At 40.5% G+C, this 72,089-nt stretch overlaps 2 protein-coding genes and 1 long non-coding RNA gene across 3 annotated transcripts; 1 reads left to right on the top strand and 2 right to left on the bottom strand.

Annotated features, from left to right (window-relative positions):
- Positions 1 to 29,764: 29,764 nt before the first annotated feature.
- On the top strand, positions 29,765 to 30,985 carry LOC145548133 (E3 ubiquitin-protein ligase TRIM21-like). The gene has a single exon (XM_081598818.1). It carries the CDS (start codon positions 29,827 to 29,829, stop codon positions 30,583 to 30,585), a length of 759 nt encoding a protein of 252 aa, XP_081454944.1. The 5' UTR covers positions 29,765 to 29,826; the 3' UTR covers positions 30,586 to 30,985.
- Positions 30,986 to 41,970: 10,985 nt separating this feature from the next.
- Positions 41,971 to 46,149, bottom strand: LOC145548129 (uncharacterized). The gene is made up of 3 exons (XR_014084424.1): positions 46,107 to 46,149; positions 44,924 to 45,081; positions 41,971 to 43,387 (listed from the first exon to the last, which is right to left on the bottom strand). It is a non-coding gene; the product is annotated as an uncharacterized LOC145548129 (long non-coding RNA).
- Positions 46,150 to 66,626: 20,477 nt separating this feature from the next.
- LOC108167080 (uncharacterized) lies at positions 66,627 to 71,716 on the bottom strand. Its single transcript, XM_081598089.1, has 3 exons — positions 71,433 to 71,716; positions 69,634 to 69,715; positions 66,627 to 68,674 (listed from the first exon to the last, which is right to left on the bottom strand). Exons 1-3 carry the CDS (start codon positions 71,595 to 71,597, stop codon positions 67,404 to 67,406), a joined length of 1,518 nt encoding a protein of 505 aa, XP_081454215.1. The 5' UTR covers positions 71,598 to 71,716; the 3' UTR covers positions 66,627 to 67,403.
- Positions 71,717 to 72,089: the final 373 nt, after the last annotated feature.

Here is a 72,089-nt window from a genome sequence, read left to right as displayed (position 1 = left end):
CTTGGCAAGACTCTCCTTAGCGCTAACATAGCAGACCTCTCTTAATCTAAGCCACCTGCCTCTGACCTCCCTGAGGATCCAGCACTCTGTGTTTCTGAGGTCTGAGACCAGGGTCCAGATATTATCTTTACACCCGTCTTCCTCCAGAATGTGCCTTGCCCCCCGCCACTGCAAAACAGGACATTACAGAAATACAACAAACAGCGGTCTTAATCCAAACCTCAGACTGATCCCCTGTCTAAAGGAACCTCAAACTGAAGAAATTTCAGCCTCCAAGTCACTTAAATTGGCTCTTTTAAATACCAGATCTCTCTGTGCTTAAGCTCTATTAATTCATGATTTCATCACTGAGCATAATATTGATGTTTTATTTCTGACAGAAACATGGCTGAATTACAATAATGAACCAGTTGTACTGATTGAATCAGCGCCTCCTATGTACAGTCATGGCCAAGTTTTGTGAATGACACAAATATATTTTCACATGATCTGCTGCCCTCTGGTTTTCATGTGTGTATGTCAGACGTTTTCATCACATACAGAAATACAATCATATTATGAGTAACAAAAGCTTTTATTGACAGAATGAGTTAATGCAGCAAGTCAATATTTGCAGTATTGACCCCTCTTCTTCAGGACCTCTGCAATTCTCCCTGGCCTGCTCTCAATCAACTTCTGGACCAAATCCTGACTGGCAGCAGTCCATTCTTGCACAATCAATGCTTGCATTTTGTCAGAATTCCTAGGTTTTTGTTTGTCCACCCGTCTCTTGATGATTGACCACAAGTTTTCAATGGGATTAAGATCTGGGGAGTTTCCAGGCCATGGACCCAAAATCTCTGTTTTGTTCCCTGAGCCAGTTAGTTATCACCTTTGCTTTATGGCCAGGTGCTCCATCATGTTGGAAAAGACATTGTTCATCACCAAACTGCTCTTGGACGGTTGGGAGAAGTTGCTCTTGGAGGACATTCTGGTACCATTCTTTATTCATGGCTGTGTTTTTAAGCCAGACTGTGAGAGAGCCGACTCCCTGGGCTGAGAAGCAACCCCACACATGAATGGTTTCAAGATGCTTTACAGTTGACATGAGACCAGACTGGTGGTAGCGCTCACCTCGTCTTCTCCCAACAAGCCATTTTCCAGATGTCCCAAACAATCGGAAAGGGGATCCATCAGAGAAAATGACTTTACCCCAGTCCTCAGCAGTCCACTCCCTGTACCTTTTGCAGAATATCGGTCTGTCCCTGATGTTTTTTCTGTAGAGAAGTGGTTTCTTTGCTGCCCTCCTTGAGACCAGGCCTTGCTCCAAGAGTCTCCGCCTCACAGTGCGTGCAGATGCACTCACACCTGCCTGCTGCCATTCCTGAGCAAGCTCTGCACTGCTGGTAGCCCGATCCCGCAGCTGAAACACTTTTAAGAGACGGTCCTGGCGCTTGCTGGTCTGTCTTGGGCGCCCTGGAGCCTTTTTGGCAACAATGGAACGTTTTTGACAACAATAGAACCTCTCTCCTTGAGGTTCTTGATGATGCGATAGATTGTTGACTGAGGTGAATCTTTCTAGCTGCTCTTCCCTGTTGGGCCATTTTTGTTCAGTGCAATGATGACTGCACATGTTTCTTTAGAGATAACCATGGTTCACAGAAGAGAAACAATGAAGCCAAGCACCAGCCTCTTTTTAAAGTGTCCAGTGGTGTCATTCTTACTTAACCATGACAGATTGATCTCCAGCCCTGTCCTCATCAACACCCACACCTGTGTAAATGGAGCAATCACTGAAACAATGTTAGCCGGTCCTTTTAAGGCTGCAATAAAGTTGAAATGTGTTTTGGGGGATAAAGTTCATTTTCTAGGCAAATATTGACTTTGCAATTAATTGCTGTTAAGCTGATCATTCTTTATAACATTCTGGAGTTTATATGCACATTGCCATTATAAAAACTGAAGCAGACTTTGTAAAAATTTACATTTGAACATTCTCAAAACTTTTGGCCATTACTGTACAATTTTTTAAGTGAGAATAGAAAACACAAAAAAGGAGGAGGCGTGACATCAATATTTAAAAATACCATAAATTGTAGTAAAATCTCTTTGGGTAATTTTATGTCTTTTGAGCATCTTGGAATTGAGGTAAAAGGCCACAAACGAACTTTGACACTAACTTCGTACAAAACCCCAACATATGTGGAAAATTTCTTTACGGACTTGAATGAGCTTCTATCTCTCATATGTATTGATTACGATTGTTTGATAATTGTCGGTGATTTCAACATTCATGTTGACAACCTGAAGACCGAGGGGCTAAAAAGCTGTTTAATATATTAGAGAGTTTTGGTTTAACACAACATGTCAAACAAGCAACACACACTCAGGGACACACACTGGACCTGGTTATCAGTCAGGGTGTGAATATTTCCAATGTCTCTGTAACTGATGTCGCCTGTCGGATCATTTTGCTGTTTTCTTTGACAGTTCTTTATCCGTTAACCCACTTGGACAAAAAGCTACTATCACAAAACGTACTTTCACAGAAAACACAGCAGAAACATTTAATCAAATCTGCTCTTCTTCCTCACTCTTAACTTATAGTGACGTAGTTGGTGGATGATTATCAGTGCAAACTTTCAGATATCATTGATTACATTGCCCCCATTAAAGTGAAGGTTGTGACTGGTAGGAAGAAATCTCCATGGAGAAATGCACAAATAGTTCAATCTGCAAGACAACTCTGCCGTAGGGCCGAACGGAAATGGCGTAAAGCTCAGCTGCACGTTTATTATGACATCTACAAAGAAAGACTACGTAACTATCACACAATACTAAAACATGCAAGAGAGGCTTTCTTTGCAGATGTCATAAACAAAAACATTAACAACACTCGAGCTTTATTTGCTACTGTTGACAGGCTCACAAACCCTCCTATGACGTTACCACCTGAACTTCAATCTAATGCAACAAGTTTTCAAGTTTCTTTTCAGAGAAAATTCAAAAGATCAGAGGATTAATCTGCACATCCACTCCAAAGACAGTACCAATGCTGGGCCCAAACAAAACAAATGCAGGAAAAATGACCCAATTTCTACTACTAAATTATAAAACCCTAGAAGAAATTATAAGTCAGTGAAGCTCCAGTTCCTGCTGTCTGGATGTCCGACCCACACATTTCTTTAAGAAAGTCCTGCCTGTCATTAATGATCTGATCCAGATAGTAACTCATTGGTCTCTTCAGGTGTTTTTTCCCCCAGGCTCTGAAAACAGCAGTTATCAAACCACTGATAAAAAAGAACAATCTGGACAAATCACTACTGCAGAATTACAGGCCGACTTCTGACCTCTGACCTCCCATTCATCAGCAAAATTATTGAAAAAACTCTTTTTAAACAATTAAATAATTTCCTAACAATAACAAACTGCTTTGACTCCTTCCAGTCTGGTTTTTGTGCACACCACAGCACGGAGACGGCCTAGTCAAAGTGTTCAGTGATATACACATAAATACAGACTGTGGGAGAACCACAGTGCTGGTTCTGGTTCTGTTGGACCTCAGTGTTGATCAGGATATTTTACTGAATCGACTGGAGAGTTGGGTCGGACTCTCCGGTCCAGTGCTCAGCTGGTTTGAATCTTACATAAAGAACAGAGATTTCTTTGTTTCAATCGGAAACTTCTCATCACAGAGGTCAAAGGTCACATGTGGGGAACCCCAAGGTTCAATCCTAGGACCCCTTCTTTTCAATATTTATATTCTCCCACTGGCTCAGGTTATAACAGGAAATAGGATTAGCTACCATATCTATGAAACACAGCTCTACATCACGATGTCACCAGGTGAACTTTGACCCCATCCAATCACTGAATAGATGATTAGAACAGATCAATGTGTGGATGAGCCAAAACTTTCTCCAGCTGAACAGAAACAAAACTGAAGTTATTATTTTTGGACCTAAAGAGGAGCGAACCAGAATCAATGCACAGCTTCAGTTATTACAACTAAAAACCAGCAATCAGCCTGAAACCTGGGAGTAGTGATGACCTCTGACCTCTGACCTGAACCTTCAGAGCCACATTAAGACAATCACAAAGTCGGCCTTCTATCACCTGAAGAACATCTCCAGGATTAGAGGACTGATGTCTCAGATCTAGAGAAACTCATCCTGCGTTTATCTTTAGCTGCATTAATTCCTGCAACAGCGTCTTCACAGGTCTGACTAACAAATCAATCAAACAGCTGCAGCCGATCCAGAAGCTGCTGCAGCCGATCCAGGAGCTGCTGCAGCCGATCCAGGAGCTGCTGCAGCCGATCCAGGAGCTGCTGCAGCCGATCCAGGAGCTGCTGCAGCCGATCCAGAAGCTGCTGCAGCCGATCCAGAAGCTGCTGCAGCCGATCCAGAAGCTGCTGCAGCCGATCCAGAAGCTGCTGCAGCCGATCCAGGAGCTGCTGCAGCCGATCCAGGAGCTGCTGCAGCCGATCCAGAAGCTGCTGCAGCCGATCCAGAAGCTGCTGCAGCCGATCCAGAAGCTGCTGCAGCCGATCCAGAAGCTGCTGCAACCGATCCAGAAGCTGCTGCAACCGATCCAGAAGCTGCTGCAACCGATCCAGAAGCTGCTGCTGCTGTTCTGACTAAAACCAGGATGATACAGACATAACACCAGGTTTAAAGTCCCTCGTCTTGCTCCCTGTGGCTCAGAGAATAGACTGTAAAATACTGATGTTAGTTTATAAATCACTGAACGGTTTAACACTACAATACATTAAAGATCTGTTATTGCTGTACCAACCGTTTGGACCCCTCAGATCTTCTGGTTCTGCTCTGCATCCCCAGAACCAGAACCAGACGAGGAGAAGCAGCATTCAGCTTCTATGCACCACAGATCTGGAACAAACTTCCAGGAAACTGTATAACAGCTGAAACACTGAGAGCCTTTAAATCTCAACTTAAAACCCACCTGGTTAGAGTTGCTTATGGCTAAATTAGGTTTAGAGTGGGTTTTGATGTCTGCAATGTTTTTAGCTTTTTTTATCTTTACTTTTTATCTATTTATTAATTTATTTTTATTTCTCTCACATTTACGGTTTAATTATGTAAAGCCCCCCAGAAAGGCGCGGGTACTGTCCCCCACTCGTAGAAAACGTGGGTTGGAGTCTCAGTTAAACGACGTTTAGCTGAAGTCCTAAAAGGGGTGTGGGTTTTAGTGTTTTTATCTTTTTTAATCTTTTTTTTCAAAATCTTTCTCTTTCTTACAGTTTATTCAATGTCACATCCTGTTTTTTATTATGTAAAGCACTTGCTGCCTTGCTGCTGAAATGTGCTATACAAATAAAATTGTATTGATTTATCAACAAGGACAACGTGATCATGGCTTCAGAAAAATAGGCTCAAGGATGTCTGACTAGGATGGATCTCTCCGCTTATCAGAAGCAAAGTGTCCAAAACAAACTGATATAACATCGACTGGGGACAGAATGACTGGTCCGCCCCCTCCCTCTGCTCCTACACTCACTCACAAGATACCTATGAATAAATGTGTTCCTCCCGTCCACAGTCAGGCAGAAGTGAGTCACCCTTCTTCTGGATCTTCAATTGTTCAATCAAATGTCTGTGGTCACCATTTTTTTGGGAGAATTGAAAGGTGGCTATACTCTTAAATTTATAAGTAAGGAAATAATGCACGGAGACACAGTTCTTGCTCCCATGCCATAGACGAGCAGGAGATTTATTACACTACCACAGATTCCTCATTATGGTTTCATCAGTTCAATACTCAAAAATCTTCCAAAGTCTCAACAAAAAATCTCCCCGTATTCTTAACATCACACTTTTTATACACTCTCATCCTCACTGATGTGAGTTTGAATCTCATCAGTGATGCTACCCTCGATTTGCATAAATATTCTGGCGAGCCTTATACTAAGTGTGTGTTGGACAACCTCAAACATTTGAGACCTCATGAACTCCAACATCTGCACCATTTCAAAATTGCTGAATACAATTTATCTCAAATTGTTGTTCTTATCTGTCCAAACAGCCATGCTTTCCAAGTCATTTTTTCTTTCCATTTGCGCTTTGCACGCAAATGGAAGGAAGGGAGTCAGGTCATCTTGACCTAGAGGTGCCAAAATCCTTTCGCAAAAAACTCCTTAAATAGTATTTCCGCTCTTACAAGAACAGACTTAAATCCAGCGCAACACAGACTTTGTGGACTTCTGCAGCCCCTGGACAGCGGAGCGAGGTGCAGTTTTGGAACTGTTGGTTTGTGAAGTTTATGTTTTGTGCGATTTATTCATGTTTTGTGTCGAACAAGCAGGGGTGAAAGTAGGCGGTACAGTCAGGGGGTAGGCAGTACCAGCAAGAGAGGAGCGGCTGTCTGCTGTAAAGAATCATTGGGTTCACTTATCAGCCGTGACTGATAAGTTTTTCAAGAACAATCTGAAACATGACTTAATCAGTTAATAAATAATTTTTTTCCTACTTCATATTGTTTCTGAACTGTTCGTGATTTGCTAGAGCAGCGGTGCAACATGTCAAAGGTTTTGAGTCGATCTCGGCATTAAGTCACAAACTGAACGCCACCAGGACGCTGAGACCAGCACGTCCTCCTCTGACTCCTTATCCAAACATTTGTAACTTTATTAAAGAACAAAAACATCAACAAAACGTGCTCAAATTAATGACCCAACAACAATAATAATCTCAGTGATTATTGGTTCAACAAGGTGTTGAGCAATTCTGTGCGTTTCGGTTCCATTATTAAAATAACCAGCAGATCAGGAGTTTAAAATGAACCAATCAACCTCCGCTTAGTTCATGAGGATTATTAATGATGGCAAAATAAATATCAAGCCTGAAAACCTGATATCGTAACGGACTGAATGTTTTTAACATAATCTCTGGTCGGCTTGTAGAGCACAGGAGGTTGCCATGGCAATGGGTGCGCTTAAACGACAAAGAGACAGAGAGTAAAAAGGTGCGAGTGGTTTAGAGTTGATCACCTGTTCAGGTTGTTTTAACTTTGCTGTGGCTCATCACAGCCGCTGTAGTTTCTGAACGTTCAATAAACGACTAACTTGGACTAATTACCTCGTTCTTTGTGAGTATAGTCATTCACAACAAACATCAAACACGGTAAATATGTTTCACTAAGTAATAAACAAATGGCTTCTACTGCGATAATTATGTGACATTAAATCAATTGTCCAATATAAAAAAATAGTTTGGTGCTGTCGGGCTGAGTCTGAGAGGTTTTTCCTTTATCAAACTATTTTTTTGCCTCTTATTTAGTGGAAATATCGATGGTGATGAGAATTAATGATAACCTTTTTCAACCTTTATATCTCCACTGTTAAAAATGAGAAGCTAACATTCACAAATTACATTGAAATAAAATCCAGTCCAGCATCTGGTTTGAGGTGATTCCTCTGGATCCTGTTGGAGGAAAAATATCCCACCTTCAGAAGATGAGCTTTCACCTAACAGAGCTCTGTGGAAACTCCAATATATATATATATATATATATATATATATATATATATATATATATATATATATATATATATACACAGTGGTGTGAAAAAGCGTTTGCCCCCTTCCTCATTTCCTGTTTTTTTGCATGTTTGTCACAATTAAGTGTTTCGGAACATCAAACCAATTTAAACAATAGTCAAGGACAACACAAGTAAGCACAAAATGCAATTTGTAAATGAAGGTGTTTTTTATTAAAGGAGAAAGAAATCCAAACCATCATGGCCCTGTGTGAAAAAGTGATTGCCCCCTTCGTGAAAATATATTGTAACTGTGGTTTTAACACCCGAGTTCAATTTCTCTAGCCACACCCAGGCCTGATTATTGCCACACCTGTTTTCAATCAAGGCATCACTTAAATAGGAGCTGCCTGACCCAATAAAGTCCACCAAAAGATCCTTAAAAACTACACATCATGCCGAGATCCAAAGAAATTCAGGAACAATTGAGATCTATCAGTCTGGAAAGGGTTATAAAGCCCTTTCCAAAGCTTTGGGAATCCAGCGAACCACAGTGAGAACCATTATCCACAAATGGCGAAGACATGGAACAGTGGTGAACCTTCCCAGCAGTGGCCCAAAATTACCCCAAGAGCGCAGCGACGACTCATCCAAGAGGTCACAAAAGACCCCACAACAACGTCCAAAGAACTGCAGGCCTCACTTGCCTCAGTTAAGGTCAGCATTCATGCCTCCACCATCAGAAAAAGACTGGGCAAAAATGGCCTGCATGGCAGAGTTCCAAGAAAAAAACCACTGCTGAGCAAAAACAACATTAAAGCTCGTCTCAATTTCTCCAAAACACATCTTGATGATCCCCAAGACTTTGGGAAAACATTCTGTGGACCGGTGAGACAAAAGTGGAACTCTTTGGAAGGTGTGTGTCCCATTACATCTGGCGTTAAAGGAACACTGCATTTCAGAAAAAGAACATTATACCAACAGTAAAATATGGTGGTGGTAGTGTGATGGTCTGGGGCTGTTTTGCTGCGTCAGGACCTGGAAGACTTGCTGTGATAAATAGAACTATGAATTCTGCTGTCTACCAAAAGATCCTGAAGGAGAATGTCCGACCATCTGTTCGTGAACTCAAGCTGAAACGAACTTGGGTTCTGCAGCAGGACAATGATCCTAAACACACCAGCAAGTCCACCACTGAATGGCTGAAGAAAAACAAAATGAAGACTTTGGAGTGGCCTAGCCAATGTCCTGACCTGAATCCTATTGAGATGTTGTGGTATGACCTTAAAAAGGCCGTTCATGCTCGAAAACCCTCTAATGTAACTGAATTAGAATAATTCTGCAAAGATGAGTGGGCCAAAATTCCTCCAGAACGCTGTAAAGGACATATTGCAAGTCATCGCAAACGCTTGGTTGCAGTTGTTGCTGCTAAGGGTGGCCCAACCAGTTATTAGGTTTAGGGGTCATCACTTTTTCACACAGGGCCATGATGGTTTGGATTTTTTTCTCCTTTAATAAAAAACACCTTCATTTACAAATTGCATTTTGTGTTTACTTGTGTTGTCCTTGACTATTGTTTAAATTGGTTTGATGTTCCGAAACACTTAAGTGTGACAAAACATGCAAAAAAACAGGAAATGAGGAAGGGGGAAAACACTTTTTCACACCACTGTGTGTGTGTATATATATATATATATATATATATATATACACACACACACAATTTTATCATAGTACCCTCAAGAATTTAAAACTACTTCCATCCCTGCGAACAAGAGAACTAAAGCAAATGTATTTTATTCTTTCAGTTTTCACGGTGTATTCAGTGCATCTCAACGAACTGGGTTTGAAATAAGTAAATACGAATCTACTGCTCCCGTCAAAGCTCTCCGTTTTTCTGTTTGAGTCTGAGGGACTGCTACAGTGAAAACTCGTCACTTAGTGAAAGATGGTCCCATATCAGATGAGTGCAACCCGCGTCAGTCGAGCAAGGCTTGCACCAGCCGAGAGACTCAACTCTTGTCCAGAATCATTGCCACTTTCTCATGACTCTTCATATTGGACTGTGTATCGGTTATTCATAAAGGTTAAGGTATTTTACTCAATAAGGACTTTGCTGATGAAAAGACCAAATTACCTGCACAGTAATTAAGAGTTCAAAGCCTTAAATGCAGTTGTGGATTTATTGTCTTATAGCTACAGTTTGTGTGCATTAAGTAAATGCTATTTCTTAAATTGTATGGGTTACTTATCCTCTAAATAATTTGTGGTATATCAGCAGTATTTACAGTAACATTTGTTATGTGTCGATGCTAAATTGTACACCTATATTGTTTAAATGTCTGATCTGAGTATTATTTCCCATATAGTCTTAAAGTTAAAGTAACACTTATTCAAATTTAAGTCCAGACATCACTACAAAGAGCAAACACACATTAAAGGAACCCTACCTGTCTCCACACAGAGGGAGTAAAAGAACCCAAAGAAATGAGAACTGAGGACCTCTGTTGACACAGTTGTGGCAAGTAGACTTGCTAGTAACTTACAGACGAGTAGCTTTGACTCTGATGCTCATATCAAAATAAAACAAGCCTATTCTCATGACTTTCTCAGTTGACAAGTCTCATATTCCCACTCGTGAAACTGCACTTCAGTGGCCACACCTTAAATGCCTAGCCAACCAGTTACAGCCACTTGAAGATTGTAAAGTGGGCTTGTTAATCAGTTATGACTGTCCTAAAGGACAATTAAATGAGCCTTTTGCACAAAGAACCATACTTGGTAGGAGTATCATTGGGTCTGGTAATCCCCACTTAGAGGGAAATCAGAATTATGTGCATTGTGTCAATGTCAAACAAATGCCCACACCCTCAGCTGCTAAAGTGCTTAAAGTCTTAGAGTCAGACTTCAATGAGAGAAACTATGAGGATAAGTACGTATCCCAGGATGATGTTCGTTTCTTACAACTACTCAGTGACACAATAAAGCAGAGAGAAGATGGACATTATCAGATGCCCCTTCCCTTCAAAGACAGTAAGTCACCAGCCCTTCCAACAATAAGAGGCTAGCCACGGTTCGACTGCAACACCTAAAAAAAGACTAAAAGCTGACAAACAGTATCATGAGCATTACAACGCCTTTATGAAAGATGTTATCAGCAGTGGTGATGCAGAACTAGCCCCTCCTTTGACTGATGATGAGATCGCTTGGTACATCCCACACCACAAGGTGTACCATCCCAAAAAGCCAACAAAGTTAAGAGACGTCTTTGATTGTTCTGCTAAGTTTCTTGGCGTCTCACTGAACGATACTCTTCTCACAGGTCCTGATATGATTAATTCACTGGTGGGAGTGCTCTGTCGTTTCAGAAGGGAGAATGTAGCCATCATCTGCGACATCGAACGAATGTTCCATCAGTTCTTTGTCTGCCCAGAGATGTGTAACTACTTACGATTTCTATGGTGGCCGAATGGACAACTAGATGTAGAGCCCAAAGAGTACAGAATATCTGTGCTGGATCCTCCCCTGGATGTGCTAATTTTGGCCTTAAGTACCTAGCACAACAGCACAAATCTGACTATCCGAAGGCCTCCGACTTTGTCGAAAGATGTTTTTATGTAGACGATGAGTTGACAAGTGTCCCATCAGTCAAAGAGGCTCAAGAGCTCATAAACAAAACACAGGCCCTGTGCAAACTTGCAGGTTTACGTCTGCACAAGTTTAATTCCAACCAAAGTGATGCTCTCTCTCATCTACCACCCTCAGAAAGTGCCAATGCAACAGAGTCACTCGACCTCAAACCTGATACTACATCTGAAGGCCATGTGCTTGGAATCCAGTGGTCAATCAAAAATCTTCAACTTCAGTGTGAACACAAAGGACCAGCCTCCTACTCGCCAGAGCCTACTGTCAGTTATCTCATCTTTGTACGACCCCCTCTGGTTTGTAGCTCCGTCCACTTTGAGTGGCAAAAGTATCCTACAGGAGCTCTGCCGTAGAGGTACCGAATGGGATGATCCCATTCCTGACAATCTGCGCTCATGGTGGGAGGACTGGAAAAATGGTTTGAAAAAACTGAAATCAGTCATAGTACCCAGACGTTACCATCCACCTGAACTAAAAGACATTGCTAAAGTGGAACTGCATCACTTCTCCGATACCAGTAACATAGGCTATGGAGCATGTTCCTACATTAGGTTCATAAGTGATGACGGAAAAGTGCACTGTAGTCTGGTTATAGCTAAAGCTAGAGTCGCGCCTACCAAAGTTATAAGGATACCACGACTCAAACTGTCAGCCACAATCACTTCAGCTAAGATGAGCGTTATGCTAAGATCAGAGCTTGAGATTAATGTTGATGAGGAGTTCTTTTGGACTGACTCCCAAGTAGTCTTGGCATATATCAACAACGAGGCACAAAGATTTCACGTCTTTGTCGCAAATCGTGTCCAGTTGATTAGCAAAACTACAGATCCCAAACAGTGGCACTACATTGACACAGCTCAGAATCCAGCAGACCATGCCTCTAGGGGCCTTGGTGCATCAGAGATTATGACAACCTGCTGGTTGTCTGGCCCAAAGTTTCTGTGGGAACAAGAGATTTCCTACTCAGCTGCCCCCTCAGCTGAACTGTTGGTAGGTGATCCAGAAGTTATAGCAGTCAAAACCTTTATGACTCAAACAAGCGAACAAGACACTATCCTCAGACGCTTCGACAGGCTCTCTAGCTGGTCAATGCTTTTTAAAGTAGTGGCAAGAATAAAAAGACTGAGACCAAACAAAACCCAATATGGCAGTGTCATAACAGCGGATGAACGCAAGAGGGCAGCTGATGTAATAATAAAACTCCTCCAGCAGCAATCCTTCTTTCAAGAGCTGAGAGCGTTGAAAGTAAATGATAGTCTTCCAAGTTTAAGCCCTCTCTTTCAACTAGATCCCGTTGTAGATCAGGGACTTATCCGGGTTGGAGGAAGACTAAAAAAGTCAACACTCTGCCAAGGTTTGAAACACCCTATTATTCTCCCAAAAGACCATCACGTTACAAGTCTGATCATGTCTCACTTTCATTCAAAGATTTGTCATCAAGGTCGAAGCCAGACACTGATGGAGATCAGAGCAAATGGGTTTTGGGTGATTGGTGGGAGCAAAGAAGTTGCAAAACTAATAAGCAGATGTGTTCAATGTTGAAAGCTGAAGAACAACACATGTCTGATCTACCCAAGGAATGAGTTGAAGTCTCAGATCCTTTCATTTACAGTGGAATGGATTGTTGTCACCACCAACCAAGGTCGCAAAGAGCAAAAGAGGTACGGAATCCTCTTTACCAGGCGCAGTCCACATTGAAATGCTAGAGAACCTGTCTACAGACTCTTTCATTAATGACCTATGATGCTTTATCATCTTAGGAGGAGCTCTCTGTAAGCTGTACTGCGATCAAGGTACAAATTTCATTGGGGCCAAAAAGGAATGCGACAGCCCTACAGGCTTTCCTTGCAGATAAACAGTGCGAGTTCATATCTGCCAGCCATGCCGGAGGTGTGTGGGAACGACAGATTCGAACCATCCGCAGTGTTCTCAATGCCACCATTGCTCAATCACAAGGCAAGCTGGATGACGCTTCTCTAAGAACACTGTTTTATGAGGCAATGTCTATTATCAACAGCCGACCACTAAGCGTTGATGGAATCAATGACCCTAAATCACCTGAACCTCTAACTCCAAACCATCTTATATTAACAATGGTCGCACTGCCTCCTCCTGGAAAGTTTGTGAAGGAAGACTTGTATGCAAGACAAAGATGGCACAGAGTGCAATATCTAACATAGTGGTTCTTAACCTGGGTTCGATCGAACCCCAGGGCTTCGGTGAGTCGGTCTCAGGGGTTCAGCGGAGCCTCTGCCACGGAGGTAAAGACACACTTGTGTAAAGTTGTGATGACGCCCCGCTTTGCCATCACTTGCTGCAGAGGATCACGTTACATTGCTTAGCCAATCAGAGGATCACGTTACATTGCTGAGCCAATCAGAGCTGTGGAGGAGCCCTGATTGAAGGAACTTCACACTCAGCATGGATTTGAACTTGTGTTTTTAATTACTTCAGCAAAGCTCAGTTTTTACCACATACTGTAGCTTTCAGTGTACTTCTAAATCTGCTCTTAGTCACATCTTTTCGGGGTTGCTGCTGCCTCTAGTGGTGTGGAGGTGGTAACACAACTAATATAATTACATTACTAAATCAGAATACCGCAAAGTCTTTATTATTTATTATTAAATTTTCATTCTCTTAAGAATGTAGAGCTAATTAAATGATCTAAAGACCTTAAAGTGGTTCCAGTTTCTCTCAATGGCCAAACTGTAGAAACTGTGGCAAATTTTAAATACCTTGGGTCGTTCCTGGACAGTCAGCTCAACTGTGCTGAAAACACTGACTATATTTTGAAGAACTGTTCTCAGAGACTCTTCCTTTTCAGAAGACTTAGTTGGGTCACTAGACTCTAGTTGGGTCTAGTGACAACTAGATGTAGAGTTGGTGACTCAACTCTAGTCTAGTCTAGTTGGGTCACCCAACTAGAGTGTAGTTGGGGGGAAAAACATCATATTTTATTTATCACTACAGAAGGGTTCAGTGAATGCGCATATGAAACTGGTGGGTTCGGTACTTCAAAAAAGGTTAAGAACCACTGATCTAATGGAACAGTTTTGGAGTAGGTGGAAAGTGGAGTGCCTTCTGAACATATCCACAAGACACTGTCTGATCAGGAGAAAGAATCCGACTCCTCCCTTAGCATCTCACATACGACCTGTCTTTGAGTCTCATTCAAGTGACTGAGATCAATTGGTGGATCCCAGGGTTCTGTGGAAGCGTCATCTTTGGTATGGTGGGTCAGAATTTGATTTATGGCAGAGGACAAATGTGAATCGTCACTTAGACTGAATGGATACACAGATGTGACTGACTGTGCTGTGCCTATAACTACTCTTTTTGTTAGTGTAATGTCATGATCAGTGGGGTTTTGTACACTAAGGATAGCATTGGGCCGTGCACCTCTGTGTACCCGAAATAGTGTGTCACAAAACTGAAGTCCCTCTGGCCACAGTGGGGTTCATCTGGCTGAAACACTATAGTGGTGTCCGCTTTGAATGGTTGAACATTTATTCTGCATTTTACTTCTACGTTACTACGGCTTGGTACACTCATTCTCTGACATGCTGTTTTAACTAGATCAGTGGTTCTTAACCTGGGTTCGGTCGAACCCCAGGGGTTCGGTGAGTCGGTCTCAGGGGTTCGGCGGAGCCTCTGCTGCGGAGGTAAAGACACACTTGTGTAAAGTCGTGATGACGCCCCGCTTTGCCATCACTTGCTGCAGAGGATCACGTTACATTGCTTAGCCAATCAGAGGATCACGTTACATTGCTTAGCCAATCAGAGCTGCGGAGGAGCCCTGATTGAAGGAGCTTCACTCTCAGCATGGATTTGAACTTGTGTCTTTATTTACTTCAGCAAAGCTCACAGTTTTTTCCAAATTCTGTAGCTTTCGGTGAACTTCTAAATCTGCTCCTTAGTCGTATCTTTTCGGGGTTGCTACTGCCTCTAGTGGCGTGGGGGTGGTAACACAACTAATATAATTACATTACTATCAGAATACCGCAAAGTCTTTATTATTTATTATTAATTTTTTATTCTCTTAAGAATGTAGAGCTAATTAAATTATATAAACAAGACCTTAAAGTGGTTCCAGTTTCTCTCGATGACCAAGCGAGTGAGCGTCGCTCCTTCACCCTGACGTTCCTTCCCTCGGGGGGTAGGGGGAAGGCGCCGATTGATGTTTTCGCATCCACCTGAATAATGTGTAGTTGCGCCACTGCTCTTCAAGATCAGCTGCTAGTTTAAACAGTACTTCTACCCATCCTATGTATGGCATTTCTGTGCCATTAGCAGCCTCAAGTTGCAGGGGATCACCTGGGCTAATTTCAGCTGTGTCTCAAAGTTTCACATCTGGGACGTTCTCCGCTTTCCATGCTTCATCAACTGCAGAGACCATGCTAATCCACTGTGGAGTAGCATAAGCCCTGTCTTAGGCAAAACCATATTCTGCTTTTTGACACACAGCAGGTTGCAATTTAGTTTTATCTTCTTTGTTGTAAATGGATTCTCTGATTTGTGCTACTTCAGTTTTGAGATCTTTGAGCAAAACCTTATCTGCTTTGATTTCTTTCAGGTCAGACAGCACATCTGAGGGGAGTGCAGCAACATTTTGGTGTCCTCCATGTCTCCTTTCATTATTTGAATCATGCACACCAGTAGACCTTTGTGTTGTGTTCCTCTTCTTATCCTGTCTCTCTTTGTCATTAGCACAGGCAATATTAAGAACCTCAAGGAGCAGCTCATCTGAAGTACTTGATTTTGACAAGTGAGGCTAGAGATCAGCCTTTATGTTATCACTCTGAAGGCCTGTGAGAACCGTGTGGATGAACATGCTTTACACTAATGCAGGATCGTACTTAAGGCCAGACTCAGACTCTTGTGAAGCGAACAATATTTTTTGGCGTAAGTCCATTGCTCTGATCACAAAATTCTGTGCCGTCTTCCCTGCTGCTCTGCACTTCTGTGGTAAGTTGTTTATATAACTCAGTTGCGCTTCTCTCTTGATAATGTGAACGAAGAATTCTCCTAAGAGTGGGAAGGGACAGGTCACTCTTTCCTTCTAAGTAGCTGCTCAGTTGGAGGCCAGGTATATTGCCCTGATAACAGCATCCACTATCTCCGATTCAGGGTAACCTTTTCTAAGACCGTTGTCTATTTGGCGGGCCAAACTGGAAAATGTTAATCTGCCCTTTTGTCCAGGGTCGTCAATTTGACCTGAAATCTTAAATTCTTTTCTCCATGGGAGGTTGTTTTCATGGGCATGGGAAGCCTGGGCAAACACTGTTTTAATGTCCTTTGTAATTTGTCTGCCAGGGTTTTCATTTCAATTTCTTTCTGTTGAACTATGAGTTTTAGTTGTTCCAGTTCTCTGCTTAATTTCTCCTCTTCCTCATTTTCTTTTCCTGCTGTACTGTTTCTGACAACTGTCTGCACTGATTTTATCATGTTCATTAAACTCAGCAAAGCTGGCATTCCTTCATCCTCCAATTGTCTCAGTTCATCACTTTCAATATACTTGCTGATCAGTGAAACAAGAATATTACGAGTTTTGCCTGCAATATTTTCTTTGCTTGTTCCTGAAATTCCAAGGAAATCACATATTTAGATCAGCTGGTCACTGGTAAATTGGTAGAGGGTTCATTTAATCTCAAACTGTAGAGTGTCCACTTCTGAATCCATTTTTTTTATATGTATTTTTTTTTCTAGGTCAGTGGTAAAGTGTGTTGAAGAATAGTGTTTTGCCAGTTATGGCAGAACTGTCGTTTCCTAGTAGCTTTTTTGCACCTCAGAATACACAGTCCTCTCGGCTGGGCGTCACCTTGCTGTAGCTGCACTCTCCACTGCCTGGGTTTTGATAAAGGGATGGTTGATATGGGACGTTCTCCTCTGTTGTAGGATTTCCGAGCCTCACCATCAATATCCCAGTGGTGCCTCCAAATGTAAAAGCCCTGAAGAAGGGGAGAATTTTAATAAAAGAGCCGGACACGGTGCTTCGGCTCCAGCAATTATTATCTCGTTAACTTAGAAACATACACAACGATATCAACGTTGACACAGTAGTATGTTAGCAACTGTGCCAACAATTGAGCTAACAGAGCTAACAATGAAATTTAACATTCAGAACATCCAAAAAAACTCACAATCTTTCTGAAAGTTAACAAATGTAAAATCTACAGGTGTGTATTTATATTGTAGCACTGGTATGTATCTGCTTATCTCTGCATTATTTCCCATACTGGCTATCCTGATCTGAGTTTAAGTGCGTTACTGTTCATTTACTTGATTAACGGGATTCTGCATGCACTGGTTGTGTGTTCTGGGGGGAATGTTTTTGTTTTAGTTCTGGATGCTCGCTGACTCTGGTGTGGACGTGTAAAGTTCGTCTGCATCGGCGTTAGAGCACATAAACTATCCAGTTGCACTCCTGTTCGGTTATCTTCATTAAAAGATCATCATTATTCCCTCCTGGAGTGGTTCTTATCCCGCACCTTTACAATCCATCCGTGGCCACCGTTAACAACATATATACTCATACCTGAAGAAGGGGAAGATTTGTATAAGAGCTGGACACGGTGCTTCTGCTCCAGAAATTATTAATATCCAAGTAGGAAGTTCCGGTGCTCTTCACTATAGCTAGCACTAGACTCCCCCTTCTGGTTGAATCTGACCACTGCTTCAGCCAAATCAGACTAGTCAGCCTCTGAAATAACCAAATTTCAATCCATCACAATGAGAGTGGCAGCATGGGCATTGTAAACACCCTCACTGATTCTGTTAATCCACGCTCTGGGTATGTTGACTGTTGTAAAAGCTTCCCCAAAGAGAAAACAATAATTTTGATTGGGTCACAAAGAGTTCAGGAAGCTAGTGAGTTGTTTTATTCTCCTGTGTCGATTGGTGGCCAGACGTCACTGAGAGGGATGCTGGACTCGGGCAACATGTCATGTACACTTAATAAAATGGGAGAGTGTTATGACACGGCTTATTGAACCATAACAAAAACCAGGGAGACACAGACGTAAGCAATAAAATAAGCTCTTTATTGAGCATCAAATCTGATGTAAAACAAAAACAGTAAACAAGCAGGTGGCCCGGATAAGGTGGGTACTGTGACATTGTAGCAAGCTGTGTTGTTGCGCAACACCTCCCCCCCCTTCTCTCTCACTCTACTTCCCCTTCTCAGAGGAGGGAGATGTGCAGCCAGCTCTCCATCTAACGGGTAATTTGAGTTTTCTAAATCTGATGGGATTTTACCCTGTTCAGAACTGAGTAAACTCTGTTTAAGCTGGCATCGAGAAAGACTCGCCTGGTTTCTAACGACCTCCCCCTCCAGATGTCCCACCCTTTTTCACCCTGTGAATTAGCCAGATTGAGTAGCTTGCAACCAACTAGCTTCACAGAGCACACCTGTTAACGGTCGCTCTTTCTCTTTTTTACAACTTGCACTTGTTACTGAACCAGGTTGGTTTTAGTGACTCGGGCGAGTCCCAAGGGTGTTTTAGTTTTGGGCTAAAAGCAACCTATAAAACATTTCTACTTTTTCCTCCCAGAATCAAACTTCATAGCTATTTCACAACCATCAAAGAACTTTAAGGTGACTCATTAATTGAATGTCCACAACATCTTTTAGATTTTCTTAAATGCTAATTATTTTATTAATAAGGCAATTTTGCAAGGGTCAGTACAGCTTAATTCAGTAGCAGAAATAATCAAATAAGTAAAATCAATAATCTAGCCTATCTTTCCCTAATGCTGACACTGAGAACTAAAAAAGGGAAACTTTGAGAGAGACGGACAGAGTTTGGCATTTTGAACCCCAGAACTGGCCTGATGATGAAGAAGGTGCTGCAGCAGCAGGAGGTTCCCAGTACAGGAAGAGTACTGACTTAGAGCGGCAGGTCTCGGGCCTCAGGGTGACTTCCTCATGCGCGTAGCGGTCCTCAGCTTCTTGTCTTGCAGCTCTGTAGCTCCTTTCTACCCGTCTCACGATCTTTCTGGTCCCACGGAAGGAACACACCAGTTCTTCCTCTTTGCCTTTGTTCTTTGCCTTTGTCTTTATCTTCATCTTTGCCTTGGTCTTTGTCTTTGGGGGTCTAAACCCAGCTGTTGAGAGAAGTGCGATTTGAAGCCACATGTTGCGGGGCTAACGGGTTGGTCCCCATGTGCAGAACAGTCTTCGGTTCTGTGGCCCCGGCTCTTCTTCAGCTGCAGAGTTCTTTGTCCATCTCCGTCTTGGCTCGAAGCTGCCTGAAGGATCCAACCAAAGATTCCTCTGTTGCACCCACCTTATAAAGGGTTTATCCACCTTTTGGTGCATTTACATTGGCTAGCTTTGTTGCTGTGCCTGTCTCATTGGCTGACTGCTTGGACAGATGATCTCATCTCCATCACCCTGGAGACCTTATGACCGGATCTCTGTTCTAATGTCCCCAAGTTGCTCAACAGTTCCTCCTACCTCTGTTTCCTGCCCAACCTTTTCTTAGGCAAGTTGAAGTTTAGCAATAAGGCGTTGTCTTCTCCGTTCTCCTATCAGTTCCTATTTTCCCCTGACCTTCCACCTACCATCTACCTTCAACACAACATCAGTGACCTTTAATTACAGTTACAACATTTTACACCTTTTCAAGTTCAATGTCAAAATCACATTTATAACCTTTTAGTTTCTCTGATTTAACATTCATTTATAATGTTATAATAACCATAACTTATTAGTTACTCTTATTATAATCATAATGTGAGTTATTACAGACATTTCTGACAAGAAACCAAGAATACTCGTTATTCTAATAATCTGATACCATGTTACAGTTTCTTGTTTCACCTTTAAGTACTTCCACAAGTGTAAGAGTAAGTGTAAATATTCTTATAATCAAACCAACATCAACCACTGGTTAAACCAATATTAATTATTGGCATAATTATAAGTCATTATTTTAAGTATTTTACTCTGGGTTTTATCCAATCTCTCAAAATGTTTAGATTTTATTCTTTAAAAACCTTTAATGCTTTAAAATAAGGAATGGTCTGAACTATTTTTAGCCTGATGCAAGACAGAAACTTCCCCTTTTCTTCAGAAAACCAGCTCTTCCTGTTTCATGACTTTCTTTCTGCCTGACTATGATTTTTTATGATTAAATATAAAAAAGTAGAATTAAAGCAAAGTTTGCAGGACACAATAACAACACACACAACCAGATTCATTTTATTACCGTCTGACTGTTGGGTCTTGATGTCACCTGTGTAATTAATTTTAAGGTAATTTTATTTATTATTACTATTAAACTAAAATCTCCAGCATGGGGAAGTGGGATGAGCTCGACTTTTCTCGACACCCCCTCCGCGAGGTCAGACCTTTCACATGCTGGGAACCCAACATCCTCTTGCAGGTCTACGCCCTCCTCTCCTGGAAAGAGAAGATTGCAGTCTGGGATGTGAAGATCCTCCATCGTCACCAAGGCCACAGCAGTCTGGGATGTGAAGATGCAGATCCTCCATCGTCACCAAGGGCACAGCAGTCTTCAAACTCCACTGCTCTTTGACACCCCCTCCTTGGAGTTTTGATGTCTCTCAGGAAGTGACGAATGTTGAAGAGAACCCAGGTCGCTCTGATCCTTTAACAGTGACAAACAATCCTCAGCTGAATGAAGCGTTGGTTCTTCAGGATGTGGAAGATTCCTTAGGGACAGGTTGATGGGCAAAAAGCCTCAAATAAAAAATTAAAAAAAAACTCTGGATGTTCAGTAGAGCAAAACAAAAAGCATAAGCAGCATGACGCTTTATCCATAATCATAATCCTTTTCCATCGCTGGGGTCGTTAAAGGGTTACTGGAGTTGTCGGAGGCAACAGGACTCTGTCAGGCAGGACTCTGTGAAGTCCACAGGTTGCTTCCAGGTGTTGGGTGTAATTTCAACACTTTGTTGCAGGATTGATCTTGTTGGTTGTCTATGACGCCACTCCTTCCTCACGACTTCAGTCCCTTTTCCTGTTTAATCCATCCTTTTGTGACAGGAGTTCTTCTTTAGCATAATCCAATTTCTTCAGGGCCCTCCTAGTCCTAAGCCTTGAAGTTGTTCTTTGAATGGCAATCATCCTGTAATAGTAGCCAGTCTAACACAGGATGGCATGATGCTTGATTCTTGCAATGTTCTGGTTCGCTTTAGCTAAGAACTGGCTTGAACACTGACCTCGTGGACCCCTTTCTTCATAAGTAATACTTTTTTACAGTGCAGTACTTGCTTCACAAAATCCATTCCATTGAATTTTAACTTGATCACCGTGACTACAGGCCGATCTTGATCTTTAATCCAAACTTTCTGTCCTGTTTTCAATGACACTGTAAACTGCAACTTCCCCTTTCCCTCTCTGGGCAAAAAGGAGAAGTGCCTTCGCCTTCCGGCTTTCTGTGACGTGAACGGAGTTCCTCCGCAGGGGAAGACCTGCTCTTTTTCAGCTGTCACTGTTACACCATGTCCATCAGCACCAAGAGGTACTCCTCACCTCTCTTTTCTGTTATCCATGGGGCCTCCCGTCCTCTGGGAGTACTGTCCCACTTCTCGGCTCCGACAAGGACAATTTTCCTCTGCTGGACATAGCAGTCCACTTCATCATTTCCACGCCAATGAGCTCCCTCATGCGTGCTCTCAGATGCTCGACCTTGAGCTCCAGATGCATTTCACCACTTCCTTGTGAAATTGCTTACATCTTCTGGACGTACGACCTCGCGTCGTCCTCCTTGTCTCCGAGTTGCCTATCCCCCAAAGCCTCTCTTAAGCCATCGAGCAGGAATGGGTCTAGGCTATCTTGGCTACTAGCGTCACTGATGGACATGGTCAACTGTCCTCAGTGAAACTCCCCTCACCCACACGCCGTGTAGTTACTGCGAGATCCAGAACTATCCTCCTGTTTTACACGCTTAGACTTCTATGACGTTGGGCGCCACTTGTTGTTGCGCAACACCTCCCCCCCCTTCTCTCTCACTCTACTTCCCCTTCTCAGAGGAGGGAGATGTGCAGCCAGCTCTCCATCTAACGGGTAATTTGAGTTTTCTAAATCTGATGGGATTTTACCCTGTTCAGAACTGAGTAAACTCTGTTTAAGCTGGCATCGAGAAAGACTCGCCTGGTTTCTAACGACCTCCCCCTCCAGATGTCCCACCCTTTTTCACCCTGTGAATTAGCCAGATTGAGTAGCTTGCAACCAACTAGCTTCACAGAGCACACCTGTTAACGGTCGCTCTTTCTCTTTTTTACAACTTGCACTTGTTACTGAACCAGGTTGGTTTTAGTGACTCGGGCGAGTCCCAAGGGTGTTTTAGTTTTGGCTAAAAGCAACCTATAAAACATTTCTACTTTTTCCTCCCAGAATCAAACTTCATAGCTATTTCACAACCATCAAAGAACTTTAAGGTGACTCATTAATTGAATGTCCACAACATCTTTTAGATTTTCTTAAATGCTAATTATTTTATTAATAAGGCAATTTTGCAAGGGTCAGTACAGCTTAATTCAGTAGCAGAAATAATCAAATAAGTAAAATCAATAATCTAGCCTATCTTTCCCTAATGCTGACACTGAGAACTAAAAAAGGGAAACTTTGAGAGAGACGGACAGAGTTTGGCATTTTGAACCCCAGAACTGGCCTGATGATGAAGAAGGTGTTGCAGCAGCAGGAGGTTCCCAGTACAGGAAGAGTACTGACTTAGAGCGGCAGGTCTCGGGCCTCAGGGTGACTTCCTCATGCGTGTAGCGGTCCTCAGCTTCTTGTCTTGCAGCTCTGTAGCTCCTTTCTACCCGTCTCACGATCTTTCTGGTCCCACGGAAGGAACACACCAGTTCTTCCTCTTTGCCTTTGTTCTTTGCCTTTGTCTTTATCTTCATCTTTGCCTTGGTCTTTGTCTTTGGGGGTCTAAACCCAGCTGTTGAGAGAAGTGCGATTTGAAGCCACATGTTGCGGGGCTAACGGGTTGGTCCCCATGTGCAGAACAGTCTTCGGTTCTGTGGCCCCGGCTCTTCTTCAGCTGCAGAGTTCTTTGTCCATCTCCGTCTTGGCTCGAAGCTGCCTGAAGGATCCAACCAAAGATTCCTCTGTTGCACCCACCTTATAAAGGGTTTATCCACCTTTTGGTGCATTTACATTGGCTAGCTTTGTTGCTGTGCCTGTCTCATTGGCTGACTGCTTGGACAGATGATCTCATCTCCATCACCCTGGAGACCTTATGACCGGATCTCTGTTCTAATGTCCCCAAGTTGCTCAACAGTTCCTCCTACCTCTGTTTCCTGCCCAACCTTTTCTTAGGCAAGTTGAAGTTTAGCAATAAGGCTTTAGTCTTCTCCGTTCTCCTATCAGTTCCTATTTTCCCCTGACCTTCCACCTACCATCTACCTTCAACACAACATCAGTGACCTTTAATTACAGTTACAACATTTTACACCTTTTCAAGTTCAATGTCAAAATCACATTTATAACCTTTTAGTTTCTCTGATTTAACATTCATTTATAATGTTATAATAACCATAACTTATTAGTTACTCTTATTATAATCATAATGTGAGTTATTACAGACATTTCTGACAAGAAACCAAGAATACTCGTTATTCTAATAATCTGATACCATGTTACAGTTTCTTGTTTCACCTTTAAGTACTTCCACAAGTGTAAGAGTAAGTGTAAATATTCTTATAATCAAACCAACATCAACCACTGGTTAAACCAATATTAATTATTGGCATAATTATAAGTCATTATTTTAAATATTTTACTCTGGGTTTTATCCAATCTCTCAAAATGTTTAGATTTTATTCTTTAAAAACCTTTAATGCTTTAAAATAAGGAATGGTCTGAACTATTTTTAGCCTGATGCAAGACAGAAACTTCCCCTTTTCTTCAGAAAACCAGCTCTTCCTGTTTCATGACTTTCTTTCTGCCTGACTTGATTTTTTATGATTAAATATAAAAAAGTAGAATTAAAGCAAAGTTTGCAGGACACAATAACAACACACACAACCAGATTCATTTTATTACAGTCTGACTCTATTGTTGGGTCTTGATGTCACCTATGTCATTAATTTTAAGGTAATTTTATTTATTATTACTATTAAACTAAAATCTCCAGCATGGGGAAGTGGGATGAGCTCGACGTTTCTCGACAGCTGTTACATTGCTGCCCCGAAAGGATTACATTGTTTGGGGAAGGCTTCCTCCCTCTGCTCCTGTGTCACCTGGGAGCACTGTCGTTGTGGAACCAACTTCAGCTCGCTTCACACCGAAAAACATCTTGGTTGGTCGGGTTATTACACCGATGTGGGGTGATCGTTGGGTTCCCATGAAGGTTCTTAATCCCTCTGATAAACCTCTTATATTGCACCGCAATAGTAAGTTGGCTGATGTGTTCCCATGTGTGGCTGTTGAGGACTTTCCTGTCACTCTGGGCTCATGTATGGTGCAGTCAAGCCAGGCTACTTCCTAACATTAGGAAACATGTTCAGAAGATGTTTGTTCTCTTCAGCTCTACCTACATTTGCAAATGTGGCGGGAGAAGTGTGATAATAATTGGGAACTTAAATTTAAAAGCACTATTTAAATAAAGATAAAATTGGTTGCAATGACTCCACTAAAAAGCTACCCTTAAGGCACACAGACCCACTACAGAGGAGGCTTGAGACAATCTCACAATTCAACAATTTTATTTATTCCACAATTGTTCGTTAAATCAAAAATACTAGTCTAAAATCACTCACACATTAAAAGTCAGTTCTAGCACAACTCTGAGATAGGAGTGAAATTCGGGGTAGTGTCCTAAAAAGAAAAGAAACACAGCAAACAAAACTGGGCAAAAACAAAAGAAAATCGTGCACCAAACCAGAAGTAGTGCCACCACCCGGAAAGTCCACCACCAACACTACGAGCTGGCCATTCCTGTCAAAATAAAGGAAAAAACATTCAAATTACAGACAATATAATACAATTCAGTCCACAACAACAAGCAGCAATAGTCCAAATTAAGAGTCTGTCCTGGGAGGAACCAGTCCACTTGTAGAAGACGCCACTCAGAGCGGCACTAGAGGGATAGTCCGAGCTGGTCACCAATCATCCCAAATCAGCCACACTGGACGAGTGATAGGAGCCAGCAAACAGGACGACAGGTAGGCAGCCGACAGATTATTTAGATGACAGGCGGACAACCAGAACAGCAGGACAAACAGCAGCGGCACTGAGCTCTTTATGTAGTGCCTCTAACAGGAAGGAGGAGACGTGGAGCTTGTACAGGCGGCCTGGAGGGCGATTGATCAGCGATCAGAGCGTCGTTAAACACATTGTTTGAGCGCAGCATTAATTTGCAGCTAGCGTGCAGCACCAACAAACGCCGCGGTTTGAACCAGAAGGAAAACAACGTCATGTCAACCAGGTGAGGGAGGGCCCTTTATATACAGGCAGCCAGCGCCACAACCAATTAGATTCAGGCACTTGTGTGGTGCGTTCAAAGGCTACAGGGCATACTGCCACACAAACAAACATTTTCAGTGATGAAATTTACAAAATCCAGATATAGATCCTCTCTCACTGATGATCATTTGTCAGCTGTGCTTCGCAGTTCCACTTCAGACATTCAACCTGACTTTGATGCACTCGTTAAAGCCCAGAAGAGATTAGATTTCTCTCACTGAACAAGGAAAAGCAACACACCAAATGAGGTGATTAGACCACAAATGTAGGCATGTTAAGGCACCAGATATCAATGACCTTTATCTGGAACCTTTTTCTCAAAATCACAGTTTAGTGACAGTTCAATATGTTGTTTCTTGCTTAATGTTTGGAGCATAAAGATAATGTTGAGATGTCTTTAAAATGATCAGAACCTTTACATAACTTTCCATCAGTATATGAAACTCAAATGTGTTTTGGAGTGAATGTGATTGAAAATGTTCACCAATATGAGTCACAAATGGTACAAATGTTAACATTTTGTCTACCATTGTTTTGAGAAATTTGTATGAATAAATTACATTGTTTGGAAGGCAACCTCACTTTATTGCATAACTTTAACATGTACTAGTCTTGCCCGCTTATCAAAACAATGCTATTTACTGGTTTTTGATATAAAGAAATACAATATTATTCAGAATTGAGTTCAGTCTTTTGGCCCAGCCCTCCACAATATTTCTGTTTCTTATGCGGCCCCATGGAAAAAATAATTCCCCACCCCTGCCCTAGGACCTGGTATCCCTTCTTGTGCCAGTGAGTCTAACAGAGGTCCGTATGGCATCCTGGGTTCAGGCACAGTTATGTGAGAGCAAAGACTTATCCTCCCATGAATAACTAGAAACAAGAACTAAACACAACTAGAATCCCGAAGGAAGAACAGAAGTGGAAAAAAAGGCAAAAATAAACTAAGGAACTCCAAAATGACAAAAATCCGAAACCAAACTCAAGCAGCACGGCTCCTGACAGATTTAACAATTCAATTTAATAGAAGGATTAAAGATATTCATCTGGTGTCTTAAGGAAGACCAGGTCTGGTTCGGCACCGAGGATGAAGGTAAGTGAATTTGTTTAGAATGATAGGAGATTTTGTCAGAAGATGATTCCTATGGTTTTGAATTTGGAATCAATGAATTCTTATCTATTGCTTTTAAATGATCCTCTTGATGCATCTTTTTTTATTATATTCTCTAAAAATAAATCATAAAAATTTTGCATCAATAAATGTTACATTATTTTTTTAAAGGTTTTGTTTGCTCTAGTGGCTTTTATTTGAAAGTAGTTTGATAGGGTTATGAGAGAGGGGAAGACGTGCCAAATGTTGCCAGGCCGGGAATTGAACCTGTGACCACTGGCATGAAGATGTAGGCCTCCATGCATGGGGCAGGCAGGCTTTGCCCTTGCACCACTATAATGTTACGTTATTTATTCTGTGTAATAATAATAATTAAAAAAACATCCATAATGCTTTTTTGATATTAAAGCTAAATTCAGAACAGAGGACTTTGCTGTAATGAAATAAATCACATGGACAAACTTATCAATCTTCAAAACAAACAGCTATAATTGATCTAAATGAAAGATACAATTGTTTGCATAAAAAGTTAGATTGATTCTGGAAGTAATTAAAACCACAAATGTCTTTTTTTGTTTTGATCCTCTTTCATAAAATTTTGAGCTGTAAAAACTTAATTACTTTATGCACTTTTTAATGGATTTTCAATAAGGTTGCAATGTACTATAAAGGAAACATGAAGGAGGAAAGAAATAAACCTGTAAACATACCTGACGTTAGAGGTGGAGCAACACAAGAGTGAGGTTTAAATAGACGCATAGCAGTGAAACCTTGTCAAAGTGTTGGCAGAGCTGCAGTCCAAACAAAACTCAGCAATCGAATCAAATACTGGTGAGTACAATTCATTATGTTTTCTTTCAGCAAGCAGCAGTAGTACAGAACTCAACTCAACAGCAAGTTTCAGAAAGTTATGATTAAATTATCTTGGCAGAACAACTGCAACCTAACAGAAATTGAAATTTATTGTAAAATTTGAATAACTCAGTTCTCTATTTTTGACACATGTAGATAGTATTTCTTTTTTAGTCTTTATCCATATATACACAGTCATGTTTGGCTATCCATTGATTACTGGATGAGAAGTGAGTGTAGACAGGCTCAAGCCATCATAGGAATACACAAAGAGATGCAAGAGAAACAATCATAAACACACACACTTATACCTAAGGACAGCATGGACAGATACATAACTTTATGAGTGCATTCACATCGGATAGTCTGGTAGACTCAGTTCAATTGGGGACTAGGAGGCAATTCTGACCAACTTCAATTGCTCCTGTTGGTCAGTCAGAGGACTTGTGATCCACAAGTCACTATGATGTGGTTATGGTTATGTCTGGACTGATGGTGCTAAAGGTTGAGATGGAGTCCATGAACATGATCTTGATGCATGTCCCTGTATATTAGTAATAGTACTCTATGTTCGGTCATTCACCCCCACACATATTTAGATGCTGATTGTAGCCCCACACTCCCTGGGGCAGTCTGACAGAACTGACTCTTCCATGCATTGGTGCCATTTGACCCTCATCCTTAAAAACTGTTTTAACACTCTCGAAAGGTAACTGTGAGAGATGTTGAGTGTTAACTCTCAGCAATTGTTGAGAGTGTTAAGCTTTCTTGTTGGACACTTTAAATGCTATCAGTGTTTTTGGAAGTCCACTAAAGGGGTTTGGACTGTAAAATTTTGCAGTATGATGAGATAGTCTGCATGATTTGATGGTTTTCCACATCAGTTTTCAGCTCAAAAAGAGTTTTATTTAGTTTCTGATACACAGGCTGGTGGTGAGCTGCAAAGGTTAGAACATAGGCAGAGAATTCCCTTGGTGGATAAAAATGTCTGTAATTTACAAATATAGTCTTTAATTGGTGTTTGATTTTTCTGACACTGATATCAGCAAACAAAATGTAACTGTTGTAAAAAAGATTGCTCCTTCTCTATCTGTCACCCCTGAAACCTTTGCCATGCAATCCACTCAAAAAGGCTGGAAATCTGGCTTGCTCAGACTGGTATGTGTTCTGGTTTTTGTGAAACCAGAACACATACCCAACTATTCCGAGTTGGGAAGTTGCAGTTCATTCATTAATTTTACCAGGAAAGGGAACATTTGCTTGGTGTATGATTAGGAACAGTGCACTTATTCCTTGTTGGCTAAGCTTGATAACCATACCTCTGTCTTTCCTCCATCTGAGTTTGGTAGATCCAAATTTTCCAGTTCAATTTTTCAGACAAATCTTTGTCAAAGGACAAAATTAAAAAATATTTTCACCTGCACCAGTTGAAAAATTCACTACTTTTCAGAAAAATTCACTACTTTTCACTATGTGTTGTAGGCCACATACTGCAGTCGAGGGCAGGGGTGGACATCTCAAATCCTCCAGGACCTTGCAACTTGTAGATGTGCCTGTGCTTCAATATGCCTGATTCAAATACACTGCTCAAAAATAAAGTGAACACTTAAACAACACAATATAACTGCAAGTAAATCAAACTTCTGTGAAATCAAACTGTCCACTTAGGAAGCAACACTGATTGACCCGACGAGGGTCCCTGTTGTCAATCCGTGTTGCTTCCTAAGTGGACAGTTTGATTTCACAGAAGTTTGATTTACTTGGAGTTATATTGTGTTGTTTAAGTGTTCCCTTTATTTTTGAGCAGTGTATTTAGGTCATTTCCACAACTCTGGGAAACTTTACTGTATTGAGGTGGTAATTCAGTCATTTGATTGAGGTGTGTTGGAGCAGGAACTCATGTAAAAGTTGTAGGACGCTGGTCTTCAAGAATTGGAATTTCCCATCTCTGGTCAGGAGTATTGCTTATCCTTGCAGGTTACAAATGAAAATCTCTAATTAAAATAGGACCATAGAGCTAGTGATAATCAGCAAGGACAAGTTGTGTTTAGTCTGTAAAAAACTGTTGACCAGTATTGTTTTCGTGTATGATTATCAGATCATATTTCACTGTGTTGCATGACTTTATTAGGACCTGCAATGAAGCAAGAGGACATCTTGAAAGCTCTGGAAGAATTAAGTGAAGATGACTTAACAATATTCAAGTTTTTGCTGAACCAGCCTCAGACTCTCCCTGGTTACAAAAACATTAGTAAGTCATCCCTTGAAAACACACAGAGATGCGATATTGTGAAATTGATGGTGCAGACCTACGACCTTCAAGGTTGCATGGAAGTGACTGTCAAGATTTTAGAAAAAATTCAAAGAAATGATCTCCTGAAGAAAATCCGTGAGGTTGGAGATGACCTTCAGGGGTTCAAGCACTTTGACAAGCTCCATGAGAGCAGGAAGGTCATAGTGGACCCTAAGAATGTCCAGAAGTTTGCAGTGGATGTGACTCTGGATCCTGATACGGCTCATCCTACACTCATCCTGTCTAGAGATAGAAAAAAGGTGAAACATGGAGATGACTGGCAGGATCTTCCAGACAATCCAAAGAGATTTGATTTCTTTGCTAATGTTTTAGGACAGCAGAGTTTCTCTAAAGGGAAATTTTATTTTGAGGTTCAGGTTAAAGGAAAAACTGACTGGGATTTAGGAGTGGCCAGAGAGAACGTTGACAGGAAGGGAGAACTTAATCTGAGCACAATTAATGGTTTATGGACTTTTGTGCTGAGAAATGGAAATGAGTACTATGCAGGGGATGATGCTACAGATAAAATTGATCTCCATCCTGGTCCAGAGAAGGTCGGGGTGTTTGTGGATTATGAGGAGGGTCTGGTCTCCTTCTATGATGTAAAGGCTGTAGCAATGATCTACTGCTATACTCGCTGCCGCTTTAAGGAGAAACTCTACCCGTTCTTTAGTCCTAATCTTAATAATAAAGGTAAAAACTCTGCTCCTCTGATCATCTGTCCTGTTCATCAGGCTGAACATTCCCATGATGAAGCTCCATGAAGAATAAATCTTAGTAACTCTGCAGGTGAAGTCCTGCTGGTGTGAAGGGTAACTTGGAATAGTCTTCAGCAGAAAGTCAACAGTTCAGTTCACAGATTATTTGCTGCAGCTCTTTGTGCTTCTGTGCATAATTTCTTTCTCCACTTTGAATTTTATTAATTAAACTTTAGTTTTGTTGTATTTGTTGCAATCAAGAATGATTTACATGTTGAAAAATGTGTCATGTAATAAAATTACTTACCCAATATTTTATCCCTTTTTTTAGTTGTTATCTTGTGCAGATAACACAAATCTTTTAAATATGAATATTGTAATGATGATTTCTGAATTTTCTGTGATTCATGCATGTGGGTTGTGAAATGAAAACAAAATTAAAGTGATTAAAAGTAATTTTATTGTGTGTGATTGCATTGAGCAATACTTAATGCATGGGTGTGTGTCGTGTGGATTGCGGGGACCATTTTCTTGTGTGTGTGAGGTCTTGAGTTTCACACAGTGGAAAGACAATTTTTAAAATAATATTAAATTGATATTGTGAGGGGGGGCTGCACAGTGGCGCAGTTGATAGAGCTGTTGCCTTGCAGCAAGAAGGTTCTGGGTTCAATTCCCAGCCCCGGTCCCCCAGCATGGAGCCTCCATGCTCTCCCTGTGCATGGTGGGCTTCCTCCAGGTCATCCAGCTTCCTCCCACAGTCCAAAAACATGACTGTCAGGTTAATTAGCCTCTCCAAATTGTGTGTGTGTGTGTGTGTGTGTGCATGGTTGTTTGTCCTGTGTGTCTCTGTGTTGCCCTGTGACAGACTGGCAACCTGTCCAGGTGACCCCGCCCCTCGCCCGGAACATTAGCTGGAGAGGCACCAGCACCTCCTGACCCCACTGAGGGACAAGGGTGAAAGAAAATGGATGGATGATATTGTGAGGACTAGCTGTTCATTATGGGGCCCTATAAGCAGAGGTTCTGTTTTTGAGTTAGGTAACAACTTAATCCTTAACCTAACTCCTATCACACAGGTAAATGCTGGATTAGTCACCAAATAACCCTGTTTCATGTTTGAGTGGGTGAGGCTTAAATGATGTCACGGAACTGCTGCACCAATATGTTGTGCATCATGAGTGTCAAAGATACTGATATTCCCTGATGAGACACACACAATCTAGTGCAGATTGGATGTCAATCAGAATAATTTATTGTCATTGTCACAAAGACAACGAATTTGCAGTTTCAGTTACAACCATCCCTCATGCAACAACACGAGGGGGGAAGAGGGGATAGTTGGCTGAGGCCTCGCAGCCCGACAGACGCCGCCTTGCAGGAAGAAATAGAAAAAAATAAGAGGAAATATCAGGTAAGGAAGGAAGGAGAGGCAAAAAGAAACAGCTTGTCTCACACTCTGCTCTTTGCAGGACAGCTAGAGATGAAGAAAAAGAACCTCAGCACTTAAGCAACATATAAACACATATAGACACAACAAGCCGGGAGGAGGAGGAGCTGTGATGTGCAAATGGGTCCCATGTGAGTTATGTGTGTGTGAGACCATGAACCCTGACTGAAGCATGTGATTGTCTGTGATTGACTGTATGATCTTGGAGTTCACCACCAGCTTTATCAGTTCAGGGCCACAGATGATCCAGGGAGGGGGGGCAGCAGAGCAGAGCCTCCTGTAGACATAACAACCAGGGGAGGACAGCTGGCAGCCAAGACCAGCCTGGGGTCCAGATTCTGATAGCAGAAAGTTGTTTAGGTCAGGCTGACATCAGTTTACTGACATCAGTTTACTGCCTGCCTTGAAAGTCTCTCTGGAGATTCTCAGTGGTAAATCCAAACAGCCCCGTTTAGGATCTTCCACCTGATCCGAGCGAACATCGTTCTCCAAGGTCACCGTATCCACTCTGAGTCCGAGATCCGCTGCCCGGCCTCGGTCCTGTTCCAGGATCACACCCAGTCTGCGGCTCAGCTCCCGTATCGTCTCAGTCTGAGTGTTGATCGCTCTGCAGATCCCATCAACCCGGCAGCCTTGAAGTGGCCAAAACGGCCACCGGCATCTTCCGAAATTTCCGATAGGCAGGTATCCGCCAGCTCCAATAAGCAGAAAACGTGTTATCATAAATCCAATCATCTACACATCTTCAACATCCTCGACTGACAGCATCGGTCTTCCACTTCCATCCAGAATCCATCGTATATCCAGCGAAGGATGTCCTGTCGGGACACGAAGGTTCCCCTTTACCTGGTTTTCCAGTGGAGAAAATATTGTGTTTAGAGACCAGCTGACCAGATCCATAATTTGCAGCTTCGGAAGTTATTCAAAAGAAAGACTCTGAAAACACAGACGCTGAGCAGGGAAGATGGGAGGACAGGGAGACGGAGAAGGGGCGTCCTCCTTAGAAGGACAGAGTAGAAGAAGGCTTCTTCTGTGTCTCAGGGAGACACAGGTGTTGGAATAATCTATAGGTCCCAGTGGAGTCAAATCAAATGTAATACGATTGGCCTCTTTAAAGGTCAACAAAGGTCATACATATCCAGTTTGGTGCAAATCAAATGATGCATGTGTGATTAACAGCCAACCGCATGGTAATAGCGAAGGATTGAAATCCACCATTCTGCCACACCTACATGGTTCAGCCACGAGCCAAAGTCAAGAGAATGATGCAGCATCATGTCGCTGAATGACATCAGACATATGTTTAAATCTGAATGAATAAAAGAATGAAAGGTGGCCTCCACTAGCACACAGGTGACTTCCTGTTGTGCTGTTGAAATGGGGCGGAGCTAAGGTTATGCCATCAATTAACAATGTGAATGTGATGAGCTCTGGTCTGTAATGACCAGGGATGAAAATAAGCCGGATGGTCCAGGTAGAACAGCTGTACTTTGACTCAGAATAGATCTGTTAGCAATAGACAGTTTAAAACACGACAATCTGTTCATCAATAGCTTTTTCTCATTCTGAATTGTTTTATGAACTGCCCATGCCGCTGGAGTCTCTCCCACTCCTGCATTTGACCTCCTCTCTCCTCGTCCGGAGCTTGTAGTTTCCATCAGCAGCCTACAGACCATTCACCACTATGTTTAACATCTGTCTGCTTCTTACAAAAAGTCCCATTTAAAAGCAAGTTCTAGTTGATGTTACATGTTATTTTGCTCAATTAAAACAACACAGCACACCTCAAAAACAACTGATTATTAACTTGACCAAAGATTTCACTCGCATTAACTATAGTGCATTCCACTGGTCAGTGGTTGCTGATTGCATTGGTGCGTTTGATTTATGAAGCGGGACATTTTACACAGGTGGTCCACAGACATACAACATTCTGCATGCACTGGGACAGGAAGAACAATAAATCACTTTCAGACTTTAAAATAAAAACCAGGAAAACACAGCAGGACAGGGAATTTTTAATTCAAGCAAAATCAAAACCTGATAAAATGACTAATTTGTTCAAATGAAGACAATAATACCAAATTATTTAAATAAATAAAAAAATCTCTGTAAATAAAGTTAAATATTAAAAGTAACAAAGTAAATTTTTACTTTTGTTGGGCTCATCACAAAGAAACTAACATATTGACCTCAAAATTTTTATTTAAAGGAACACATTTACAAATAAAGCAAAACAAACCATTATGTATAAATATATATATATATATATATTTTAAGATTTTTTGCAACTTTTTTTTTTCAAGGTTTTGTTGGCTCTAGTGGCCTTTATTTGAAAACAGTTCAAAAGGAAAGAGGGTAATGAGAGAGGGGAAAAACATGTGGCAAAGGTCACCAGGCCAGGAATTGAACCTGCGACCACCGGCACAAGGACCAAGACCTCAATATGTGGGCTGTGCTTTGCACCTGTGCCACCACAGCACCATATGTATATTTTAATGAGACATTAATTTCCAATATCTTATGTCAGCTGCTGTTTGTCCTTTTCCAAACTAAGCATCTGATTTTCTGTTTTCAGTTTTAGTCATAAATCCAATAGTCCATGGGCCAGAGGCCAAAATTTCACATTTTTGCGACTTTTTTGAGAGGTCATTAGAGGTCGTTAAACCAAAAATAATACAAATTTTTCCACACCTTTTGACCAAACTAGATACATTTCTTTCATCCCAGTGGTATCCAGGGACATCAAGGACACAAGAGTTAATGACTAAAATACTCAACAGACCCTAAGGAATCAGAAAATATATGATATGCCTATACTGTCCGTCTATGGGAGGCGACTATGAGCTGTAATTTGAAGTTACAGACTTGGGCTATAGCCTTAATTGGTTCTTTGGTGTGTGTGTGTGTGTGTTGGGGGGTTAGTGGGGGCTTGTTTAGCGTGTCACTCATGTCTAGTTTGTTAATTAAAAAGTTAATCAGTAATAGTGGAAATTTACACTTACATAATAGATGCTGTACATTTGGCCTATTTATCTTATTTTGTGAGTTTTTCCATCACAGGCCAAAAAGTAGTAGCCCATGATTACCACATAGAGACAGACTCTGTGGACGGAGACCATCTGTCATAATGTGATATAGTTGGCAGTGAGGAAGACGCAGATGAGGCCAGGTTGACATATTAAGAAGATGATTTAATGATGAATACAGTAAACTCAAGTCACAGGCAGCACTGGGAGCAGACAGACGATGAACGTACGACGAGGACCAGACAAGAGACAAACACAACAAGTGGGTTTAAATACACAGGGAGAGTAATCAGGGAACGAGACACACCTGGGATCAATCAGGACAAGATGGCACAAAGACACAGAGGAACAGAACTAAACAGAAAAAACCTCAAAAATAAACACACTGAAAACACAGATCACCACAGTACCCTCATTAAATCACAGATTCTGAAGAAAAAAAAAAGATTTTGAAATGATTTGACTACTATTCACAGCATAATTAGATTGTTATATTACATTTCTGACAACAGATGATGATAACCTTAGGCATATCGGTACCATCTTGCTGAGGATGTTGATTTCAGTCAGGCCCACAATGAGTTCATTAAAAAATAAATAAAATTAGGGGTGGCAAAGTTCTCAGTTGGTGTGGAAACTGCAACCCCAGTAGATCTGCCCCTGCTATGGGGTCATTTCATTCTCACTGACAGAAGAAAACAGGGTGGATCAGCAGATTAACTCCAATCAGGTTTGATTATTTAAGGTGATCCAGGTGTGGAGACAATCCCATAATCAGCAGCTGCATCCAGGTGAGCCGTAATGTGGAGCTTTGGCTCTGATGGAGAACAATGGAGGATCCAGAGGGAGGATTGATCACAGATCAGATTGATCTGATGGTTTATTAGCCTTTAGATTCATCCAGACTGATCATCCTGGATCTCTGAGCAAAACTTAAAGAAGGAGCCGAGCGGTACCAGTACCGGTCCAGCTGCAGCCATCCTTCAGTCGAGCTCTGTGAATGAGCCTTATGGACATAAAGCATCTTTATTCTGTAAATGTACAACTTATATACATGATTCTACTATTTAGAATAAACGTCCACTTTCCCACTCAAAGGACCATTACCTGTCCGCCCTCCAACGCTCACCGCCGCCTCAACCTTCCGGAACCTGGATCCCACACCTTCTGCAGCAGGTCTTACTCTTCCACTCACCACCCAGAACGCAAGACCTCTCTCTCTTACCCTGTACTGAAGATCCCTACGTGCTTTGAACCCATCACTTACTCACTCTCCTCTTGTCGACAGTTTGATGTTCTGGTTCCCCTCCCTGATTCCCGACCACGGCCCTTCCCTCATTCATCCGTTTAAAATAAACATTTAACTGATTTCCGTTCTCCTGAGAGTATTCTTGCATGTGGGTTAGAAAACTGAAACCCAACATGACCATAAGATTGTGTTCTTGCTTTTTACAAGTTGGTTGAGGGTCAAGAAAACCCCCAACATCCTGCATTTTCTTACAATAGGGTGTGAAAGTGTTTGAGTGTGATTGAGAGTGAATATGTATGCAGACGTCCTTTGATGGTTTTACGAAGCGCTGTGTAAATATGACGTCACTTTAGTGAGTAGCTGTGTCATGTTTTTTTCTTATTTTAAACTATATCGAGACGGTTAATGTTTTGTTTCATAAATTAACTTTGACTACTACTTCACAGAGAATTCTAAAGTGATGATTACATATATTCTATTTTGTATCACATTCTGATTTACAGCGAATCATCTGCTTGTAGAGTAGGAGGTTTTTTACTTAAGATATTACAAGTAAAATTGAAACCAAACAAGGTGACATCGGCTTTGTTGAAGTTTTAGTATTTTGGCCTAATTGATTACGGCTTTAACGTCAACATTAATGGAAATTGTGAAATTGTGGTCTTCAGCAGACTTGATCTTTCATGGCCTATTCTACATTTTTTTTCTTTTATCCCCACAACAGAAATCTTTTTAATGTCAATTGGTCATTTTGGAGTGTTTAACAGAAAGGTACACTATTGGTAAATGTAATATGATTGGCTACATGATTTAAATTGGAAATTATAACAGCTTGACTTAATATTTATTGTGATGGTTTTAACCTGTTCTTGTCTCAGAGACAGTTTTTGATTCAAATTTAAAATTTAAATGTTATGTTGAGGTTCTATATAATTTGGTCATTTTACTCCAATGCGAGGATTAATATAATACAACAGGAGCAACCAAAATTCAGCCTTGGCTTGTAGCAGATAGAATTAGTGATTAAGAGACTGTCTCATCCAATTTAGTGTTTTATTTTTTTTTTTTTTAGTAACACACTAACTTACTAACTGAACTAGTTGTTGCTTTACAGCATGGGTGCCTTGCTGTATAGTAACTAATTGTTGACATTTTAGCATAATGGGGAAAGTTCTTCAATTTTGGTTTTCCAGCTTCAGGTTATGTTTTCCTTTTGAAAATAAGACAAACACAGGTGGATATTATAAAGATCTTACTGATAGAACTGTGAAATTTAAAACATCTCAGTCTATTTTGAACACTAGACGGATGTTCTTCAGAGAAAGGCAGACGCAGAGGCCTGTCAGTGTCTGTTGTATTTCATTACCTCTCTGCTTAAACCGCGACTCTGAGCTGAAGCAGAAACGATACTTCAACGTTTTCCGTCATCTGAGAAGCAGCAAGTCTACTCCACTTTATTCACCAAAAACGTTTTTTTAATTACCAAAAACTGTTCTGTAATCTGGAACGTTCGCTACGTTGAGCTCCAATTAGCCGCCTTATCTCACTGCGCGAGAGGCAACTGGGTCATGCGTCACGGGCAAAAGGTCAAAGGTAACAAGGTGACAGGGGGGCTTATTATGGTGTACAAAAAACCAAATAATTTTAGTACATGTTATTATGTGTCAGAAGAGGGCTTAGGAAATAATTCCCCCCCCCCAAAATTTTAAATTGTACCAAAAGGGCACTTGGGGGCAAGGAGCAAAAGGGGCAGGTGCTCAAGCCCCCCTAGGCCCCCCTCTGCACGTGCCTGAGTTGTAGTTTCTAAAGTAATATGGAATAACTAAAATTTATGAATTGAATACACTAAACTTAACAATATCACCTGTCAAATACTTTATACAAAATTGTGTTTCCTAAACCAGGGAAAGTGATTGTTGGATTGTTGCATCTCTCTTCATATGACTTAAAATAAGTTATTTAACCAAGTCATCCAGGAAGGTCTAAACTAAATATTTACATCATTTAATAAATTTCTCCCCAAAACTGCAATAAAGTATTGATAAATATGATAAACACTATAAAAAGGGTAATTCACTATTCAATTAAATATGTTATAGATGGGTTTTCAAAAGAATAAATGGATCAAAGGTTATAATGGTTGAAATTTGGGGATTTAAAACCATGATTAGAATAACATAGGTCATTTTTGATGTGACACGGTTAACATATTCTCGTAAAACAGGCTGATCATTCTTTAAGGTTTTAAATTGACAAGAAAATATGATGATTCAAATTAAATTGGTCTAAATTGGAGATCTACAAATTAATTATGGAACCGCTTCTAAAAATTACAGGACGTTTTGGGTTCAACACGATGGGAAACATTAATTTCTCACGTAGGCCTTTTATAAAAAGAGGGTCAAAAGATTGACAAAATGCAGTTGTAAAGGAGCAGCTTCTGGAAATGCTGAGTTTACCGAGTTATAATATAAAAGGAAATTACAGGAGCAGAGTTAATATAAGGAAGGAAATGATAATTAGGAATGAAGTTTTAAAGAGAAATAAATAAAACTAGAAGCTACCACAAAATCTCTCCCTTACTGATAATAAAATAAATATAATTATTAACATAAGATATGATAAGACCAATATGTAAAATTCAGCTTCTATTTAATGCGGAACTCGCACTCAAGGGGGATACGTCACAGGCATCAGGTAAAATATGTTACACCAGTTAAATTGACAAAAAAATAGTCAACCACTCAGTATGAAATTTTGTTGACTTTTAACAACGATTTATTACAAAACCACAAACTAAGAATAATAGTTATCCTGATAAATCAGTAACCAAAAATCCCTCAAAAATAAGATTAGGTTAAGATTTAATTAACTCAGGTCAGCTCAGTAAAGAAACCCAAATGGTTAAATGTCCAAATATTCCCGTTCCTTTTAATGCGAATATTGTCCACAAAAGAGTTCCTTATCCTGGGAGAATTTCTCCATTTTAATTCAAAGTTCCAATCCAAAACGAGAAAAACAAAGCGTAAAAAAATCCCTCCCCAAAAAATGAGAAAAAAGAGTGGTACCACCAAAAATCCCCAAAAAGAAACGTAAAGTCCAGATCTCACCGGGAATGTCTTTCTTTTCCCCGGTGGCGTCTTCTAGCCAATTGGCGTCCTCCTGCACCTGGCGGCGTTTCCTGGGTGCAAACTCCAATCCAGCTCCTAAAGTGCACGATATGCGGCGCTGGGACGAACTTTGATAGCCGTTTTATATTTTTCTTTGATTTATTATTTGTTAGAAACATCCAGTCATGTCAAATCTCCCGCTGCACGGATCTGACGGTGAGCATCTTCCACTCTGATTGCGGCTCTGCGCGCCGACGCACACGCCCCTTTTCATACACTAATATCAGCCACACCTAAAAACGAGCATGACCTGCCCAAAAATCAGTTTTAAAAGTGGAAATATGAAATAATTTTACAATGAAATTACAGCAACTGTTATACAAACCAGATGATACATTTACTCTTCAATGTATTTATCCAGGAAAAAAAACAAACATGGTGGTTGTGTTACAAATATATGACTTGGAACAGGGGTGTCCAAAGTCGATCCTGGCCCGGCATCCTGCACGTTTTAGTTCTCTCCCTGGTGGTAGCAACAACTTTTTCAGCTTGTCAATGTTCCTCTTAGGCCTCCAATGAGCTATCATTTGATGCAGGTGTGTTAAACCAGATAGAGAACTAAAACATGTAGGATGCCGGGCCAGGACCGACTTTGGACACCCCTGACTTAGAAGAACAAAGAAAAATTAGAGTATCAATTGGCAAATCTGTGCAAAGAAAACATTAATTCAAATTGGAAGGAATTACTTATTTTATTTTAAAATATATCAAGGAGCTCTAGATAGGACTGGGTGACAGACTTTGTTCCAGTACACCGACCAGCTGATGCCCCCATTGAACAACGAAGGATCACAACCTGGTGAAACTGAGGATCTTCAGCCCTGGCTGCAGGATGACCTCACACGCAGATGTTCATCAGGATTTCTTTTATTCTATTCTGCTTTTGATGTCATCAAATTGGAAAAGAGGGAACGGCCTCTTTGTTACACTCACCAAAATGTGGGCACAATAATCCCCAAAGGTGAGCATCGATTACTCAGGTGATGAGCCTGAGTTCAAAACCGTAAGGAAAATGGGCTGCTGGAGACGACAGGATCATCTTTGTTGTTTTTCCTGTTTCCAAGTTTTCATCTTTCGTCTACGACTTGCCAACGAACTCATTTTACTTCAAGAAGCATCAAGGAACACAGAGACACAAAATGAATATATGTTGAAAAAATTGTACAAAACTATTACTAATCAATTCTTTCTTTCACAGCAACTGGAAATTTATTGATAGTTTGTAAGTCTTTTATACGCAGTGTATTGTGCCTAACTTGCTCATTCATTTCATTAATAATTTTGGACAAATATTTGTGTATCATCCTATTTACATAAGAAATATTTGAATTTTTAAAAACTCATTTTAAGTATAACATTAAGATTTCTGATAAAGTTTCTGTTAAGTATTGATAAATTTATGCATTTTAAATCATTTTTCTGTTAAGTCATGACTTTGGGCTACACAACTTTGAACATTTATTTTAGGGTTTTAATCCTTTATATGATTTTGCTGTCTGATTTGGTCTGATTTTATTTGCAATGAATATGCTGACATTTAAACAACAAATGTTATGTAGAAGGTTGCATACTAAAAAGGGGGGCGTAATTTTTCAGCTATAAGATGGTGTTTCTGAATTTGGGCTTGTACGTTTTCATACTATATTTTAAATGTATATTTTAGTGTAATCTCTTTAAAGAGATAAAGAGATTAAAAGAGGGATTGTTAAGAAAATAAATTTAAAATATTCTAGTTTTAAAACTTAACATGTTTTGATTGAAATAGCCTAATTATAGTTTTCAGATTAATAACTTATTCTGCCCTATTGACCTTCATGTAACCTGTAGTTACAGCAGACTGTTTGCCAAGATCTTCTGATCTGCCCTTTGTGTGGCAAACAATCAGGAGAAGCTCCAGCTTCACACTGATCTGTGAAAAGCCATAAAATATCCTGAGTTCAGGCCAGTGGAGGAGAAGCTCTGGTTCCACTTTGTTTAGATAATGGTGACAACTGGTGTTTGATCTTGAAAACAAATTACAGGGAGTTTCGAACCACTTTAAAGAGGGTCAGTGACAGCTGCTGGTTGGATGAGCAAAGATATGCCTCATTTGAATACATTAAGAACAAGAATACGGCTTTACTATAAAAGTTTGTACACAGGAGTAACAAATCAGATTTTGCTCTTTGCAATTTCTCCAAAGACGTATTTGCTTTTTGTTTGTCGTTTCCATCTTTTGTCTTTTTCTCTCTCAGGTAAATTCATGTGTTGTTTGTGTTTGTGTTTCTGATGTTATGTGATGTGTTTTTCTGGTGATCGTATGCATCTGTCTTGAATAAATGCTGATTATTGTGACGCTGTTATCTCTGCGTGATCTCAGTCTTTGCGCACAGCATTTTCTGAATCATAAGAGAAGATATAATGAGTCAAAAGGTTTTAAAAAGGGTTAATAAGCTTTAGAATTTTTCCTCTCTTAATTATATATATATATATATATATATATATATATATATATATATATATATATATACTTTTCTCATAGTATCCCCAAGAATTTAAAACTACTTTCACCCCTGATCAAAATTAAGCTTTTATTTCACAAAATGTCATCAAAGTTTTGTAAATTGTCAGTTATGGTGTTGACACATCATGGTTGTGACAAACAACTTAGGAATAAAAAGAAGAGAAAACTAAAGAATAACATAAGCTAACCAGAGCTAACTAGCCCTCTTAGCAAAGGAAGAGAAGGGAAGTGGTTATGGGGTCCTCAGAAGTTCTGGTGCCCCCCAATAATGCCTAATTTTTTTTTATTTACTGACAGTGTTGACAAAAACTTGGGACAAATTTCAGTGGAGTTGGAAAATGTATAAAAAATATTTTTAATTTAATTGATACTTTTATAATTATTTATCTGAATATTTATACTTAATTGTCATAATATATAATTTTAGTATTTCTTTAATAGTTTTAAACTATTATAATGTATTGAGTTCTGCTCCTGGACAAGGGCTTTTACAGGCATCATCCACCAACTACAATGTTTAAAATAAAAAACAAAAATGCCATAATGTATGTTCTGCCCTCATAGAGAACCTAGAGAGGAACTGAAATAATGACGATCTGAGATGGTTCAGTGAGTTTTACTGTGGCTGAGTTTGGCTGGGTGTCCAGGTCCAGTTCTGTAGAACCGTCCTGCATCGCTTAGATTTGTTTATGTTTTATTTGGTTTAACATGTAGCACCAGGTGTTTTAAAGGGGTTAGAAACGGAATGTTTCCTGAACATTGGAAATGTTCAGGAAATCCAGACACAGATTGAAACATTTCTTTAAAAAAATATTTTCAAGATTAAAGAATTTACAAGAATCAGGAACTGAGAAACATAAAAATGTGGAGAAAACATTCTATTAAATTGAATTCAAACCCAAAATAAATCGTTTTATCTTTCGTTGGCTTTTTAAAATAAAACAATAAGTAAATAAATTCAAAAGGAATCTTACTGCTATTATCCTATTGTTTATGTAACTGGATCTGAGGTCTGTTAATAAAGACTGAATTGATATTAATTGCGTATTTCGTGTGGTGAATTGGATCTGCCTTCAGATTCTTCTCTCAGAGGAACCAAGTTGCTTGTGTTTTAGAACAGAACAGAGTGAGGAGACGCATGTTGGTTGGTTCTACAGAGCAGCTCCAGAGGTTTGCTGTTCGGTTTTGAGCTATTACGCCACTTTTACTGGTGCAATAGCTTCTGCAGGTCATTCCTGTCAATTTTCTCTAAAATCTTGCTGGTCACCTCCACGCATTGCTGAAGTGTGTAGGTCTGCACCATCAAGTCCACAACATTGGTGCTTTTTGCTTTTTCAATGAATCCCTTCTTGATCCCGGGGAGTCCAGGGACAGTGTCAGGCTGCTGCAGGTACCATTTGAATTTCTCAAGCTCTTCCTGACCTAGTTCCTCCAAAGCCTCCAAGATGTCCTCTGCCTTCATCTTTGCTCCTAATAATATCAGAAAACACATTGAAACATAATCTGATAATGATACAAGAACATAAGATTGGCCATCAGTTTTTACAGAGTAAACACAACTTAACTGACATTAACCAATAAATCATTACTGATATAAATTTGTTATAAAAGTATTACTGATTGCACTTTAAAAATTAGGTAACTTTATGTTATTAAAGGTAATGACAAGTTGTCATAACAGACATTTTAAAAGAAGTCAACTTTGTATTAAAAGTGTCATAATTTACCGAATGACGCTTTATGACAACAGTCATAAATATTCATACAGGCTTATTCATGTTCATGACAGGTGTTATGTCATGTTTATAAAAGTGTCATGACAGTCTTATTCACCCCCTTGAAATAAAGTGTTACTCTAAACTGTCTATTTAAATAAATCCACCTTTTCGATGCTGAGGTATTATGAGGCCAGGCATGAGAATAAAGTCTCAGATACACCTAGATAAACTCAGATATGCAGCCATTCTACAAATTACTCAGTTGCTTTTTATAAATTATTTCATATACAGTGAACCCTCGCTGTAACGCGGTTCACTTTTCACGGTTTGTTTTCGCAGATTTTTTTGTGCAGTTTTTTCCCCACAGTGTTCTTCGTCCTAATTGACCATATGATTGTTAAAAACAGTCTCCGCGCTACCCGAGTACCAATAACGTTACAGTGTTTAATACAGATTGGCCACTCAAGCATGGAAACTGAAACTTTCAATGTCTGCTGGAGAAAATAAAACTGGCCAGAGGCAGCAGAACCCGACCGGAGGCTCGTTTGATGAGATCCGTCGCTCTGCGGTAGATCCAGCTGTGAATCTGGCGGGGCGGGTTGGAGGAGACGCTTTAATGACATGACTGCTGATCACATTAAGGCTGATTGATGCTCACGCACATCCGCTGACCTGAAAACAGGTTTTGTTCTTTGGTTTCAATGTATTTATTTATGCTGTGTAATAACTGTAAAAACTAAAGGTAACTACTTCACGGATTTCGCCTCACGGGTTATTTTCGGAACGCAACCCCTAAGAAAAACAAGGGTTCGCTGTAAATGTAGAGTTTACTTCATTTTCTCTACAGCAGAAGTTTTGTCAAAAAGCGTAACAGGCTTAATTTCAAAATGTTGTAAAAACTTTTTTTTTTAATAAAAATGTGTGGGGAAAAAACAGTCCATGAATCCTCATTCCAAACACATTAACTTAAATTTTTACTTTATGGTTCATGTTCACATTTTTTATTGACTGTATATCAAATATATTTTAAATGTAACTGAAGATGAGACATAATACACTATATAATATTCAATAAAATACAAAACTTAAATCTTATTGTATAGACTTGGTCATCAAATCACTATGTTACCTGTAGGAATTTTTAATGTCCAGCAGGTGTCAGTATTGAGTGACACAGTATCGACACAGTATCAATACAGTGTTGCTATGAGTCGAAACGCCTCATTTACCCATCACTATAAGAAATCCTACAACAGCTAAAATCTGACACCGCTCCGTTTTGGTTTACTTTTTGTGAAGAAAGAAGTTGCGCTGGTCTTCTTCAGAGGTTTTGTGTCGATTCCTTCAGTAGTTCTTGGTGCAGCGCCCCCACAGGCAAAGGGGGGGAACAGGTTTTTCAGTTAGTTTTAGTTGTTTGATAGAGCAGTGTGAATGCGAACAGCAATTCTGAAAATGTAACAAATGTTGCAATTTTAGTCTCTAATTGAACCGAGTCTAACGGACTATCTGGTCTGAATGCACACTTAACTAGCCTTTGAAACAATTCAGGAATGATTAGTTGTGTTTTATGAAGCTGCTGGACAAGTAGAGATAAATATATATTTTTAGAAGCAGACCTGTAATGACTTTGCACTTCTTAAAGTTGGAAATGTTATTTTGTTGGACAGAGGAGTCTTTATATAAATATTTGCTGCTGAAGTTATATGTCTAAAGTCTTTAGTTTTGCCCTGTGAGACAGAAGGACAGATTTCCAAGAGCTGCGTCTCGTCCTCTCTAACAAACTGGTTCTCCTTTATCAGTGCACAGCTCCCAGTCAGACCAGTGACTCAGTCTAATCTGAGACCTTCATTATCAGAAGAACAGCTTCTTGCTCAAAGTTACAAACTGTAACAAGATAGACAGATGTAAATTAGCTCTAGGTTTCAAACTCCGGTCCTGAGGGCAGCTGTCCTGCAACCATTAGAGGAGCCTCTGCTTCACCATCTGAATAGAACAATCAGGTCATTAAGGCTCTGGAGAACTGATCTACAGAAGGAGGAGGTGATTAAGCCGTTTCATTCCAGTGTTTTGTACCTGTGACACATCTAAAACCTGCAGGACAGCAGAGGACTGGAGTTTAACACCCCTGGTACATGACTGTTAGTTTCTGTTGACTCACTGAGCTCCACTTTAGCTATGACTGTGTGTTTATAGTGTCTCTGTGTTGTCCTGTGATGGACCAGAAAACCCTGTTATTGCTGGAGAAAACCACATGCTACTCTGTATGGGCATAGAGAACGGATGGATGATTTAATGTCTACATTGATCAAAAACATAATTATGAATTATTCAAAACTTTTTATGAATTTCAGTCACTATTTTTAGTAAAAACTGACTTTTCACCAAGATAATCTAATCATAACTTCCTGAAACTGTTAAGCTGAGCTTGTACAGCCTATAAAAACTCAGTAAAGATCAGGATTCGTACTCACCAATATTTGATTCACTTGCTGAGTCGTTTAATCTGAACTGCAGCTCTGCTGATGATCTGAAGGTTTTCTCTTCAGTGAGTATTTAAACCTCCTCCTCTCTTGTTGCTCCACCTCTAACTCCAGGTATGTAGTTGGTTTCCTCCTTCATGTTCATTGATAAGTACAGTCTTTCTAAATATTAGTCATGTGTTATGTCATTAAATTCTTACTGCTCCCTGAGAATGTTAGAGATATAAAACTAAATGTTTTAATTTACCGTATTTTCTGCACTATAAGGCGCCTAAAAACCTTCAGTTTCCTCAGAAGCCCACAGTGAACCTTATAACCAGGTGCGCCTTATATATGGACCAATATTGAGCCCCAACAGGTCCAGCAGCTACGGTAAGCAGCCGCCGACTTCATTTTCCCCGTAGAAGAAGTGCGCGGTGCATGCTGGGATAGTTGTCAGAACGCTGGTTTGTTAATAAAGTTTGATAATACATTTAAAGCCATGGGGGGAGAGGAGAGACAGAGACTGCAGCGGCAGAGTGTTGGTTGGTCTGTGTTACCCAGAACTAGCTGGGCACAATATCGCTACCCCAACATCGGGAGTGAAACAATGACTGGGGCGGCCTGTTATATAAAGTACTGGGGACCATTTCTTTATAAATGTGGTAGAGTACGGAGCAAATTGGCAACTCAAACTGAGGTGTATATTCTATGCGCCTTATAGTGCGGAAAATACAGTATTACTCTATGATGCTATGATAGTGGTGGTTTAATTCCAGTTTATGGTTCACTGACATGACAAATGAGGGATTAAGGGGTAAAGTTAGGTTAGCTCACAGCTGAAAACTTTTTAAAATATATATTTCTAACTAGCTAAACCAGACAAAGTCTCACTGTTGTTTCCATACTGTCCCAGTCATAACTGCTCCCAGTTAGTGCTGAGGGTGGGGTCAATGGGATGTAAATGAGCGTATATTGTTTAAACCCCCAGGAATCTCAGCAGGCAGGGAGATGATTCTTCTGAAACTTTTAGGCCCGTTTTGTCACTAAGCTAACTTGGAGTGTGCCAACATTTACTTTTATTTTTTTTAGTTGTATGTGTTTGACATAATTAGAAAACTCCAAATCCACATTTTCACTCAGACTGACTTATCTATTCACAGTTTGTTCCACATTTTAAAGCTGCTGCAAATGGAGAAATATCATAAAGTCATAAACTGGCTCCACCTGATTGGTTATCTATAATCAGCCACAGATTCTCTTTACCATAATTATATATTATAAACATACAGAATCAGTTTCTCCCATCCCAGCCTCTCCACCATCATCGGTCACAACTAGGAGTCGTTTGAGGAGCATCAGCAGCAGGAGGTTTGGTGGGAAAGGTCAGGGTTCAGCCTTGGTCTACATCATGGACACAGTGACTGAGCAGACCATCAGTACCACAGCAGGCTGTGAAGGACTGATGGTAAACATTTGAAGGATTCAGAGGAAGAGTTCAGCTCAGAACATCGTCCCAAACAAAGACCAGGTTATGGTTCCACCATGTCCTGTATTATTTCTCATAGTAAAAGGGTTGTGGGGACCAATAAACAAGCTTATAAAGACATAAATGAGTTAAATTAGAGATGACTCTGGTGTGTTTATTAATCAATAACGAGGTTCAGTAGCACAGCTTCATGGTGGCTCTGAAGTCTGCAGCAGGAGGTCAAAGTTCATCTGGTTAGATCAGAACCAGTCCTACGATCCGGGTCATTTCAACCCTTCACCACTTGCACATGTTATATTTTCAATAATGACAGAAATAAACGCTCATATCTCATGATTGTTTTTATTTAAATGTTTATTTTCTCTGAAATATTAAACTTAGATTCTGGTTCTGATCCGGGATTGGTTCAGAAAACATAATGAATATCAGCTATAGCTGATATTCATTGGAGTCATATTACTGGAATCACTTTTTTTTATTCTATGAAACTATAAAGGTACAAAATGACCAATATAGCGTTTTGTACGAGTCTCTTGGTCCAAACGATCAGAACCAAACTGAATGTAAACAGAATTTAATGCAAACTTTATGGATCATTTCATAGAAATTAATTTGTGAAATAATTAATTTCAAAAAAACATTTTGTGAAGTGGTGATGGAGGAGACCTAACTGAAAGCACCACGAGGTTCCGAACGGGACAGAACCGACAGGAAACACGACCCGGAGCCCGGTCCAGTTCGGCCCACAGAACAGAAACTGATCCAACACTGCAAACACAGAGAAACTGGACCGGATGCCGGTGTTAGATCTGCAGCCATTAGAAACCCAAACAGTCTCTCTCGATCTCCAGTCCTCCCAGTATCTGCTCCACCAGTTCCCTCTGGAACCCTGGTGGAGCAGGGTTCCAGAGGGAACTGGGTTTCCTGGGTCCAGTCTCTCTCTGATGAACTCACTGTTACTGCGCAGACTCAGACATCAGGTGAGGTCCAACAGCTGAGGACAGGAACCACAGAGTCTTTTGGCTCCTCTTCGTTTCACTACCGCCATCTGGTGGCCGTGTTGAGTCACTGCGCTTTGTGTTATTTTCTCTATTATTTTGTAGATTTTAATTTAATCCTTCAGATGTTCTTGATCAGCAGATCCGAGGAAGGTTTCCTGAAACAATTTTATTTGGCTCTTAGCACCTTTTACACTCAGTTTTGTGTCTACTGAAATAAACTCTTCAGGCCATTTAATATAAATGTTAATTAACAGTTTTAATTTATTTGGACTTTAGTTCCTCGTTTTAATCATGTCCACTTGATACTGGACAATAAAATTATTTTAATTTATGTAGCAACAACAATGTTACCAACAGTTACTAAAGGCACAAGCTTTAAAATTCACTAAAACAACAAACACACGTGGCCTAACAAGCTGTGTGTAGAGTCAACATGATTTAAATATTTCTAAAATATAAACAAGAAATTAGAATCACCAACTTGATATTTATTTTGCCTTATTTTCTCCTTTAAACAGTTGGATTAATTCTGTAATATAGCTGGTTAAGAAAGTTTAGTTAGTAATCCACAATGTTCTGCAGTTCTGAAGGGAATTCATTGTTTAGTTAATGAGGGTTTCTGTAAATAAATCAGATGAATTTTCTTTAAGTTTTTATTGAAACAGAAACAGTTTTAGGTTTAGATGTGGTTCTGATAACAAATAAAAAAGGGCGTGTACGTCGTCGCGCAACCGGAGACGGAAACACACACCGTCATGCGCAGCGGGAGATTTATCGTTATGGATGTTTAAGTTAAAATGACAGAAAATACATAAATGGCAGTCAGAATTCGCCCTGCGCCACAGATGGTGCGTTTAGAAACTGGATCGGAGTCTGGTGGTCCAGCTCTGATTTACATATCCTGCTAAATTTCGGGTTTGAATATCGCAAAACTTTCCTAAAACAAACTAGACCTGCAGAAAGAAATTACTAATAAAATATCTTACATATGCATAGAGTTATGCTCTATATAGAGATGTTTGTTAACTTTGATTGTATATCTCACAGTTTTGTAATTTATCATTATTAAACTCTGAAAGCTGTTTGTTAATATTCTGTTCTAAAATGCGGTTAGATGGGTCCTTTTTTTGAGCTCCTGCCCTTTAGTGGTCTCTGCACGGCCCTGGTTTGGATGACCTGTTGACCTTCCTCATCTGGTGTCAGTGGACTATATAATCTTATACATTCATTATGTCACAGTAAAAGGTAAGACGGCAAAAATTAAGAACCCACTTTACTCAAATCTAAGTATTAAGTTATCCGCATTCATCAGTCTGTGCTAGCTGGGGGGTTCTTGGCCAGTAGTACCACTTGTTGCAGTCCAATGAGACGAGACATTGTCGAGACATTCAGGTTGAGTAGGAATCCATCTGAGAGCTGCAGGATGGCAGCTATGGAGGCCTGGAGCTGGGCAGCGCTGCAGCAGACAGCCTATTGGACCCCTGGGGCCCCATTAGGATTTTACATTATAAGCTGTAAAATCCTCTATTTCTGTCCCATCATAACATGACGTATCATAAAATAAATCTCCAATTGTGATGTAGTTTTATTTCGTGACCACCAGAGGGGGCTGTAATCCTGGAATTAGCTTTAGCCTTTAATATTTTAATAATTATATTTCCACAAAGAAACACTTGATACTACAAGCACAGACAGACCACTGAGACCAAATACATTATAGATAAACATGTCTAAAAAAAACTAAAAACTTAATTTAAAAAATGGAAACAAACAGTTTGATTTATTGGGATTGTAATTATCCTTCAAGGCATGAGGTGTTTTACTTTTTGTCTTTTTAGCTGATCCTGTCTGGGTTATGAATTGGGCATCATTAATAAGTTGCATGTATGAAACTCAAACCTTGTTTATATTTAGATCATAAAATGTTAAATTGAACATAATGTGGCCAAATTGTTGAGTTGACACGAACCTGAGCTTTTGAGCAAACTGAATTGTCTGGAATTATTTACATAAAGCTGCACTGTAGAAATAAATAATTTCATGTTCTCACAGATCACCACACATAACCAGGAGCAGGATCAATATCCTCATAATGTCATGGAGTTATAGTAAAGAAGCATCAATTTAAATTATATTCAGGAGAATATAATTATGAAGCTACAATGCTTCCTGAAAACAATCCTTCCAGCTGGTGAACTTATGATTAATAAACCTGACATAACTCATATTACTATAAAACAGTGCCGTTTTATGCTTTGGGTGGATCTACATGAAACATTTAAATCCCTCCAGACAATGCAACAATAAAACCATAAAAATGTAAAAAACTAAAAGGCTCATTGACTCTAAAATGTTGACAACTTTCCAACTTTGGTTGATTTTTCTCAGAGCAGTTTGTGGTTGAAATGGTACAACAAGAAACTGTTTTTATCTCTACTAACAGTTCATGTCTTCATCCGGTTGGTAGCTTAGTTAAACTCACTGAAGTGCACTGAAGACACACAGACTCCCAAAACCAACAGCCCATTTAATAGACTGTCTGTTTTTATTGTTTTCCCTGTCTCAAGTTTTCTTCCTGGTTTGTCCTGGAGATTACAAGCTAAATATTCCAATGATCCTAGTGATGAGTGAAGTCAGTCGAGTTTGTTGGTTTAATCCAATTCACCACAATGTGATCATGATCTCTTCAGTAAGGCCTTTAACTGCCTCAGAGATGAAAGTGAACTGAACCTGAATCTGATTTGAAAGTGTAGCAGTGCCACATCTCTTTCTTTCAGCTTAAATCAGATAAAATGCAGTGGAAAGCTTTGCAGGCTATTCAGGTGGAGGTTCTGCTAATATCTACCAGCCTGCGGCAGTAAAATGCAAACATGTTGCTGTCAAAGGAATACCAGGGACTACTCTGTGTCATACCCTGGTAAGCATCAAAGCATCTTACTCCAGCTTTAAAATACGGACCTCAGATTGAAGTTGACTTTAATGGTTGCAGAATAATACAGCCAACTTCAGCTTGTCTTCATGAAAGGAGTGAGAGGAGACAAGATGTTTGACACATGTAGAGGCTGACAAGATATTTGTTATTTAGATCTGTTTCTCAGAGGGAAAGGTTTCCATCTCCACAGATCTACAGAAACACGGCGGCAGAGCAAAAAGATCAGGAGTAGAGAAGCTAAATTAGCATGTTTATGTTCTCAAAGCTGATCTGAGGACTTGTTTCCAAAAGGAACATTTTAAAGAGTCATCTCTAGTATGATGGTGCCAAAAGTGCTAATGCAACCGTTTGAGAGCTCAGTTCTTGCCAGCCTGTGCATTTCCTCTGATGTAGCTAAACTTTGGGTTCAAGAATCCAGAGACCAACATGAATGAATATTTAGGTTCCCAGTCGCTGTGCAAGATGGATGTTACATCAGAGGGCAGCTGAGGTTCGGACCAAAATAGGGACGGCACTGAATCTTCATCAATGTTAAAAAAGAGAGAGACACTTATTGTGAAGTTGACCTTAATTACACAAAATGAATGCAATAAAATCTTGTGTAGGGCAGTGATACAAATGTGATGAATGAAATTCTGACTTAAATTTACAAGGCTTTATCTAAATTATTTGATTGCAATCAATGCATAAACTTTATTGGTGAGGTAGACTTTGAATAGGATTTAATTTTCTCATGTTATCCTGATCATTATTGGACATCTAGACAATCAATGTTAAAGGCTGAACGTCAGGAAACGTCCATCGGACTCAGGTTAAATGTTCCAACATCAGCGATTTAGAAAATAAGGATAAAAAAGGCAGCATGTCATGAACTGTTTTTATCTTCCTACTTATTTTAACTTTATGGTCTCATGAATTTCTGCAGCCTCTGAATGAACCTTTACACAATTTAACAATTAAATGAGTTTAAATGGTTCCTCATGCTATTCCAGATAGATTTTGAAGTTTTACTAAAGCCAAATGTTCCTATTAATCCCCAAAAAGAGTTTATTTGGATTAAATTGGCCATATAGTGTGATATATATATATATATATATCTTAATTGTGTTATCTTTCTCATCTTGCGGTTTCAGACCCCTGTGCCTTATTGACCTTAATGTTGGATGTACGTCATATCTTTTATAAAGCGCCCTTTGACCAGAGAAGCATCATTTAATCCAGTCAGTCCTTGTGCTGATTAAATAATAAAAAAAGTGGAAAAGTGGTTTGGGAACAAAGTCCACTGTGATTGGTTTTTAAAATGACCAGTGGTTCCCGTCAGATTTTCTTTCTCTGCAGCTTCTCAGCTGGGATTTATTTATTGGCAGACAAAGAAAGTTATGTTGAATCTGCTTTAGTGCACAGGTGCATTGGACACTAATAGCCTCCCTTACAAAACAAGTTGATCTGTAGGTATCTTGTTAGCAGCCTCTCCTTACATAGATATGACCAAAGTAAATGTTTTAATGTAATTTCTAAAAGTTGAAACATGTTTGTAGTGTCTGCTGTTGCACAGTCACCTGACTTGGATTGATCCTAATCTAATCAAGAATAAATCTCTTGGATTGATTGTATTGGTTGATTGTTCTTTCATCTTTGGACTATAGACTTTTAATCTCCTGCCTCAGTTGCACTTTCTGACGGTGAAAAACAGCTCAGTGCTTTGAGCGGTTCAGAGCAGCCTGTTCCCTCTGCAGAAACATCTGAGTGTCTCTCAGCTACATGGGCAATGGGTCCAAGTCACTGCATTTTGTGAAGGGGATTTTTTAGGATCCTAACCACAGTGAGCTCAAGTTGCTGCATCATAGATTCCTGTTTTCTTCGCAGATTTACTTTTTTCCTGACATCACATTTTGTTTATATCATGTAGTTTAATTAACTCCATCTGGGCCTGAATATTGTTGTTTTGTTCTCCACATTCAGATAATTATAGTTTCCTCTTTCAGATATTTGATTCTCATTTAACATCACCCTGTTTTATGTTGTAGAGTCTCTTTCTTTAGTACATTTGTTTTCTTTCTCTCCTGATGGTTAATGTCTGTTCCACACTGTTGATTAGATCATTGAGTTTATGGTTTTGTGCATCATCTCATCAAACACTGGAAGTCAAACATCTTTTCTTGATCTCCCCCCAAAAACATAGAAAAATGAGCTTACATTCTGGCCACATGTTAGGATCCTTTATTTCTCAAAGAAGCCAGACTTTGCCTTTTGAAATGATTTTCTGATATGTGACGTCATACATTGGCTGCTTTTTAACAAACTTTTTGTCAGGTATTTTTAACCACTTGGATCTCTGAATCCCTCGGGCACAAAACAGCAGCTGAACTCAAGGAATGAGCCATGAGTGTGGCGTCTCCAGATTACAGTTTACTCTGAGTATTTAGACACTTAATTACAGTCAGCATTTAACAAAAGCAAAATGTTCAGATTTGTTTGGCTGAAAACCGTAAATATTAAGAGATACACTGTAAAAAAATAAAAACAAAAAGAAAAACGTCTCTAATTTACGGTAAAATACCAGCAGCTGTTTTTACCGTTTTTCTACAAAAATTAGAGACATTCTTTTTTTTTACAGTGTAGCAGAGTTTGAATTGTATAATTGGATTTTAGCATTAACAAGTTCACTATTGATGCTGATATCCTGTCGTACAGAAGAGGATGCATTTCCTTGGTCCTTTGTCAGGTTTCTCAGGATTTTTAGGTAATTTTTATTGTGTTAGTATTTAGATATTCTCTGGCCTCATAATTCCTCCTCCGTCCTTCACTTGTCCACTTTCCTATTTTTTAAGCAAACACTGCAAACTGCCCTGGCAGGGTCACGTACAAGTACTGGACAGAAAATATGTCAAAATGCAGCCAAATCCCAAAGAATAGCATTGACCTTCGCAAATAACTCAGGGGTCACCAACTCCAGTCCTCCAGGGCTACCACCATCCTGCAGCTTTAGATTCACCTCTGCTCCAAAATGTCTGAATTTCCTCACCAGCATTCATTCCTCTCTGCAATAGGCTGGAAATGAGCAGTTTATTTGATCCAGGTGAGTTTGAGCAGAGACATCTAAAGGTTGCAGGACGGTGGCCCTCGAGGACTGGAGTTGGTGACCCCTGCAATAACTATTGATATTGACCACTGCACTAGCAGAACAAGTCAGCGTCGGGTCGGGGGGCGGGGCCAATGACCGGGGCCCTCACATGTATCACCTGTGCTGCTGGAAACTGTCAGGGGAGGGGGATGCGGTTTGGGCTGCGTTTCTGGCTAAACCGTGAGTCAAACAGTCACTGGGACTGACTACTATATATTCCATTGAGGGACAGTAACTTTAACATTACGTACACCTTTCTCAACAGGCGAGGGTGCTCTATCTCTGTTAATAATCAGACATTAAAGCAACTTGAAACCATTCCTCCCTCCCTGGCACCTCCAGACCCCCATCACTCCTTGGAAGGAGAGTTAGTGGTTTAAAACTTTTGTGCATTGCTTTCATGCCTCCTATTGTGTCTGGATCCCTGTGCTTTGCCTCTGCATGCCCATTCTGGATTTAGCCAAAGACGTCATTAAATATTTGTTTTTCTTTCTTATTCTCTGCTCTGCTGCACTTTTAATCCTTTAAAGATCTGCTGCTGCTTCTTCTCACCCCTCGCCCCATGCCTGCCGCCTACGTTCAGTGTTGACTTGCTCCATTCTGACAAGCATTGGTGAACTTTTTGCTCAAGTTTAGCCATTTCTTTTCACACTTTGCAAGACTCATCACCTTCTGATTGATCATTTACTTACTGACTATAGGCTGACCTATTTCACTTGGCAGCTCAGATGCAGGACATGAGCCAACTATGCAGCAGGTCAGCGTCATGTCAAACTGTGCACAGTCATCTGATAAGACCTACAGAAGTGTTAATTATTGATATCTACGTAATGTGAACAAATGGTTCAACGGGAATGTGAAAGTTTTTAAATAATTTAGTCTAAGAATGCATTAGAGGTTACTTTTATCGCTTAGTGTCCACATGAATGTTAAAACCCTCCCTATCATGACCTTATTTGATATCAGGTATGAATCTAAAAGTACAGTCTAGTAAAACTACTTTTTACTGTAATGTTTTCCCACAGAAATATTCAAGTTATTGCAATTATCTGCAACCCACCAATGTTGATAACTACACTGGCTTCCTGGAAACAGTCCTGCCACTAAGTGACCTTAACACAGCTGGGAAACCTCAGGTCACCTCAAACCACCTGTTCTGTTCTGGGCGGGTCCAAGTTAATCTTCCAACAGAAAGTGCCACCATAAAACCATGACAGACGTTTGTAGTTGAGCCAGTATTACAGGAAACAGTTTTTATTTTCACTAACTGTTCATGCCTGAAGCTTTGTTCTGATTTTGTAGAGCAGGTCGTATCATGTCACTCTGTAGTTTATTTAGGAACAAGTTGTCTTTGAGGATTGCTCTTTATTTAATTTCATTAATGTTCCCATCAACCAGATTCCCCTCCACTGCTACAGATAACTACACCCAGTGTTGCCACCATCCTGACTTTCCATGGTGACGGTGTATTCAGAGTGCAGACATTTTACCTGAGGGGCTCCAGGTGCTGATGTCCAGCCGGTGGGAGGCGGGTGAACCCTGGACGTGTTGCCAGTCCATCACAGGACAAAAACATTCGGTTCTGATTTTATCCAAACAAAGCAGCTTGTTCCATGTTAGAATCCTCTGCAAGGCTTTGGGGAAGCCATTGATGCGACTTCTTATGAATTTAACACTTGAACAATGTTACCATTCATTGCAATCTGGGAAGAGATTTGGAAGTTCAAGAACAGTTTGTCTGATAAAAGGCTTTTCTCCTTCTACTGTCCTGTGATTACCTTTCTAGTGTATTTAGTCCCACCTGTTGTCAGACCCTTGTCGTTGTTAGCATCTCACGTTGCTTGTCAGTTAGTCAGTTTTCCCCTCAGTTGAACTGTGAAGTCCTGAGGTTGTTTGTTTCTGTGTTCAGTCCGTATGTCAGCTGCTACCGGTATATTAGCTACGTGCTTGTTTGCTGCCGTGCTGCCTGAGCCAGGACTGTCACCGTCTCACCATTAAAACTCATCATCATTACCTTCATCTGGGTCTCCGGCGTTCATTCTCACCACCATCACCCCCACAACCTGACAGTAGGATCTGACCGATGAGGAACGCTTGTTCATCATGGACCCAGTAACCACCCCAGCAGCTCCACCTGTATACCCACTTCTCAAGTTCAAGTACATTTTCAATATAGAGTTTGAAGAGGATTTTTTAACTTATTCAATCTGTTCAGAGAAGACCCGTGCATGTTGGAGATAGCTCATGAGCTCCACAAGGAATTTATTCAAAAGCGAAGATTCACCTCACCTGTTCCAGTTCCATCTTTCCGCTCTGTCACCTCTGCACCGTTCACGCCACCTCCGCCAGTTCCAGCTTACGCTCCAGCCACCACTCCCAGCCGGTCTCCAGTCGCCACAGTCCCCGTGGTGATACCCGATCCTACCGAGCGTCCCTGTGCTCCGTCCGAGCGTCCAGCCGGCCGGCCCCTCTGCCGGCCTTCCAGGGCCTCCAGCTGGCCCCACGGGCATGAGCGCCTGTTGCGGCTGCGGCGACCGCCGGACCCACCTCCACGTCTCTGCTTCCTGCACCGGCGGCGCCTGCTGGACCCGCCTCCCATCGCCCCTCCGCCCACCCTGATGGGTTGTTTTTTGTTTGTTGGGATTGTTTCTTTTTTGGCCGTCAGATTGTTAGCAGAACTAGAGGGCCCCAAAACCAGATTTGGCTTAGGGCCCCATGGAGGCTTAGGGCCCCATGGAGGCTTAAGGCCCCATGGAGGCTTAGGGAGCAGAAGGTGAAGATGGGGCGGAGGTGGGTCAATCGCAGCTGGTGAGCAGAGGAGGCCGTGGGTGAAGGTCCTTTTGAACTGGAGCCCAAACGATGATTGGCTGGAGCGAGGCTTGGACCGCTCCAGCCAATCAGGAGCGGTCCAAGGTCCAGGTTGCAGAGAGGGAGGCGCTGATTGATGAGGCAGGTGCGACTAGAGAGTCTTCCAGACTGAACTTTTGTCAAGACTCCATTTCTTTATTTATTTTAGAAAGCCATCACCAGAGTTCATTTTCTCTGAAGCCCAGTGAGTCAGAATAATAACTTCCTTGTCTGAAAGATGAAAATTGACGATCAGAGAGTCAAACTTGGGGATATTTCCAGTTTATTTCATCATAGACTCAATGACTCCCAGGCTCTTACCCTCTCAGGACTTTCTCTATCTCAATGCTTGTTCCACCAGTACAACCATAACCCTCACCCCATATTTAATGGTCCTATAGTTAAATATTTGTTTAAAAATGTTGCTGTCTGTTAAAGGTGAAATTCGTTCTTGATCAATTACATTTATGAATCTCCAACCATCACAGTGAACCTGTAGAAGAAATGTGATCCAGTCTGAACCAACTTTTTTCAGCAAGTTCATTTTCTGATAAAATTTTTTCTAGTGTCTTCTCCTTAAGGGTCTGTTTTGTGGATCTTTGGCATTTATGTTCTTACAACTTTTAGATTTTTTACTTTACCTTTTTTTTTACTATTATTTTAAACACTTTAACTACTTCAGTTACAGGCTGGCAGGTCTAACATGGGATTTATCCCACTTTCTGAGTGAATTTGGGATATTCATCTATTCCACCTACAGCACTGTGCTCAGTGTTCATATGTTGGAAATCATCAGGAGGGAGGTCGACTCCACCGATGGCATAGGACTCCACGTCTGGAGGCAGGTCGACTCCACCCACAGCATGATCCTCAGTACCTGGCGGCAGGTCAACTCCACCCACAGCAGGGCTGTTTTTTTCTGCACCAGAAGAAACTATGTTCTTAAATTAATATGAGGTCAATCAAATTTTAAACACACATTTTTCTCACAAGACATCAGAAATGATCAGATATCTTATGGGATCAAATTTTAATGTTATTTAAAAGAAGATAATGAGATTGGAAGATGACAGCCTGCTGCTCATAAATGACCCACAAATAAATGCAATTCTGAGAACAAATGTTTTCAACATTCACAGAAATAGAAATTAACTGGACAATTTGAAAAATACTTACCTTGATGCATATTCCGATCACTTCTTCTTTCTTTACAAAAAAACTGTTAATGTGAAAAGAAAATAAGACATTATATTTATGTCTGCTCTTTGGCTAGAAGGTCTGAATAAATAGCTGAACTCACCAATCCCATGTTGCTTACAGATCCATATGTTGCTGCTTTGCTGCAAAGTGACCTGGAAACACCTGAGTCCCTCCTTAAATAAAGTCCTCCTCCTTTCATTGATCACGTCACATAAGACAATCCTTATGACTTTTAGTTTCCACCACTGATGTCTCACTTCCAGGTTCAATAACCTAATCATTGAATAGACTTCCAACTTTTAACTTGAATCAGTTTAAATAAAAATGTGCACTTTTCTAAACCCTCATCTGCATGTTCGAAGGTGAGCTTCGTTCCAACCGTCCTGGTAGTTTAAACTAACTACATGAAGCTACCCCAACTCTCCTTCCCTGCACACCGAAAGGATAAAACAGATTCCCGCCCGTCTTCTTACGCTCAGTGACTCAGAGAAACTATCCACAACGATACGGAACAGCAAAACTTCCGCGTACGTGTTTTTTCTTCTCACGTCAACAGACAAATGGTTCACAGTTCTGGAGGAGTGAATGCTGACATATGCAAATTGCTGTGTTTCTCTAGATTGTAACTAATTTGAATTAAAAAACTGAACTTGACTGCACTGGTTCATAACTGGGATAAACTGGAACTTAACGTATGATTAGATTGAATTTATGTCCTGTGTAGTGAGTTCTGAGTCAGTGTTGTTTAAATACATTGTATTAAATTAAATTTATGATCCAATTAACCACTTTTAGAATAGAATAAATATTATTTATTGTCCCTGAATGACGCTATGGCTGCAGCATCAAGTTATGTGGGTTCACAACAAATTAAAAGGTGTTAAAATATATACAAACAAGATAAAACAATAACATAAAATAATAATAAAGATAACATAATGTACAAGATCATAGCATAAAAATATTGGGAATTTATCATAAATAGAAATAACATATTAATTATCCAACTGCCCTACTGAGTAGAATAACTTTAAAAAAACAATGTGCTTTAAAAATACTTCAGACTGTCTGCAGTCATATCAGTGCAGAACTGAATAAAAATGTCCTTATTGAAGTCCCTTAAGACCCTCTGAAGATTTTTTATTCTTCTCTTTGTCAGCGATTCTTTGCAGACCAGCTGTTATGTTTAGGATTATTGTTCTGTTAAATACTCAGTTTAGATAGTTAGACAGGTGGACTCACATTAGACCCTAATATATCAGTCATACACTAACAGAAACTTCATGTTAACCACAGAACTGACATGTTTTCATTTATTCCCTGGATATATATTGCATTTATTTTCAACTGAGAAAATTAAAAATAAAACAGTAGAAGCAAAAGATTGTGTACATGTTCAAACCATGCAAAATGCTGATATTCCAGGTTCAGAATTAGACATTTATGATCTACAGTTAATCAATAAAAGAAATATAAAAGCAAAAAATGCTTCCAACTAATATCACACTGTATCTCTACCCATTACTAGCATGTTCATAACCTTAACCAAAACTGAGCTCACACCATACCTCTAAAACTAACTAGTAGATCTCCCCACAACTAAAAATGAGGACAAGGAAAATGTTCTCACTTAACACAACTGACCTCCCTTTGTTGTTAGAAATTATTATTCAGTAGGCAATATAGAGGGCCTTACAAAAAATCAAAGATGAAAGAAATGTCAGAATTACCTGTGGAAAAAGATTCCATGAAACTCAACATCAAAATCCATCCATCCATCCATCCATCCATCCATCCATCCATCCATCCATCCATCCATCCATCCATCCATCCATCCATCTTATCCGGGCAGCTTCAGAAGGGAGGCCCAGACGTCCCTCTTCCCAGCCACTTCTTCCAGCTCCTCCGGGGGAAACCCAAGGTGTTCCCAGGCCAGCCAAGAGACATAGTCCCTCCAGCGTGTCCTGGTTCTTCCCTGGGGCCTCCTCCCGGTGGGACCTGAACTCCTCAGTAGGGAGACGTCCAGGAGGCATCCTGACCAGATGCCTGAGCCTCAAGCTCACGTCGGGAGCTGCTTTCTCATCAGTGTTCCCATCGTGGAGGAGCAGCGGCTCTACTCTGAGTCCCTCCCAGATGACCGAGCTTCTCACCCTATCTCTAAGGGAGAGCCCAGCCACCCTGCGGAGGAGGAAACCCATTTCGGCCGCTTGTATCCATAATCTTGTTCTTTCTGCTGTGACCCAAAGCTCATGACCATAGAAGAAGGTAGGAAAGTAGGTCGACCGGTAAATCGAGAGCTTTGCTTTTTTATCTCAGCTCTCTCTTCACCACGATGGACCGGTGCAGCACCTGCTTCACGGCAGATGCTGCACCAATCTGCCTGTCGATCTCCTGCTCCCTTCTTCCCTCATTCGTGAACAAGATCCCCAGATACTTAAACTCCTCCACTTGGGGAAATCTCTGGCCGAATCTCATCCACCCCCGGGGCCCTGGCACCAAGGAGCTTCTTAAACACCTCGGTGACCTCATCCCCAGAGATTGGAGAGCCCAACCCATGTCTTGTTAGAACAAGACATCAGCATCAGGCTCAGCTTCCTCAACAGAAGGCATGTTGGTGGGATTGAGGAGGTCTTCGAAGTATTCCGCCCACCGGCTCACAACGTCCCGAGTTGAGGTCAGCAGCACACCATCCCCACTATAAACAGTGTTGGTGCTGCACTGCTTCCCCTTCCTGAGACCGGATGGTGGACCAGAATCGCCTCGAAGCCGTACGGAAGTCTTTCTTCATGGCCTCTCCAAACTCCTCCCACTCCCGAGTTTTTGCCTCAGCGACCACCCGAGCCGCATGCCGCTTCACCCACCGGTACCCATCAGCTGCATCTGGAGTCCCACAGGCCAAAAAGGCCTGATAGGACTTTTTCTTCAGCTTGACAACATCCCTCACCGAAGATGTCTACCAACAAGTTCGATGGTTGCCGCCACGACAGGCACCAACAACCTTGCGGCCACAGCTCAGATAAGTCGCCTCAACAATGGAGCACAGAACATGTTCCACTCAGACTCAATGTCCCCCACTTTCCCGGGAACGTGTTCAAAGTTCTGCTGGAGATGGGAGTTAAAGCTCTGTCGATCCCCTGCCGATCATCGAACTGTGACACCTTAGCCTAAGGTGTCCTAGTACCAAGTGCACATGTGGACACCCTTATGCTTGAACATGGTGTTCGTTATGGACAATCCGTGACAAACACATAAGTCCAAGAACAGAACACCACTCGAGTTCAGAGTGGCCTTTCCTCCCAACCACACCCCTCCAGGTCTCACTGTCATTGCCCATGTGGGCATTGAAGTCCCCCAGTCCCCAGTAGGGGCACTCTCCAGTACCCCCTCTAAGGACTCCAAGAAGGGTGGGTAATTTGAACTGTCGTTCGGCCCATAAGCACAAACAACAGTCAGAACCCATCCCCCCCACCTGTAGGTGGAGGGAGGCTACCCTTTCGTTCACCGGGATAAACCTCAACGTACAGGCGCCGAGATGGGGGGCAATAAGTATGCCCACTCCTGCCCGGCGCCTCTCACCATGGGAAACTCCAGAGTGGAAGTACGTCCAGCCCCTCTCAAGGAGACTGGTTCAAGAACCAGAGCCATCTGCAAGGCCGACTATTTCTAGCCAGAACCTCTCGGCCTCGCACACTAGCTCTGGCTCCTTTGGATACATTTTTTGGATGAGTTGTACTGCAATGTCAATTTCCCCCTGGGGATTCATAAAGTACATGCATTCATTCATTTATTCATTGGATAAACAGTTGTCCTATAACAGTAAGTTGTTTTTCTGTGTGTACATGAAGGAGACTGGCAGTGCTAAGACCTTTGTCCTGGCTCTGACTCATTGTTGACAGGGAACGGTGCATTTCTGTACGTCATTAGTTGCACGGGGAGGATGTGGAGGAGCTTCATGTTTTCACAGATTATCTGTCTCAAACCATATTGTGGAAACTTGGTAATTTTAACAAATATGTAAAATAATTTACTTAATGCAGCTTTAACAGCAAAAATATTAGAATTGTCATCATTAGTACAGCTTGACTCAAATGTACAGGGTTCCTAGGCTATTAACCTCAAACTACTCACAAAGATCACTTATCTGAAATGCAATAAAACTGTGTGTTGTGTGGATTGAAGATTGCAAGCCAATAAAGCAAACTCCTGGCTGGCTCGCCAATAAGTGTGACCCTTTGTGAGTTGAGTAGTTCAGGATACCAACTGAATGCATAAGAATTGGCCTGATTTGTTAGAACAAGACATCAGAGTCTACACTATTACGGTAATTTCTCCTTTAGATTTTTCTTTATGCTAAATACATATTAATTAAGACAATGTTTTCGGCTGTGTGGCCCTGGCGCTCCTTCAGCTGCAAAGTTCATTGTCCATCTCAATCAATCATCAATCAAATTTTATTTGTATAGCACATTTCAGCAGCAAGACATTTCAAAGTGCTTTATATAATTACAATAAAAACAGCATGTGACATTGAATAAACAGTGAGAAAGAGAAAGAGATTTTGAAAAAAAAGATTAAAAAAGATAAAAACATTTAGACCCGCTCCCCTTTTAGGACTTCAGTTAAACGTTGTTTAACTGGGACTCCAACCCTCTGGGAATTTAGTCAAAAACACTGTTTGACAAGGACTCCAACCTCTAGGTTTTTAGTTGAAACGCCGTCAACTGGGACTCTAAACCCCGTAGGACTTTAGTTGAACGTCGTTTAACTGGGACATTTTCCGGGGGGCTTTACATCATTAAAACGTAAACAGTGAGAAAGAGAAAGAAATTAATAAATAGATAAAAAGTAAAGATAAAAACATCGAAGATATCAAAACCCACACTCTAATCATAATTTAGCCATAAGCAGCTCTGAACAGGTGAGTTTTAAGTTGAGATTTAAAGGCACCCAGTGTTTCAGCTGTTTTACAGTTTTCTGGAAGTTTGTTCGAAATTTGTGGTGCATAGATGCTGAATGCTGCTTCTCCTCATTTGGTTCTGGTTCTGGTTCTGGGGATGCAGAGCAGAACCAGAAGATCTGAGCCAGATCAGTCTGCAGGATTCAACCAAAGGTTCCTCTTTTGAATTTATCTTTTTTATTGGTTTTCCACCCTATGGACTTGTTTGCATTGGCTGGTACTGTTGCCCTGCTTGTTTTATTGGCTGTCTGCTCAAGAAAATGGATGGATGCATGGGAATAAGGAATAGTCTCAACTCAATTTTCAGGCTGAAAACTTACTTCCTCATTTCTCAGGAATCCTGCTATTCCTGTTTCGTAGCTTGGCAACTCTCTCCCTGCCTGACTGATTTCTTATGATTAAATGCAAAAAAAAAAAGAACTGAAGCAAAACTTGCACGGAATTGCAGACTAGCATCCCTGGATTAACCACCCACTGAATTGTCAACTTCCCCTGCTCTCCATTAGCACAGAAAGGCTTACATAAACATTGGATAGTCTATCATTAACCTTGGCTAGGCTAACAATTGGCCTGCTTTTGATGCAAGTTGTAAATCTTTCTTTTTTCTTTCCAGGAAAGATGGGTGGCATACTATTGGGCAAATTTCCAAAAGGCAATTCCACTTATTCTACCAAAGGTTATGTTAATAATACATAAAATGATATTTAAAAAATATTAGCTATTTTTTAAGTGGACATGATGAAAATTTTTGTCAACTTGTATTTATTTTTGTAAGGATTTGGTTTTATTTGTGTGTTAATTTAGGTTTCTTTGTTCTGTTGAGTCTCCATGTTGTCCTGTCTACCCCTTGATTGGTTACACCTGTTCCTTGTTTTCCCTGGTTGTCTCCCTGTGTATTTAAACCCACCTGTGTCTCTTACTTCCTTGTCGGGTCCTTGTCTTTGCTACTGTCTAGTCCAGGGGTGGGCAATCCTGGTCCTCGAGGGCCGATGTCCTGCAACTCTTGGATTTCTCCCTGATCCAACACACTTGAATTCAATAGCTGAATCACCTCCTAAATTCAGTAAAGTTCTCCAGAGTCCTGCTAACAACCTCATTATTTGACTCAGGTGTGTTGAAGTAGAGAGACATCTAAAAATTGCAGAACACTGGCCCTCGAGGCCTGGAGTTGTTCACTCCTGGTCCAGTCAGCCATGCTTCCTGTTTCCAGTTGCTACCAGCTCTGAGCTTTGAGCCTTCTGCTCGTCTGTGCTGCCTGGATTTTGCAATATTGTATACATCTTCATTAAATCATCATTTCTCTCACTATAACCTGGGTCCACAACGTCTACCTCACCACTTCACCTCCTCAAAACATGTAAATTTTGTGTTAATGCAACATTCACCATGTGTATTTTATGTATCAACATTTCAGTTTTTGCTTGAAGGTTGTATCCAACAGAAATATAGTTTTAGGCTGAAATGTTGTAGTGATGAAGACTTTGGCAAAGCCCTCAACATTCTTAAGGGATACTCGTCTGTGCATATGGGCTTTCTCATGCAAACACTGTACCAGCTGCATTAAAGGCTGAAAAAACTGATATCATCTTGTAAAATGTGTGTTCCTCTAACTCAGTGGTTTCCAGCCCTGGTCCTCAGCCGCCCCCCTCCTACATGTTTCAGATGTGTTTCTGTCCCAGCACACCTGATTTAAATGAGTGCATAACCTCCTGCGTCAAGTGCTACTGAATCCTATTAATTATCCAGTTATTAAAGTCAGGCTTGTAGCAGCAAGAAGACCCCTAAGACATGCAAGATGGGGTGGGTTGAGGACCAGGGTTGGCAACCACTGCTCTTACTGATGTCCGCCCCCCCGCCCCCTCCCCCATTGGCTCCGCCCCTGGCCCTACAGGATGAGATTCAGAATTGTTTTCTGCACCTCTGGTTCTTTTTAAGTTCAAAACAAACTGGACTATAGATAAGAAGATCTTAAAGCTGGTAAATAGAAAAAAATGAGTATGCGTATATGTGTCTGCATTCTCACAGCATAGTATGGCCATAGTAAGGTTGTTTTTTTTTGCAGATCTCAACTACATTAATGATCACTTGGACACCAACACTGATGATAACTGCAGAAGATGACTGGTTTGGATCCACTTGGTTCAGAAAATCCTAAACGGGAAAGTGAGAGTGGCACATTACTGCTACACTGTGTTTGGTTCTTTGTGCTTTTTCTCTTTCATCAGTGTTTACCCCTCATTTTGTTGTTCAGCTATGTTGTGATAATTATTCACCTGCCCTCAGAAAGTCAGCTTGATCCCTTCCATGTCTGATTGCAATCACATGACTTTTCTCATATTTTTCAGAAAGTCCATGGAGACAAATGGACTGATTTTGATGAGGAATACCTGGGTACTCATATTGGTGATCTTCTTTTTCTTGCTTGGTTGTACAGATCCAGCAATGAGGCCATAGAAAGCCTCTGGGATGCATAAGCTGGTATAACTATTTTGAGGCAACAATGTCACTTTAGACCTTTAAGTACCCACAGATTTGACACCTTGAATAAAATCTGACAAGCTTTCTCCCATCCAGGATGTTTGGGAGATATTGATGTAACTTTTTCCAGTAATCTTCAACCAAAGGTCACCCAGGATACTAATGTGTTTTATGCTTTTCATTGTGTATTTATATTATTACAGTGCAAGAAAAAAATATAAAGTTGTTGCTTTTTTCTTGAAGAAAAGACATAGGGGTCAAGTCTGAAACCCAGGTGGTCCTCTAGTTAATATTATTTTAAAAATCAATAGACACAATAGATTTATTCAAGAGGTGTATTCCAATAGTCTGCAATAAAAAGTCAGATGATATAATACCAAACATGTATTTAAGCCATTTTCTTTGGACCATTTTACTTTTTTAAAATTGAAAATGTGGTGAAAGTTGAAAAACAGTCACTGGACACCATACTGAAAATATTAAAATGTTTGTTTTGTGGAAAAGGAAACCTAGTAACATAACCAAGAGATACAAAGCAAATTAGGCAATAAGAAAAAATACTTCTAGTAAATTTTTTTGTTGTATATATGTAACCGGGTTCTGCTTCACTCCTCTGTACCGGGCCAGCCCAAGTAACCCCTTGACTCTGTGTTGTGTAGTTTTTTAATGAAGACAAGGAGTTTCTGGGTGATCTGCAGTTTATTTTCTGAATGAGAACATATCAGGTTCAAATCAGTGCAACGGCTCAGCTTCAATCAGCACACTACAACAGAGCGAGCGTTATGTTAGCTTTTTAACTTAGCACATGAAGTGTTTTATGATCAAATTAAAAGTACAAAAATTGGTGCCAAGCACATATCTAGTAAATATTAATTACACACTATTTATCTAAGTTAATAAAAATTATGTTTTATCTGTTGCTAACATTTTTCTACTCGGTGTGCTGAAGAATGCAACTGACCTCTCGTGCAGCTTTCACAGACTGGCACTGAGTACAGGAGCTAGCAGCATATAACCAGCCACACAGAGAGGGGGCGCTATTTCCCCATTGCACTGATGCATAAAGCAAGTGGGATTCTACAACCTAAGCACTGTTACATATATATCATTTTAATATAGCACAGCCTATACAAGAATAATATAATTGTTTCAGAATGCACTCAATAAAAAAAGTTTTTACACAGTAAAAGTTAAAAAAAAATCGAGAGTGTAGAGAAGTACATTTTTTGTTGTAAGAGAGAAGCAGTCATTTATATTCATTCTTCATGGATTTTCATCAGATCAACGACCAGCCTGACTAACAGGACAGATGATCAGAGGAGCAGAGTTTTTACCCCCATTATTAAGATAAGGACTGAAGAATGGGTAGAGTTTCTCCTTGAAGCAGCAGCCAGTAAAGGAGTAGATCAGAGCTGCAGCATCTGCATCATAGAAGGAGACCAGACCCTCCTCATAATCCACAAACACCCCGACCTTCTCTGGACCAGGATGGAGATCGAAAAGCTTCGAAGTCTTTTCCCCTGTTGAGTACCGATTTTCATTTCTCAACACTAAGGTCCAGAAACCGTTCTTGGTACTCATTGGAAGTATTTCCTTCCTGTCTACAGACTCTCTAACCACTCCTAAATCCCAGTCAGTCTTTCCTTTAACCTGAACCTCAAAGTAAAATCTGCCTGAAGAAAAACTCTGCTCTGCTAAAACAAAAACACACTTAGAAAATCTCTCTGGATTGTCTGGCAGTTGCTTCCAATCATTGCCATGTTTCACCTGTTTTCTGTCATCAGACAGGATGAGTTTAAGATGAGCCGTATCAGGATCCAGAGTCACATCCACTGCAAACTGCTGGACCCTTCTCATTTCCAGCATCTTCTTCATCTTCTCCTCCAGCTGAGCCACAGCTCTCTCCACAGTCCCCTCATATGATGGTGGATGAACTCTGTCCTCTACCCAGTTCTTGTTTGGTGGATCCTCTCTCAGAGAGGAGAAACTTTGGTGGAAATTCACCTCAGAGCTCCTCTTCTTCAGCTCAGAGATCTCCTGCTCCAGATCTCTGATGAAGTCTTCAGCTTCTTTCTCTGTCGCTTCCTGTTTGTCTTGGATCTCTTTGAGGAGCTCCTTCAGGCCTCTCTCAGCAGACTCCATCAGAACCGAGAAGACCTGAACACCTTCTGCTTTCTCTCTGTCTGCAGCATCTCTACTGACCTTCACCGACTCTCTGATCTCCTGGATCTTCAGTCGTCTCTCCTGGATCATCTCCTGAACTTCAGCCTCCGTCTTCCTCCTCCAATCTTTTATCAATATCTGTAATAAGTCATTCCTTTGAATTTTTTCTAAAATCTTGCTGGTCACCTCCATGCATCGTTCAAGTGTATAAGTATGCATCATCACGTCCACAATATTGAGGCTTTTTGTCTTTTTAAGGTATCCCTTCTTGATTGGTGGGAGCCCAGGAATGGTTTCAGGTTGCAGCAGGAACCACTCAAATCTTTTTAACTCATCCTCACTTAAGTCATCCAAAGCTTTCAAGACATCTTCTGCCTTCATTTTAGCTCCTAAAAAAGACAGAAAACACAGTAAAACATAAACTGATTGATACAACAAAATAATGCTGGCCAAGTATTTATTGACGCAACAATTGAATGTATTAGCTGTCTGTTTTTATTCCATTTTGAGATTTTCAGTGTTTTTTGTGCACCATTAGAGTATTTTCCCATCATTAAAAAAAACAACTAAATTATTATGTCCAAAACAAAGAATCAAATCTCCCATTTTTCACATTTTGAAAAGAAGAATATCACTTTTAAAATGGCATAGAGTTGAACTCAACACCAAAATTATATCCCATAAAGAAAACTGCAAACAATAAATGCTTGAGGACATTTCCACACAAACATTTTTAATTTTGTCTGTCTGTCATGAACTCTGCTAATGTATATGACCGTCAGTGGTTTTGTTTTTAGCTCTCATGTTTCTGTGGTCACTTGCTTGTATTGTGTCACCAAAGGTGTGCAGTTTGTCTTCATTGTCAACATAACAACACAACCTTCAACAAATTCTCACTTCTTTTCAGTTATTAAAATGTTTAAGAATTAGCAGTGTGACTGGCCCCCAATTGCTTGCTTCATGTTTTTGATTTAAATCCTTACTGTCATTGATCGTCATGAATCCTTGCACCTCCACTCGGCCATGTGCTAACAAAACATACAGAAAAGCTTTCTTCAGATTCATAAAACTCACTGGCACTGAGGTTGCACTAAGCTAAGGGTTTTGTGCTTTTTTTGAAGGACATCTGTGTTTCAGTGAGATTTTTTTTTCTTTCTTTAATGTTTCCTTCCCAGTGCTGCTCTAGACAGATTGAGAAATTAATCTAAATTTGGTCCCTTTTGAAGCAAGATTCTGTTAAAACACATCATCTGTCTCTAATAGTAAAATTTGGTTTGGTACTGAACTTGTTTGACTCCGCATATCCATGCTTTTATTTGTGAGGAACTCTGAAGAAGTTTTTCATTACCTGTCTGTTTCTCAGGTGTTGCTGAAGTGTCTTTATCCATGTTCCCTGGAGGAAGGTGTAGAAGTGCCACAAATGTTTGGATCTTTGAAGGTAGAGAGAAAAAAATTAATGTTACTGTAATATAAATCAAAAATCTAAAGAAATATATGAAAGCAATCTCATCTTGTTCATAGTACAGGGACCTTGAAAATGAGAATTAATGTAATAATCATAACTTTGATTTACAAGACAAGGTGTTGAATGCAGATGAGAAATTAGCAAACCGGAGTCTAGTAAGTGTGTTCGGAGCTTCCATAGATGGAGTCTAAGATTAATAATTTTAAGATGTAATGCTCCACTTGTGAATTACTTTTACACACACGCACACACACACACACACATATGTTTGTCTCTATCTTTGCAGGGACTTTCCATGGACTTTGATTCATTTTTACAGTCCAACCCTACCCCCAACCCTAATCAAAACTCAATAGATATCTTGATTGTCAACAGTTTTATTGAGGGATCAAATCTGGACAATGAAACAAGCATCAGCAATACAAATTTGTCCTCATTTTTCTTACGTGAACATTAAACATAAGAAAGACACTACGAAAACAAAACAGAAATTACATAAACAAAAATTACACATCCTAGTCTTAAACCTAAGCCTTAACCCAAAAACACAACTTCCCCTTGAGGGGGGCCAAATCCTGGTCAACGTCCCCATAACATAATATGTATGAGGAAAATGGTCCCAAAATGCATCAAATACATGATTCTCACACACACATGGTTGTGTTTGTGTGACTTACAATAACCCAAAAACTTAATGTAACCCAAAAACAGCATTTTTCCTCATGGGGACCAAGAATGTCCTCACAAAAAGCAGTGGTCCCCACAATGTAGAGGGACATCAGGTTCCCATGAGCATATAAAAACCTGGTTCACACACACGCACGCACGCACACACACACACGCACACACACACACACACACACACACACAAGCATGCACACACACGCATACATGTATATCATGAAACATGAGGTCTTAATTTTGCGAGTGACTAGGTGGTTACACGTGGGGACTATAGAGTCAGGCCGAAGTCCCCACACAGGGGGAAAAACAAGAACACACGCATGCACACGCGCACACACACACACGCACGCACACCCGCACCCCCCCACCCCCACACACACACACACACACACACACACATACACACACTAGTTATAACTGAATTCAGAAGGGTGTCTACTGCAGGGTTTCAGTTCAAATCTTTTTAAAAAGGATAAGGCCATTTATTGTTTCTCTTTTCATCTTTGTTCCACAGAAAATGTGACTTACTGATTTCTTAATTTTGAAACTACGTTAGGAAACATGATTCCAAACTCTGATGAACTGGAGACCAGAATGAGTCGGTTCCCCACTTCAGTCAGTATTTAGTCTCTAGTCATAAAATAGTTTTAATGTTGGACCTTCATCAGGGCTTTGGATCGATTCTCAGGTTCTGCAGCTGAACCAGAACCTTCAGCTGCATCCTCTACATAAATGAACTAAACTCATCAAGCTAAATATTTTTATCAGCATCAATCACTGGCCGCTTAAAGCAGCTTTCTGTTCTGTATTGTTTTATTAATTTATATTAATTCATAAAGTAAAACTGTTATGAGAACCTATAGACAAGCTCATAAAGACATAAATATTCATCATTGTAATTAATAATGAGATCAAACTGGCTCCAACTCCCCTGATCTCCCAGTCCTCCCAGTATCTCCTCCACCAGCTCCCTCTGGGACCCTGCAGGTGTTGCGTACCTGTTGGTTCCAGGTGTGTGTGGGTCCTCCAGAGGCTCTCTGATGGTTTCTCCACCTCTTACTCTCTGAGGCTGAATGAACACACTGCTGCCTGCTACATACACTCAGATCCAGGACCCGGCGGGCCGTCAGAGGACAGACACGAGGTTTTCTACTGCACATCATTGACTCACTACTGCCATCTGGTGGCCGAGTTGAGTGTCTGCGCTTCAGGTTATTTTCTCAGTACTTTAAGAATCTCCTTTAATCCTCCAGATGCTCTTGATCAGCATATTTCCTCCAGGTTTTCTGAAGGTCAGTTTTCATTTGGCCAGATTTTAAACTCCTTTTTTTTTTTACCTGCAGAAGACATTTCCACCATTTATTACTACTGTTTAATTTTATTTTTATTGATTTGACTTTTCATTTCTGGTTAGTTTAAATACATTATGGGAAAACAGAAAATATCAGTGAGTGATTAAAATTTGTAAGATTTTAATTCAGTTGGAAAAAACTAATATTACATAGAGCCTAAAAGGCAGGATGTGGAACCACAATCAATCAATCCATCAAATTTTATTTGTATAGCACATTTCAGCAGCAAGGCATTTCAAGGTGCTTTACATAATTAAAGAAAAAATAAAAACAGCATGTGACATTGAATAAACAGTAAAAAAG

The sequence above is a fragment of the Poecilia reticulata genome, chromosome 17 (genome assembly GCF_904066995.2).
Source record: "Poecilia reticulata chromosome 17, P_reticulata-male-v2, whole genome shotgun sequence".
NCBI lineage: Eukaryota > Metazoa > Chordata > Actinopteri > Cyprinodontiformes > Poeciliidae > Poecilia > Poecilia reticulata.
The sequence above is the reverse complement of the archived record's forward strand: the minus strand, read 5'-3'. Positions and strand labels throughout refer to the sequence as shown.

Bases quoted from the DNA above. Each gene is read 5' to 3' on its own strand.
- LOC145548133 (XM_081598818.1), top strand. From the start codon at position 29,827: ATGGTGCAGACCTACGACCTTCAAGGTTGCATGGAAGTGACTGTCAAG.
- LOC108167080 (XM_081598089.1), bottom strand. From the start codon at position 71,597: ATGATGTGCAGTAGAAAACCTCGTGTCTGTCCTCTGACGGCCCGCCGG. The intron at 69,716-71,432 runs GTACGCAACACC...CTACCTTCAAAG, and splicing joins CACACACCTGGAACCAACAG to ATCCAAACATTTGTGGCACT. The intron at 68,675-69,633 runs GTAATGAAAAAC...TGTCTTTTTTAG, and splicing joins AACACCTGAGAAACAGACAG to GAGCTAAAATGAAGGCAGAA.